At 42.8% G+C, this 72,089-nt stretch overlaps 3 protein-coding genes across 3 annotated transcripts; 2 read left to right on the top strand and 1 right to left on the bottom strand.

Annotated features, from left to right (window-relative positions):
- Positions 1-2,541: 2,541 nt before the first annotated feature.
- On the bottom strand, positions 2,542-44,748 carry NFU1 (NFU domain protein 1). The gene is made up of 3 exons (XM_086496058.1): positions 43,621-44,748; positions 43,344-43,477; positions 2,542-2,891 (listed from the first exon to the last, which is right to left on the bottom strand). The coding sequence occupies exons 1-3, from the start codon at positions 44,690-44,692 to the stop codon at positions 2,700-2,702; spliced, it is 1,398 nt and encodes a 465-aa protein (XP_086352184.1). The 5' UTR covers positions 44,693-44,748; the 3' UTR covers positions 2,542-2,699.
- LOC147428852 (uncharacterized) lies at positions 12,007-20,855 on the top strand. The gene has a single exon (XM_086495449.1). The coding sequence runs from the start codon at positions 20,157-20,159 to the stop codon at positions 20,841-20,843; it is 687 nt and encodes a 228-aa protein (XP_086351575.1). The 5' UTR covers positions 12,007-20,156; the 3' UTR covers positions 20,844-20,855.
- Positions 21,986-23,089, top strand: LOC147428853 (uncharacterized). Its single transcript, XM_086495448.1, has one exon. The coding sequence runs from the start codon at positions 21,986-21,988 to the stop codon at positions 23,087-23,089; it is 1,104 nt and encodes a 367-aa protein (XP_086351574.1).
- Positions 44,749-72,089: the final 27,341 nt, after the last annotated feature.

The following is a 72,089-nucleotide window of genomic DNA, read 5'->3' on the forward strand; positions in this document are numbered from 1 at the left end:
GCAAGTTACCAATCAACTTGAACTTTAAAACACTCAAAGAATACATGTGGAAAAGGCCATAGAAAGAGCTAACATGGTTAGACAACGTATAGCACCTACAACTACCGGACACCCGATTATGCATAGAAACAAGTGGCTAGAATACTTGACAAAGATGTAAGAGTAGTAGGTTTTTCCAAAACCAAGGAACACCTCATAAAGTTCTCTCAAATACTGGAGAAGCTCGGGGTCATGGAGGAGATCGATTTTAATTTTAAAAACATTGAGCGAAATATGTCATAACATCATAGACAAAGTAAGAGTACTACAATTTGGATGTTGAACAAACAGAATAAGTGTGCATGAATAAGTGTCTATGAATTGAATTGAACTATCTCCTCTAGAGTTTGATTTTCAAAACACTCATGAAGAAGACCTTTTTGGGGAGATTTTAAAAACTATGATAACAATGTCTACATCTACTTACTAACGATATCAGGTACAAACACACACACACGCCACGGAAGGCAAATATCATTCACCATATTTTGGCTGCATACTTAGTAGTAGAGCGTCAAAATACCCTAGCAAGAGAGAATGACAACAGCCTTAGAAAGATAAGACACTTCCACCAAAAGCTCACTTAGCAACTACACATCAAAAACTTGAACCACCAAAAGCGACTCACGGTGAGCTCAAGTCGGCGGATTCATTTGATAGCAAAAGGTGATGGATAAACAGAAGGGGGAGAGCAATTGCTGGAGAAGATGAGAGTTCTCACCTTTAGCTTTTTAAGCTTTCAGTTTCATTTTCTCTTAGTTTCTTCTGGACACTTTATCAAATTCTCCCGAGATGTAACTTTTTGGGTCTCATAGGTCATCCCTTTTGGACACTTTTGGACTACAAACACATAGAAATCATACAAAAAACACTTGCAAACGTCAAAAAAAATTAAAGGCAATTATGCCTTGCCATCTTTTATCTACATCAAGTTTTCACATTTCAACTCATCTTGTATGTCCATCCATTGCCATCCGGTATGTCATTCTTTCAAACCTCACTTTTGGACGAATTTCAATTATTTCAAAAATTACTAAGCCAATCTCATGTATTGTTTGATTTTACCTAATGTGATGGTAGCAAAGGTGAGAAAATGGGAGAAAGCTAGGAGAGTGATCAACAAGGCAAGGATGGCCATAATGTACATATATTGTAACCAATGCTTGTGTAGATGGTAGAAATGAAGTTAATCAATCAAGGGTAGGAGGCTCATGGTGAGCCGACGTAGCCCTCAGATATTGTCTAAACATTTGGATATCCAATATGCTTCCCTAAATGGTAGGCATTCATTTACTATGACTTGTGTACCATAGGCTAAAAGCACACTTTGGTGGTACAAAAAAGATTGTTCTTAACAACACCTTTGACAAATCTTTAAGCTACAATTTTTACATGTCACATGAAAAACTACCTATCATACTATATATCAAAGGATAGATCTTCAAAAGGAGAATCTAAAAACACAAGGTCCGAAAAGTTTTGACCTAAACTACAAAAATTTTACCCACTTTTTCATTGGTAGAAGTAAAATAAGTCCTTTTTTTGTACTACCAAACCACACTTTCGCAGAATCATTACTATTAGCTTTCTAAATACATCAAGTAGAAATAGCCATCACATGGAGGGTTCTAAATTCCCCCGCGTGCTATGCGACACAATTACACAATTACCATAGGGTAGAGGGTTCTTCATTGCGTAGATGTGCGCTTGTACGCGATAATCTCTCAAGAATGACTTTTGGTTTATTATGGTTCTTCTCATTGAATTTGGTGGTGGAAAAGAAAAACCGTTACCTTTTTCATTTCATTATCTAGATCATTTTTACCCATCTTATTTAGAGGTCAAGTATGATTAAGTCAATGTTGTGGTATTTTCTGGACCTCACCAAAGTTATCCAAAACATCCCAACAGGGAAGAAATAAATAAGCGGTCTCTTGAATTCCTCAGAGATTAGGTCTTCCCTAACCCAATGCCAAACAAAATCTATAGCTATACCAACAGGGTTATGACCAAGCACTCAAAGCTAAGGTAGTCAAGTCTACAAATGAGTCTGTATTCACTAAGTGAACCAATGATTCATGGCCTTTAAAATTACCAATTACAATCAACCATGGGAAAACTCTATGAACACAAAGGATAAGGGTATAGAGCTCTGAAGACTACAAAGGATAAGAGAACTAGTGAAAGCAGGCTGCAGAGCTACGACCATCCACAATGAACATTGTTCCTTGCATAAAACCAGGGCACTTTCCACAACACAGAACACTGGGCCGTCAGAGAAGCAAGAAGCTAACTCCTGTGATGACTGTCAAGCATCTAATTCTATTGAATATCACGTGACGCAACGACCACCACATAGAAGGCAGCCAATAGCATATAACAGGGAAAGTCACTGTCCTTTCCCTATCCCTTAAAACAAGCACCATACATGTGCCCTAAGCATCAGAACTGATAACGAGCAATTGATTGGGTGTTAGTGTTGCTAGTTAATGCAAACCCCAGTACAAAGAAGACTATTAAGTTGCAAATCACGAGACAACTGCATCCTTTACGGCACTCTGCACCTATGTTAGGTGTGCATTGATAACAGGAAAAACCCATGCAACAGGCAACCCTTAATACACATGGCAAGTGCACAAACACTAGCCTATTGTATCAAATTAAGCATCAACCAATATTACAGATGTTATTTCTGGAAATTTGTCCTTGACAGCAGCCTGAATCCCCATGCCGATCGGAGGGGGACCTTTGAATTTTACTTTGCACTCCCCATTCTCAACAGAAACAACATCTACTGAACCACCATAGTTATGAATTGCTGGCCGCAAGATGTCAAGATGGGCATTCACAGACTGCATAAAAAGTACCATCAGTGATCAAAAAAAGAAAGTACAAATGTACTTTCCCAAAAACCATTTTAACAGATTACAAAAGAGCAAACTGTGCTGAAAACAGAATAGACATTTATTCACGATTGCGAGGTAACCATATTATAGAAGCCCAAAAGATTACAAAAGAGCAAACTGTGATGAAAACAGAATAGACATATATTCACAGTTGTGAGGTACCCATATTATAAATACCTCAACAGTTTAGAAAAGACAGAACTTGCAAACTGTAGGAAGTGACAAAGAAAGAATAAAACACTTGCACAAACACACAATCAAAAGACATGCATTACCAATAAGAGGAATTTATGGTCAAAGGCTTTAAACTTCTTTTTTCAAAAAAGATAGATAAACAACTCCTTCAAAATGAAGCAAACAAACCTTCAGTGATGAAGGCCTTTTCCTATAGACAATACCTCTCGGTTCAAAAGGAAGTCCACAACAGTATTTCTCCACCTGCTCATCCAAGGTGACTAGTTTGAAAGACGCAACTGACAGATAGGATTTTGATTGTAAGTCTGCAAAAAGGTGTCTCCTACCTCACTTGATTTCATTAACTTTGAAATGGTTGAGGCCAATACAATAGGAACTGACTCACCCTTGAGTTTCACATCCAATACAAGATCTCTGCCTTCGCTATTCTCAAAATAGAGCTCCCTAGCCCAAGAGTCCACTAACACATAGCTCTTGTGTTGCCAAGGCATCCCCAAGAAAACATTACACCCCTCAAGTGGCAAAATATGAAAGTCCTGTCCAATGTAGTCGTAGCAATGCAAGCGAGATTGCCTATGAGAGGTGTCACACTACCGCATGCCCTGGTACCGCTAACACTACATCCATATGTGGCCTCATCTTCTCAGGCTATCGTGTTCATGTTCATTGTGTTAGTGCCAAAAATAGTTAGCAAAATCGAACCTGTTAATGGAGAATTGTACATTCGTAAACTTGGTATCAGCCAATAATCCGATTGTTTGAAAGTATTGTTTTTCCTTACAACTGTATTTTTCTTAGAATAAACCCAGAAAAAGTTGTAACTATAGGCAGATCGTCTGATGGCAAATCGTCTGGCATTAGATTATCTTCATTGTCACTGCCAACTTGTCACGTGACACATCCAATCCTATGTGTCCGTGGACAAGCTACAGCATGACAAGGGTTCCGTCAATCCAATCAATCTAGATTTAGAAGTGTTCTGGCACTTTTGTGAGTCTGTACGCAGACCGTGCATGCCCAGGCACTTAGTGTAGATGCGTATCCTCTGGTTGCACACAGCATGATCATAAGCATTCCCATCAGAATCCTTCAGGGGAATTTTCCAGTGCATTTAGCCTATTTTCCCTATTTTTGACATTTTTCACTTATTAATTTAAGTGACTTTTGTTGGGAACGGAGTAGGGCAAATTGGATAAGATAATATATAAGCAAACCAAGGCTAGCACTAATTGGTAGAAGAGGCAACAGGAGCACAAGCTCAACAGGCAACTTCTCAACAAGAACCCGCTTGGTGGCGTTTCTCCTCCAAGCAAGACACCCTAGCCCTAACGTTTTCATCAGCCATAGCTTCATCGCCAAGAGAAGCGTTTTTCATCCAAATTGCATCGCCATACCACCTCAGCCTGGCGTTTTCCAGAACCCCCAAATTGCCCCATTTGCATGGCGTTTTCAGCAGGTAAAGCACCAACAGTTTTCAGCCTTTGACCACTTAAAGACCAGCAGATTTCAGCCGCAAGGATCAGCCCACAGTAGCGTTTTTGTTTCCAGAGATTTTCAGCCATTAGCGTTTTTCGGACAGCAGCAGATCAGCCTCAGATTTCAGCCAATCCTTTGGAGGAGGGTTTTACAACGTCTCTGGTGTCGGATTTCTCTTCTCTCTCTCTCTCTCACTCTCACACACTTTCACGCACAATGTCCATCCACTTGTTTGTGATCATTGCACTCTCTCATTAAGAACGGAAGGCTCTCCCTTCCATAAGAACATAAAGGAACCTTGAGCACATTACGGAGCACTCATCTTGAGAAAGAACAACATTTATTCCGCTGCACCTAACACAACTGGTATGCATTTTATTACTTGTAATAATGACACTGGCGCTATTATGTGCCGCATCAACAGCCGAGCAAGAACAATCTTCGTTCCTACATATTATTGACATTTCATATTTCGAATTAACGAATGGACGTAAATAAATATTAAAAGAGACATTACTCTTCTTTGCTGCCCGCTCTTCCACTACCTTCGTCTTCTAGCTTTTTCTCTTTCTTTAGACACTTCGCCAAAATGTGCGGCGGGGTGTATTAAGAGTTATGGCATCTCTGTGGATTCGTCCAGTCGGTCCCAGTTTCTCCCACGAACAGGTGTTAGGAATTGAGGGTTGTTTTGTGACTGTGCCTGACTTGTGTCAGGCAGTTTCTCATGTCGGGAATTTCCAACCATGTTAAGCTTGGGGTTTTAGCTTGGTTCCATGGCCATATAGGCTCTTGTAGGCAAGGAATATTATATATCAACCTCTCTTATTGTTTTCCCTGGAGCCCTATGGGCATATGGTGCCCTTTCCCTTGTTTTCCTCTCATTTTTCCTATTTACCAAGTCGTGGGATATTGAGGACTGCGTCGGGCAGCCAAGGTAGAGACCTATATAGGGAGCGAGGGGGTACCACTCCTAGAGCCCAAAAAGGGGGCAGCCCCTCGAGTGCAGATCTGGCCAAAGCTGGCGAGTATAGCAGGTTCATTCCCTAGCGTTTTTGCCCAGCTTTCTAGCATTTCAGGGCAGCAGTGGGAGTGCTTGGAGATCCTCTCTACGATGTAGTACCTCCTCAGGGCAGCCTTACACATGCCTTGTGATCATGCAGTGGTAGAGTTTCTAATCCGAGATCCAAATCCAGATCTAGATCTAGCCAACAGGAGGTGCACCAGATATATGCCCTTAGAGCATGTCAGAGGTAGTACCCATGTGGAGACCCTGTCAGAGGTCTCGTGTGTAGGAGCAGATGGCAATAGCAGTCGCAATTGTGTATACCTCAGATCTATCCATCTATGCCGGACCACCCTTGATCACTTGTCTGAGAAGTTTGTTATCAGCACAAAGAGCCTTTCCCAGATCTCTCTCTCTCTCTCTCTCTCTCTCTGGACCAAAGATACCTGGGATTGTTTTTGCTCAAGCTGCGCAAACACCGAGAGCCTAATGAGAGGAGAAGCTAGCCAGTCTCATAGACGGATCACAGACTTCTTTACAGCACCGAGCGACCGAGCTAGGGAGATCCAAACGCCCATCATTGCGGAGGACAACACAGCATTGACAGAGGTTGCATCAGAGGATTCGGATCACTCTGGCTCTACATGCATGATGCCCAGTCAGACTATTGACCATGGAGGAGATTGATGAGATCCACCAACGACCGATGATGGATCTCTTGTGATTTAGCTCTTTTTTGAGGATACACCCACATTATGTTGTATTAGCCCCCATTCACTACTTTACTACCCTTTTTTTCAGCACCTTTTTATTTATTTTTTGGTACTCAGACTTTGTATCAGATCCACCACATTGTAACTTTTTGGTCTCATAGGTCGCTTTGGCCTTTTGAAGACGTTAATATAAAATTTCATTTCGTTCTCTCTCTCTCTCTCTCTCTCTCTCTCTCTCTCTCTCTCTCTCTCTCTCTCTCTCTCTCTCTCTCTCTCTCTCTCTCTCTCTCTCTCTCTCTCTCCCTCATGTCCCATCTCTTTCTACCGCAACGATCTCTCTTCTCCACAGTTGCCTTGTTCATTCATGTGGCGTTGAAGGTGTTCTCGTGTAAGGATCTTATTGGAGTCGAGCCAATTCACAGTCAAGATGTCCACCGGATGACAGGCTAGTTCTTTCTTCATTGCATCTTCCGTTGCATATTCTAAAATGGTATCAAAGCCCTAGGTGTCACAACCACCCTAGATGCTTGGTTTTGGCTGATGCGGTGCATCTTGGACTTGATTGAGAGAGAAGAAGCTTACTGTTTTTTTCCTGGTTTTTCTCAAGTTTGGGGTAGATGGACCCTCGTCTACGACTTCCTTGTCCTTTACCCTTGATTACCACGACCTCTCTTCACCAAGGGGAGCCCGATGGAGGTTTCAGTGTGTGTAGCTTTGCTGGATTCACTCTATATACCTAAATGAAAACGCCTACATGCATTAAACATCAATCAAGTGGCATACCATGATACGAATATGGGACACTAGACCTAATTTCAATTCAATACCATAAGCTTAGAAGCAGCATAGCCATAGGAAACAATGGACGTCATACATGAGTGAAGATCCTAAGATTGACTAATGATTATCAAAATACTCAAATACAAAATTCAACGCTACTCACCATAAGAAGTTCATACCAATCATCACCAATATCTGATATCAACTACAAAAGCTCATAAACCAGCAAAACTACCACATAGCATGAATAATATTGAAAAAAAACCAACAGAGTCAAGAGACTCGGTCTCTCCCAAAACAACTCGTCTAGAACTCATCATCAAATGAAGATGAGCTTTGTCCAGAAGAGAGAATGTCTCCGTCTATCAAGACATGGCTATCGTCGTCGTACTCTAGCCCACCATCGTAGACACCTATGGCTAGTCTACATCTTCCTCAAGATCCTCCTCTATAGGGTGAATGAGACAAAGAACCTCATTTGCACGACCCCGTGCTCTATGGACAGGAAGCTTTCCTCTGCAAATGCTCTCACGTCGTGCACTATCTAGATCTCGAACTCGCTCCCGGAGTGGAATGTTGTATGCCCGTGCTCGTGATCTGGTCACACGCCAATCCACACTCTCCAACTCTGTCACAAAGTCATGACGTGGCTGCCAGCTCTGCAGGAAACCCTAACCCTGAAATCAAAAACCCTAATTCTAATGAAACCCCTAACTCTAAAACCAAAAACCCTAATTTTGCATAAACCCTAATCCTAAAATCAAAAACCCTAATTCTGCCCTAACCCTAACCCTGATTTGCTGACGTGGCAGGATGACACGTGGCCTGCTGTACAGACATCAGCGTGATTTACGGAAAGCCGGGCAGCTTTTTGGCGTTGCTTTTTCTACGCAAATTGCTAAGAAAGAGAGAGAACCCTCTTTGCTTTATTTTAGCAAGAGAGAGAGAAAGAGAAAGCCTCTTTGCTTTATTTATTAAAAGAAAGAGAGAGGAAGAACTTTTGCTTTATTTTCAAAGCTTTTACTTGAAGCTTTTGATTTCAGCTTTTGGGGCTCTACTTTTAGCAACCCTTGTAACTTTAAATATGTGAGCAAGCCTCTCACAACTCAGAGCATCTGGACGCAGAGTCTGAGTGTGAGCGCCTGCCCGCACTCTTGTACTTTGAACTCAGATTAATATAAAAAGAAATACCGATAGAGGCATCAATCTTTGGGGCCAATATCTCTAGGCACGAAACTCCGTCGGGCCAGTGTCGAATAAAATTGTGAACGGTGAACTGTTTTGAAGTAGTTATTTCGTGCTGTCGTGATAGATTCTTGACTTAGAGTGTCCAAGTCTGTTAGAGTGGTATCAGAGCACGGCCGATTTCTCTTCTACGGGAAATCCAATTTCAAATTTTTTTTCCGCAACACCTATGGCTTCAGGCAAAGATTAGTCGACTCCCTCTGCATCCGGAGATGCGGAAAGGAATCACAACAAAGATTCCGGCAAGGGGTATGGCCCGCTCGGCCTACTCAAGCGGAGCGTCGTCATACCATCCCCAAAACCCGCTCTCAAGAAACCTTCTGCTCACAAGAAGTATACAGAGAAGGAATTAGAAGAGGTGGTTGATGCACGAATTGCTCAGCTTTTTGACGCGCAGAACAAAGCTAAAAAGCACGACAAAAAGCAGAAGAAAGGTGCTGACTTCCCGGGTTATTTGGGTCGTCAGTCTATTTTGGAAAAGGCAAGAAACAGAAGAAGCGTGTTCGATTTGAAGGAGTACCCAGTTCTTCTTCTTCTTCTTCTTCTGACAGTTCTTCTAGATCATCTGATTCGAGCAAAGAAGAACAAAAAGGAAAAAAGCGAAGCAAGAAGCAACGCTTCGGAAAGGGCAAAGAAAGGCAAAGAAGTCTGAATCTCGCCCCGTGAGTGACAGTTCTACTGAGGACTCGTCTACAGACAGTTCGGACTCTAATGAGAGCAACTTTTATGCAAAGAAGAAGAATTTTTATAAAGCCAACCAGTATGACTTTCTGGAAGACAAAGCAAGAAAGTCCGAGAGTTTAAGGAAGGTGGACAGTCAATTAAATTTGACACTTTTTCTAGTTATAGAGATGCTTCAAAGGCTTTGTCTTTTGTACAACAGTTTGACATCGCTTTCGCGGGAGGGCGTTACTCAGAGCACTCTAAGATTCGGAGAGATGCCTCTTACTTTAAGGGGAATGCTCCAACTTGGTGGTCCACGCTTCTATTAAGCAAGACTACGCCAGTTAAATGGCTGAAATTCAACAGGCTTTTATTCCTTCTTGGCTGACTAGAGAGTATGAACGCGATATACGAACTGCTTGGAACCATCTTCGGATGACCAAGAAGGATACAGTGGACGCTTATTGCGAGAGATTCTGGAGCTCTTTTCTACCCGCCTCTTCATTTAAGAAGATCTCGTTCAAGGAGCAGTTTGAGCGGTTTACCTTGGGTCTACCTACAGAGATCCGAGATCACTTCTTAGATCAGAAGTCAGCTTCCATTCAGGAGTTGATGAGTCATGCAAAACGGGGTTTTGCCATTCACTCTGGCAGTCTGACCTACCCCACCGATGAGATCATGACACAAAGAGCTGAACAGACTTCGACAAATAAAAGTAGAAAGAGAAAGAGCAACTCAGAAAAGAAAGGTGCACGACCCAAGCTTACTCCTCAGGAGTGAGCTCGCTTCATCAAGGAGGGGAAGTGCTTTGAATGCAGGGAAACTGTGTCACGTGACACATCCAACCCTATGTGTCCGTGGACAAGCTACAACATGATCAGGGTTCAATTAGTCCAATCAGTCTAGATTAGAAGTGATCTGGCACTTTTGTGAGTCTATTCGTAGACCGTGCATGCCCAGTCACTTAGTGTAGATGCATATCCTCTGGTTGCACACAGCATGATCATAAGCATTCCCATCAGAATCCATTAGAATCCTTCAGGGGAATTTTCCAGTGCATTTAGCCTATTTTACCTATTTTTGACATTTTTCACTTAATTATTTTTAAGTGACTTTTGTTGGAAAGTAGGTAGGGCAAATTGAGTAAGTTTGTATATAAGCAAACCTAGACTAGCACTAAATGGCATAAGAGGCAACAGGAGCTAAGCTCAGCAGGCAACTTCTCCAACAAGACCTTGGTGGACTTCCCTCCAAGCAAGACCCATCACTAGCGTTTCCTCCAACAAGAACCATCACCATAGACTTTCCCTCAATTAGCGTTTTTGGCATCAAATCCTCCCGCAAGCATATCACAGCCCCTAGCGTTTTCCCCAACAGCTAGCGTTTTTGGACAAGCTTTCCTTAACGTTTTTGGATTGTCACAGGGTTTGCAAATTGCAGCGTTTTCAGCCACAGCATGCAGCGATTTCAGCAGTAGGAAAACCATCAAGATCAGCCCCTAAAGAAGTAGCACATTCAGCCGGAAAGACCCTCAGTTTTCAGCCCTTAAGAACTTCTGTTTTCAGCCCTAAACCTGCAGATTTTCAACGACAAAGACCCACAAAAACAAGCCCCAAAATCAGCGTTTTTGGACCTACAGCAGATTTCAGCCCATAGCGTTTTTGGACAGCAGATACTCACTTGCAGATTCAAGCCTTTAAACCGGTGTCGTCATCCCCGTCGTCATCGTCGACATAGCCTAGACTTGCATCAGTCACATGCATTCAGTTTGTACCAGTTTGAGCAATCATAAGTAGATCACTCTCGCCGACGAGAGTGGGGCCTTCGGAGGTGTTAGGTGCAGCGGAATGAATGTTTGCGCTTTGCTCAAGATGAGTGCTCCAAACTGTGCTCAAGGTTCCTTTTGTTCTTATGGAGGGTAGAGCCTTCCGTTCTTAATGAGAGAATGCTATGATCATAAACAAAGTGAATGGACACTGTGCGTGCAAGTGAATGAGACTGAGAGATAGAGAGAGAAGAGAGATACGACACCAGAGACGTAAAACCCTCCTCCGAAGGCCCCACTCTCGTCGGTGAGAGTGGTCTACTATTGATTGCACAATCTGGTACAATGGTGATGCATGAGACTGATGCAAGTCTAGGCTATGTCGACGATGACGACGGTGATAACGAGGTCAACCTAAGGGCTGAAATCAGCAATCTTTCTACTGCTGTCCAAAAAACGCTATGGGCTGAAATCTGCTAATCTTCTATCTGCTGAATTCGAACTCTATGTCGATATTGACGACGCGTTGAAAACGCAGATGCTCTTATCTGCGTTTTCAAGGCTGAAACAGTAAACCTTGCGGAAACTGACCGTGCGGCGAGGAACTGCTGCGGGAAGGTGAGATCTGCGAGGTTCGGGACTTTATATGCGGGTGCTAACTGCTGAAAACTGCAAACGCTAATGTTGCTTGCTGTTCCATCGCGGTGAAGCTGCAAAACGCCGGGGCTGATCTGCAACCCAAAAACGCTAGGGCTGAATTTCTGCTGCTGTCGCTAGTTGCTCTGCAAAATGCAAAACGCTAGGCTGCTCTGAGGTTCTGCTGTCGCCGCAATCTGCAAAAGCAAATCGCTGGCTGATCTGTGATGAAAACGCTAGGTGATGGCTCTGCTCCAAAAACACTAGGTCTCCTGGGGGGGGGGGGGCAGAGAAGGTGCCTGTTGAGCGTGGAGCTCCTGCTGCCTCTTCTGTGATTTAGTGTTAACTTTGGTTTGCTTATATATTTTCTTACCCAAATTGCCCTGTCACTTAAATTAATAAGTGAAAAATGTCAAAAATAGGGAAAATAGGCTAAATGCACTGGAAAAATCCCCTAGCTGATTCTAATGGGAATACTGATGATCATGCTATGTGCAACCAGAGGATATGCATCTACACTAAGTGATTGGGCATGCACGGTCTACGAATAGACTCACAAAAGTGCCGGATCACTTCTAATCTAGACTGACTTGACTGACTGAACCCTGATCATGCTGTAGCTTGTCCACGGACACATAGGGTTGGATGTGTCACGTGACAGGAGGAGGGTTTTACAGCGTCTCTGGTGTCGTATTCTCTTCTATCTCTATCTCTCAGTCTCAGACACTTGCTCGCACAGTGTCCATTCACTTTGTTTGTGATCATAGCATTCTCTCATTGAGAACGGAAGGCTCTCCCTTCCATAAGAATAAAAAGGAACCTTGAGCACAGTTCGAAGCACTCATCTTGAGCAAAGCGCAAACATTCATTCCGCTGCACCTAACATTGGTATCAGAGCTTTGGCAGTGTTCTGTATCACTCAAGGAAAGAACCACAGGAATCACAAGAATTTTTTTTTGCTTGTTGCGGTCGCACGAACCCAAGTTCGCTTGGGCATGTCTATTCATAATCGTGTTTTCGAAGAGTGACAGGAATCCCAAGAAAGAAGGGCTTGTCTAGCCTCCCCTTGTGTCTCTTTTCACTCATTGAGAGTGGACAGTGCACTTAGCGGCTAGCCAATCGACGTGAGGTGGGAAAAAGCAACATTGGTGTGAGCGCAAGGCCGCCAAGGGGTGCACCCACGGAAAAGAGTAGAACTCGGGTGAAGAGAAGATCTTTCTCAAACACAGATTGCAAGCGAAAGAAAACCTCAAGAACCCAAGAACCCAATTTCTCGTGAACTTAAGAACCCAAGAACCCAAGTTCGTCGTGAACTTAAGAACCCGAGACCACAAGAACCCACAAGAACCCACGACTTCAGTGGATGGTCATCACTCGAAGCGGAATGGATACTTCGCTTAGAGGTGATGAGCATGAGAGAGGCGAAAAAGAATTTTCCCCACCAGGAGGTTTTTCCGACCCTCCCTCTTCCCCATCTACTCCAAGGATTGCATTAACTCCTATGGAGGCGTTGAAGCAATTGTTTATGGAAAGAAAGCTAGAACGCGAAGAAATAGAAGCAGAAAGAAAGGCCTACGAAGAAGATATGACAGTCATAGATCGCGATTATGACAAAGAAATGGCAACCATAGAGCGTAAGTACGCCTTGGAAGCCAAAGAAAGTCAAGCCAAATTGGATCGCGAGAACAAAGAAAGAGAAGCACAATTTGATCGCGAGAACAACGAAAGACAAGCAGAATATGACCACGAGAACAAAGCAAGACAAGAGAAGAGCGACCAACACATAAAAGAGTTCTTGCGACTCTTTTCTATTGTGCAGGCGCAGTTTGCACAGAACCAAGAAAAGGAGACTCTCTCAGTCTCTTCTTCTCCCAAGCATGACACACATGATTTGCATGATGATGATTTAAATGACAAGATAAGCATGAGGATTTGGATGATAATGATGAGCATGATGATTTGGTTGATAATGATGAGCATGATGATTTGCATGATCAAGATGTGATTTCTCACAAGCATGATGATTTACATGATCAAGATGTGATTTCTCACAAGCATGATGAGTTGCATGAAGATGATGTGATTGTTCAGAAGGATGATGTGTTAGTGGATGCTTTTTCTAGCGAAGCGAACCTCATTGCACATTCAATCAGTCACGAAGAACAGATCCCCCTCAGGAAGGATCGATCTTGGCTCTCGAGCCTAGATCCAAAGAACCGTCCCTTACAGGAAGTATTATGTGTTCGCATGATTGATACGCACACATTGTTCGAGTGTTTCATTCATGATCGTTTCCTGTATTTTAGTCGCCGTCTTTATGTGATCCCTTTTCCTAGGCATGAAATATTGTACATTGAGCACGTTTCACTCTCGGATGAGCACGAATGTATGCGGATTTTTCATGAAAAGCTGAAAAGTATGCATTCAAGGAAGTCACATTCCATGTCTCTTCCTTGGCACGACACAGTGGTAGAAAGAGCACATGAAAGTATGAGCACCAAGCATGGGCATATCCATTGTGAATTGCCAAAGTTGATTGCTCTAGATCATAAGAGAAAGATTTGATCTCATAGTTTGCGTGTGTGTGGTGAACGGTTTGGCACTCCGTCTCTTTGTTTATCTACATTGCATGCACAGTCTTTTAGGAAGACAAGATTTTTTCCACTCACTTTACATGGAATAGGTATGTCCATGGTTTTGTGTTGGAAATGGTTTCAGGAGTTTTCAATCATGGAGATTCTTGAAGAAGAAAGAAACATGACTTTAGATGAAGTTGAAGCATCGAAGGAGCCACAGAAGACTTTGTGTCGCTTTCGACGCAGCCCAAAGAAACAAGTGTTGCAGACCTTTATGAAGTTCAAGTACCACACGACCCACACATCAGAGTGGGCTGGCAAAGAGTCCCTTCCAGGATTCCGGATGCTATTGGCGATCTCCCTTGACGCCATACAGTTCGGTACCCGTACCTCACTTTGAAAAGGAGGGGATGTCACGTGACACATCCAACCCTATGTGTCCGTGGACAAGCTACACCATGATCGGGATTCAGTCAATCCAGTCAGTCTAGATTAGAAGTGATCTAGCACTTTTGTGAGTCTATTCGTAGACCGTGCATGCCCAGTCACTTAGTGTAGATGCATATCATCTGGTTGCACACAGCATGATCATAAGCATTCCCATCAGAATCCTTCAGGGGAATTTTCCAGTGCATTTAGCCTAGTATGTCCCTACAATCTTGAAAAAAGCGTGGGACACGAGTATCTTACAAGATCCCTAAAATGGGAAAATAGACGTGATGATCGCGAAGGGAATGACAGATATAAAATCAGGGCACACAATGGGTGAGGGAGGTGTAAGGGGAGCGACGACGGCAGATGGCAAGATTTCTGTGGTTGAGAAGGAAGAGAGGAGGCGAGAGCTGCAACTCCAGACGACGGCAGATAGCAAGGAAGAGAGGAGGCGAGAGTTGCAGCTGCGCATATTTTTTTTTAAAATAATGCTGTGATTTGTAGCAGTCACGGGGCATAGCCCATGTGCTTCGACACTTCTCTCTTGAGCACCCTGCGAGAGTTCAAATTCCGTTTACTGGCCCTTTTTCATAACAGAACCAACATCTTTGAAGGAAGTTTGCGCAAGGGATCTTGTGAGATTCGTCTCTAATAAAATATAGAGCCTATTTTACCTATTTTTGACATTTTTCACTTAATTATTTTTAAGTGACTTTTGTTGGAAAGTAGGTAGGGCAAATTGAGTAAGTTTGTATATAAGCAAACCTAGACTAGCACTAAATGGCAGAATAGGCAACAGGAGCTAAGCTCAGCAGGCAACTTCTCCAACAAGACCTTGGTGGACTTCCCTCCAAGCAAGACCCATCACTAGCGTTTCCTCCAACAAGAACCATCGCCATAGACTTTCCCTCAATTAGCGTTTTTGGCATCAAATCCTCCCGCAAGCATATCACAGCCCCTAGCGTTTTGGAAGTTCAACAACCCTAGCGTTTTCCCCAACAGCTAGCGTTTTTGGACAAGCTTTCCTTAGCGTTTTTGGCATCAAATCCTCCCGCAAGCATATCACAGCCCCTAGCGTTTTGGAAGTTCAACAACCCTAGCGTTTTCCCCAGCAGCTAGCGTTTTTGGACAAGCTTTCCTTAGCGTTTTTGGATTGTCACAAGGTTTGCAGATTGCAGCGTTTTCAGCCACAGCATGCAGCGATTTCAGCAATAGGAAAACCATCAAGATCAGCCCCTAAAGAAGTAGCACATTCAGCCGGAAAGACCCTCAGTTTTCAGCCCTTAAGAACTTCTACTTTCAGCCCTAAACCTGCAGATTTTCAGCGACAAAGACCCACAGAAACAAGCCCCAAAAATCAGCGTTTTTGGACCTACAACAGATTTCAGCCCATAGCGTTTTTGGACAGCAGATACTCACTTGCAGATTCCAGCCTTTAGACTGGTGTCGTCATCCCCGTCGTCATCGTCGACATAGCCTAGACTTGCATCAGTCACATGCATTCAATTTGTACCAGTTTGTGCAATCATAAGTAGACCACTCTCGCCGACGAGAGTGGGGCCTTCGGAGGAGGGTTTTACAACGTCTCTGGTGTCATATTCTCTTCTCTCTCTATCTCTCAGTCTCATACACTTGCACGCACAATGTCCATTCACTTTGTTTGTGATCATAGCATTCTCTCATTAAGAACGGAAGGCTCTCCCTTCCATAAGAACAAAAAGGAACCTTGAGCATAGTTCGAAGCACTCATCTTGAGCAAAGCGCAAACATTCATTCCGTTGCACCTAACAAACTCGGCATATCTCCACAAAGTGACCTAACAAGGCACCGAATGAACAGGATGAAGAAGGGCCAGAAAGTTCTAAAGCAGCTGAGAGACGTGGCAGAAAAGGCAGATAAAAAGCAGAACTAGTACCACGTTGCGTGGGTCCTGAACCGAATCAAATGAATGAAAGTACAAACTTTGCCACTTTTGGGGCAAAGTGAAAGATAAGGAAGCTCTTTTGAAGGAGCCAAGGCCAACTTCTTTTCACTTGGAATTGGCAGCTCAATTTAAAATTACGCCCGATAGGCTGAGGCCACAAGCGGAGGTAGTTCGAGTGGCACCCGGACGGGATATTGCCATTACATCGAGCATTGGAAAACTTCGTTTGCAATGACAGGGGTGTTTAGGGCACGAGGAGTTTTACGTATTTGCCTCGGAAGGTTGTGACGTTCTACTCGAAATCCCTTGGTACCACAACAACAACGCCGTGGTTGACTACCAGGCCGAGAAAGCGACTTTGACAAATGAAGGGCTCAGAGATTGTATGTTACGTGACACATCTAACCCTATGTGTCCGTGGACAAGCTACAGCATGATCAGGGTTCAGTCAGTCCAGTCACTCTAGATTAGAGGTGATCTGGCACTTTTTGTGAGTCTATTCGTAGACCGTGCATGCCCAGTCACTTAGCATAGATGCATATCCTCTGGTTGCACACAGCATGATCATTAGTATTCCCTTTAGAATCCATCAGATTCAGTCAGGGGAATTTTCCAGTGCATTTAGCCTATTTTCCCTATTTTTGGTATTTTTCACTTATTATTTTTAAGTGACTTTCCAACAAAAGTAGATAGGGCAATTTTGCTAAGTTAATATATAAGCAAACCCAAGTTAGCACTTTCTGGCAGAAGAGGCAGCAGGAGCTCCCTGCTCAACAGGCACCTTCTCAGCAAGAACCCATCAACCCTAGCCTTTGCAGATTCTCTCTCCAAGCCTCTGGCGTTTTTGGACATCATTAGCAGTACCTCCCCATACCTAGCGTTTTTCATCTCCATCAGCACCTCTCTTAGGCTTTGGCATTTTTCACCTTTGCAGACATCGCCACATGCACAGACCCCTAGCGTTTTACTAACACTACAGATCAGTTCCAGATTTGCCAGCGTTTTGCTAACGCTACCACAGCCATCAGCGTTTTTGGTTTTCAGCCTCAATCGCATCAGAAGGTCAGCATTTTCAGCCCTATTGGACAGTAGCGGATTCAGCCCTAGAAGCATTGCAGAAGACCCCCATTTTCAGCCTATAAAAACGCAGCCAAAACAGTCATTTTCAGCCACCGAAACAGTCCCGAAATTCAGCAAATAGAAGACCACAGATTTCAGCCCTAAAGTTGTCGTCATCATCAGCATAGTCCAAGTTGCATCAGTCCATTGCATACGCATTGTACCACTTTGTGCAATCATAAAACTAGACCACTCGCCGACGAGAGTGGGGCCTTTGGAGGGGGGTTTTACAACGTCTCTGGTGTCGTATCTCTCTTCTCTCTCTATCTCTCAGTCTCATACACTTGCACGCACAGTGTCCATTCACTTTGTTTGTGATCATAGCATTCTCTCATTAAGAACGAAAGACTCTACCTTCCATAAGAACTAAAAGGAACCTTGAGCAAAATATGGATCACTCATCTTGAGCAAAGCGCAAACATTCATTCCGCTGTACCAACATTGGTATCAGAGCTTTGGCAGTGTTTTGTATCACTCAAGGAAAGAACCACAAGAATTTTTTTTGCTTGTTGAGGTCGCACGAACACAAGTTCACCTAGGCGTGTCGATTCCTAATCATGTTTTGTTGAAGAGTGACAGGAATCCCAAGAAAGAAGGGCTTGTCCAGCCTCCCCTTGTGTCTCTTTTCACTCATTGAGAGCGAACCGTGCACTTAGCGGCCGGCCAATCGACGTAGGTGAGAAAAAGCAACCTTGGTGTGAGCGCAAGGCCGCCAAGGGGTGCGCCCGCGGAAAGGAGTAGAACTTGGGTGAAGAGAAGATCCTTCTCAAACGCGGCTTGCAAGCGAAAGAAAGCCTCAAGAACCTCAAGAACCAAGACCCCCAAGAACCCAAGTTCCTCGTGAACTTAAGAACCCACAAGAACCCACGACTTCAGAATGATCATCACTCGTAGCGGAATGGATACTTCGCTTGGAGGTGATGAGCATGAGAGAGGCGAAGAGGAATTTTCCCCACCAAGAGGTTTTTCCGACTCTCCCCCTTTCCCATCTACGACAAAGATTGCGCTAACTCCTATGGAGGAGTTGGACCAGGAAAGAAAAGCAGAAATAGAGCGTGAACACAAAGAAAGAATGGCAGCCATAGAGCGTAACTATACAGAAAGAATGGCAGCCATAGATCGCGAGAACAAAGCAATAAGGCAAGAGATGTTGCGACTCTTTTCTCGAATGCAGGCACAGATGCAACAGGATCGGGACAAGGAGACTCTCTCAGTCTCTTTTTCTCCAAAGCATGACACACAGGATTTGCATGATTGTGAGTAGCATGATGATTTGAATGATTATGATAAGCATGATGATTTGATTGACAAAGATAAGCATGATGATTTGCATGAAGAAGATGTGATTGTTCACAAGGATGATGTGTTAGTGGATGCTTTTTCTAGCGAAGCTAACCTCGTTGTAGATTCGATCAATCACGAAGAACCGATCTTGGCTTTCGAGTCGAGGTCCAAAGAACCCCCACAAGACAATTCGATCATTCAGGAAGCACCGATATTGGCTCTCGAGCCTAGGTCCAAAGAACCCTCACAGGAAGTGTCACGATTGTGACTTGTTACACTCTTCTTGATTCATTACAGATACAGATGCGAAGTGTGACTAACCCAAGAGGACTCCTGTTCTCGAATGGTCACACCCCTTCGCCCAAAAGACATAACTCTTCGCCAAAAGCCACACTCCTTCGACGAGTGGCCACACTCCTTCGACGAGTGGTCACACCCCTTCACCATACGGATGCGACTCTTCACCCAATGGTTGCAGCTCTTCGCCGAAAGGATGTGTCTTTTCGCCGAAAGGATGTGTCTTTTCGCCTAAAGTCATGTCTTTTCACAAAGAGACATGCCTCTTCACTAATGACTATTCAATTCCTATAAAAGGAACCCTTGTATCACACTTTCAATCAATCAAACACAGAGTCTTCTAAGTCTTGTTCTAAGTTCAGTTTCAGTTTCTTAAGTCTTAATCATGAGTTTAAGTACTTAATTAAGGATTAGCGACTAGAATCCTTTACAGTGGTATCAGAGCAAATTTTTCCCGGGACCCGAAGGTTGTGAGCCTCTCACCCTCACCGCTACTCTCCCCCTTCCCGGAGTTGTATGGAAGCAGAAGAAAGATGGTCAGGACCCATGTCAGCATGAGGTAATTTTTTTTTCTCAAACACATACACAAAGATAAGCAGAAGATGGCAGAAAGAGTGGGTGTTGCGGCATACCAGTTGCACTCCTGGAGTAAGTTTCTCCAGCAGTAGGTGCCTCTTCGCGTGGACCTCCCTTGCGCATCAGCCGCGAGCCCATGCATCCAGGCCACCCCTTCACCCGGCACTTCACTCACGGCAACCTAGGCAGCGCTGGCTATTTTTCGAAGAGGCAACAGAATGCGAATTAAAAAGCCAGCAGCGCAACGTTTCACTTAAAAAAAAACCAGCGCTAGAGTTTTTTTTAACCAAGGCCACTCTTTTACATTAAAAGATTTTGGCCGGCCGCCCAACTTACTTTTAAGTGGGCACCCTTGGGCACCCCTTTGTGGAAAAATTAAACAAAAAAAATACCAAGAGGCCAGTGGCAGCCAGCGCAATGGCAAAACAGCGCCATCATGAGCAAAATTCAGCGCACCCTCTTCTGCTAACTTCCAACGCCACCAATTCTGGCCATCAACAGACGCGCACGCCGGCTTGTTCAGAGTCATGGACGACGATGCCTTCGACGTTCCCATCAATTTTCTCTCGTACATAGACGAGGTACACGAAGAAATATTGCCAGAAAATCCTCCTCCGGCTCCCGAAGTGATAATTATACCAGATACCCCCGAAGCAGAACCCGTACCCGAACCGGAACCCGCATTCGAACCGGAAGTCATTCTCATTTCGGATTCCCCGTCTCCAGTTCCAGTTCCAGAGGAAAGACAGGTTCCCGACTTCATTCCGGCACCCGAGCCTGCTCCTATACCTGCATTACAGCCAGCAGTGTTGCCCCAAAATTACCTCGTTTATGTCACTCATCGGCATGCCTCGCGCTCACAGGGCTGGGTGGTGTGGCATATCATCGTTACATGCGAGCCTCTTCATTTGCCACACTACAAGCACATACTGAGCCGGTACCCCCACTTGGCCTATTCTCTGACAGAGTGTCGCGTGGATTCAGTAAACGACATCATTTCCCAACAGCCTTTAGTTCGGGTTCACAGCGAGTTACAGCTTCCGGACTACACGCCTTTGACGCCAAACGACACACCTCCTATCGACGAGGTGGAAGATATCAAGGATTCAGATCTTGGACCAGATTTCTTAGAGGAGTGGGACGCGGCATCAGCAGTAGCTTCACCCTTTTACGGCAACCACACCTCTCCAGCTTCTCCGAGATATTCCCTCTGAGCCGCCAAAATGTCAGAGACAGGCAGTGCTGCACCAGACGATCCGGTAGCCATCCTCAGAGAACAGATGTCCGTCCTCCAAGAGGCCCTCTCCACCGGTCTTGCATCGATGACCGCACGTTTGGATGTTCTGCAGGCCTTTTCTTCTTCGAGGACGCAGCCAGCTACCCATTCAGTTTCTTCGATAGCAGAGTCAGTTCCTGAGCAAGTCGACGCTCCGGAACCAGAGGTAGACAATCCTGAATTGAAATATCTTTTTAAGATAATAAACACAGCACAAAAAAAGAAGATAGATGCAAAGTTGCCCGAGCCATACAACGGTCGCCGCGATAAGCGCATGCTGGACCATTGGCTTTTCAAAATGGAGGTTTACTTTTCAAATACTGATCTCATTGAAAGCAAGAAAGTTGCTTTGGCTAGCTCTCTACTAAAGGATACTGCATTCCTTTGGTGGCATCGCCGCATCAAAGATGGAAAAATCACAGCTACTTGTGACAAATTCCGCCGCGTTCTTTGCAAGGCTTTTGAGCCTGCAAATGCAAATTTCCACGCCCGGTCTTCTCTCCGCCGCCTGAGCCAAACTGGCTCCTTGACCGCGTACATCTCAGAGTTTCAGAAATTAACTCTTGAGATAGAGACACTCTGTCCTTCCGACAAACTCCACAGTTTTGTTGACGGACTTGAGCCTTCCCTGCGAGATGATGTCCATAAATTTAACCCTGCCACACTGGATGCTGCAATCGCTTATGTTGAGCGTCTTGGTGACAATCGGCGCCCACTCAGAAGTTTCCTTCCTGGTGATCGAGTTTCCAATTCTGCAAGCTCTTCACAACGTAATTACCAAGGACAAGGTGGTCAGAATCAGCGTTCTTTCTCAGGAGCTCACTCTTCGAGACAATACTCTGCTGGACAAACTTCTTTTCGACCCCAATCTTCTGGACAAGCAGCCATTTCCAGAGCCTCCTCTTCGGCAAATAATCAGAATCGACGAAACAATCGTCCCAATCATAGAAGGAATGGTCGTCGTGATTTTCGGTCAAATATGTCTGCTAGACAGCAATCCTCTTCATCAGCTCCTTCAACCTCAAACTCCAACCGTACAAGATTATGTACAATTTGTCATGGAGATCACAGATGGCATGAATGCCCCAAGAAGCCAAATCCTTCAAATCCTCGCCTGAATTCTCACATGGAGACCACAATTGCAGAACCTATCCACAGCCACCTCCTGTCCCAGACAAAGGCAAACAGGCAGCAAGGTGTGTTCGAGTTTCCAAGGTTGTAAGTGCCTTAATGATGAATGCTCGGAATCACGTTACTGCTCTAGTGGATCTTTCGAATCAGGTTCTCAGCCTCCTTGGCTTTGTTGGCAAGCAGCCAATCAACGTTCTTGTGGACAGTGGGTGTTCTACTAATTTCGTCAGCACATCTTTGATTACTAAATTGCGCCTTCAAACTCAACCTAGTGAGGCAGCTTACCAAGTAGAACTTGCTGATGGTTCCTTCCTCAAGTGCAATAAAAGGATTGAAAAGCTGGATTTTCAGATACAGGATTACCAAGATCAGCTTGGTTTTTCAGTTATGCCCTTGTCACATTACGACTTGATCCTTGGCCAATCTTGGTTATTTCAGTATAATCCAATAATCAGTTTCAGAGATCACTCAATTCGGCTCTTTCACAAGCAACAGGAAATAGAGCTTCGTGGTCTTTTCAATGCCAAACCCATTATATTGGTTTCTGCTTTACAAATCAAACGGCTGGTTCGAAAACGTGATTGTGCTACTGTCTTAATCATGTTAAGAGATGCTAAACCCGGTGCAGAAGAAGCAGAAGTTAAATCCTCCTCAAATATTGCCTATTTGCAGCAACCCTTCTTTCAACCACATTTGGACTTGTTTCCCGACGAGCTACCAACAACTTTGCCTCCTCGGCGTCCCGTGGATCATCCCATTGATTTGATCCCCGGTCAACCTCCACCAATTCGAGCCCCTTATCGAGTTTCATACTCAGAGTCTCAAGAGATACATCGGCAGCTAGAAGATTTGTTGGATAAAGGTCATATTCGCCCAAGCAAAAGTCCCTTTGGAGCTCCTGTTCTGTTGGTCAAAAAGAAAGATGGATCTATGCGTCTTTGCATCGACTATCGTGCTTTGAATAAGTTGACGATCAAAAACAAGTTTCCCTTGCCTCGCATTGACGAGTTATTTGATCAGTTACTGGGAGCAAAGATCTACTCCAAAAATTGATCTAAAATCAGGGTATCACCAAATTCGAATTCGCATGGGTGATGAGTACAAGACAGCTTTTCGCACAAAGTATGGTCACTATGAATTTCTGGTATTACCATTCGGGTCAACCAATGCCCCGGCCTCTTTCATGACGCTGATGAACGAAATATTCGGACCATACTTGGACAAGTTCGTGATCGTGTATTTGGATGACATTTTAGTTTTCAGTCGAACGATGGCTGATCACAAGGAACATTTGAAGCTTGTCTTCCAAGTTTTGCGAACCAATGTGCTATACATCAATAAGAAGAAAAGTGATTTCTTCAAGAATCAGGTGGAATACCTTGGTCACATTATTTCTGCCAGTGGCGTTGCAGTCGATCCCAAGAAAATACAGGTCATAGTGGATTGGCCTTTACCGCTCACCATCTCAGATGTGCGCTCCTTTTTGGGACTTGCAAACTTTTATCATACCAAGGTCCACAAATTCTCCGACATTGCAGCTCCTTTGACAGAGCTTACCAAGCAAGATAAACTTCAATGGACTGAAGAAGCAGAACAATCGTTCAAAGCCCTTAAACATGCCTTGACGACAACTCCAGTTTTGGCTATTGCAGATCCTACTCAACCTTTTCAGGTCATGACCGATGCGTCAGATCGTGCTTCAGGAGGTGTTCTTATGCAGAATGAGCGTGTCATTGCTTTTGATAGCCGCAAATTTTCAGCCATACAAATGAGATACCCAGTTTATGACAAGGAATTTTTAGCCATTGTTCATGCTTACCGCACTAAAACATTATCTTCTTGGCGCAGATTCCGTGGTGCAGACAGATCATCAATCATTGACATACATTTTTACTCAACCGGTGATGAATCCTCGTCAAGGACGATGGGTTGAGTTCTTGGCAAATTTTCATATGATTATTCAATACGTGCCAAGCCTTGCAAATGCAGCTGCAGATGCCTTAAGCCGTCTTCCTCGAGCCATCAACTTTGCCATTTCCGGTGTGCAGATGGAAATACCTGCTTGTTTCAAGCATGAGTATTTGACAGATCGAGATTTTGGGAATGCATTTCAAGCCCTTAAATCATCTACTCCGACTCCTGCAGAAATGAATATGTTCGCAACTTACACCATTGTCAATGACTTGCTGTATTACAAATTCGATTGGGATCATGGGAAGAGTATTTGCCACTTGTAGAGTTCGCATACAATAACTCTATCCATTCAGTAACTGGCATGACTCCATTCCAAGCATCTTATGGGCATACTCCTCTTATACCGACAAACTTTGTTCTTCAACACAAAGTAGCTCTAGCAGATCAGTTGGTTCAAGAAATGCAAGATGTACTTATTCAAGTACGTGACAAGTTGGTTCATGTCCAACAAAAGTACCAGAAACAAGCCAATAAACATAGACGACATGCAGATTTCCAAGAGGGAGATTTGGTTTTATTATATGTAGCACCTCATCGCTACAAAACTGTGAAATCGGTCTTTCCAAAGTTGCGCCCTCGCTTCTATGGACCTTTCAAAATAATCAAGAAGTACTCAGTTGTCAGTTACAAGTTGGAACTTCCACTCTCATGGGGAAAACTTCATCCAACTTTCCACATTTCTTGGCTCAAACAATACATACAAGGAGATTCGCCAATTCCAGACTTATCTTCTTATGTGCCAAAAATTGAAGATGAACACATAATTCTTGTTCCAGAAAAGATTCTTGATGTAAGACAAAAAGAAACAAGACGAAAGATCACAACAGAATTTCTTGTCAAGTGGATGGATCTTGATGAGTCAGACTCAACTTGGCAGACGGATGAAGATATGCAGCAGTACCCAAACCTCCTTCAAGAATTCTTTGAAAAGCGGAAGACTTTCATCTAAACACGGGGTTTTAATGTAAATGGGAGGGAATGTCACGATTGTGACTTGTTACACTCTTCTTGATTCATTACAGATACAGATGCGAAGTGTGACTAACCCAGGAGGACTCCTGTTCTCGAATGGTCACACCCCTTCGCCCAAAAGACATACCTCTTCACCAAAAGCCACACTCCTTCGACGATTGGTCACACCCCTTCACCATACGGATGCGACTCTTCACCCAATGGTTGTAGCTCTTCGCCGAAAGGATGTGTCTTTTCGCCTAAAGTCATGTCTCTTCACAAAGAGACATGCCTCTCCACTGATGACTATTCAATTCCTATAAAAGGAACCCTTGTATCACACTTTCAATCAATCAAACACAGAGTCTTCTAAGTCTTGTTCTAAGTTCAGTTTCAGTTTCTTAAGTCTTAATCATGAGTTTAAGTACTTAATTAAGGATTAGCGACTAGAATCCTTTACAGGAAGTATTATGTGTTCGCATGATTGATACGCACGCATTGTTCAAATGTTTCATTCGTGATCGTTTCCTGTATTTTACTCACCGTCGTTATGTGATCCCTTTTCCTAGGCATGACATATTGTACGTTGAGCACGTTTCTCTCATGAATGAGCACAAATGTATGCGGATTTTTCATGAAAAACTGAAAAGTATGTATGTAAGGAAGTCAAATTCCATGTCTCTTCCTTGGCATGACATAGTTTCCGAACGAGCACATGAAAGTATGAGCACCAAGCGTGGGCATTTCCGTTGTGATTTGTCACAATTGATTGCTCTAGATCATAAGAAAAAGATTCGATCTCATTGTTTGCATGTGTTTGATGAACGGGTTGTCACTCCGTCTCTATGTTCATCTACATTGCATGCACATTCTTTTAGGAAGCCAAGATTTTTTCCCTTCACTTTACATGGAATGGGTATGTTCATGGTTTTGTCTTGGAAATGGTTTCAAGAATTTTCAGCCATGGAGATTCTTGAAGATAGAAGAAGCATGACTCTCGACGCAGTTGAAGCATCGAAGGAGCCACAGAAGACTGTCGCTTTCGACGCGGCCCAAAGAAGCAAGCGTTGCAGACCTTTATGAAGTTCAAGTACCGCACGACCCACACATCAGAGTGGGCCGGCGAAGAGTCCCTTCCAGGATTCCGGATGCTATTGGCGATCTCGCTCGACGCCATACAGTTCGGTATCAGTACCTCACTTTGAAAAGGAGGGGATGTCATGTGACACATCCAACCCTATGTGTCCGTGGACAAGCTACAGCATGATCAGGGTTCAGTCAGACCAGTCAGTCTAGATTAGAAGTAATCTGGGACTTTTTGTGAGTCTATTCGTAGACCGTGCATGCCCAGTCACTTAGCATAGATGCATATCCTCTGATTGCACACAGCATGATCATCAGTATTCTCTTCAGAATCCATCAGATTCAGTGAGGGGAATTTTCCAGTGCATTTAGCCTATTTTCCCTATTTTTGGTATTTTTCACTTATTATTTTTAAGTGACTTTCCAACAAAAGTAGGTGGGGCAATTTTGCTAAGTTAATATATAAGCAAACCCAAGTTAGCACTTTCTGGTAGAAGAGGCAGCAACAGCTCCCCGCTCAACAAGCACCTTCTCAGCAAGAACCCATCAACCCTAGCCTTTGCAGATTCTCTCTCCAAGCCCCTAGCGTTTTTGGACATCATCAGCAGTACCTCCCCATACCTAGCGTTTTTCATCTCCATCAGCACCTCTCTCAGGCTTTGGCGTTTTTCACCTTTGCAGACATCGCCACACGCACAGACCCCTAGCGTTTTACTAACGCTACAGATCAGTTCCAGATTTGCCAGCGATTTGCTAACGCTACCACAGCCATCAACGTTTTTTGTTTTCAGCCTGAATCGCATCAGAAGGTCAGCGTTTTCAGCCCTATTGGACAGTAGCAGATTCAGCCCTAGAAGCATTGCAGAAGACCCCCATTTTCAGCCTATAAAAACACAACCAAAACGGTCATTTTCAGCCACCGAAACAGTCCCCAAATTCAGCAGATAGAAGACCACAGATTTCAGCCGTAAAGTCATCGTCGTCATCACCGTCGTCGTCGTCGGCATAGTCCAAGTTGCATCAGTCCATTGCATACGCATTGTACCACTTTGTGCAATTATAAGTAGACCACTCTCGCCGACAAGAGTGGGGCCTTTGGAGGAGGGTTTACGTCTCTCGTGTCGTATCTCTCTTCTCTCTCTATCTCTTAGTCTCATACACTTGCACACACAGTGTCCATTCACTTTGTTTGTGATCATAGCATTCTCTCATTAAGAACGGAAGATTATACCTTCCATAAGAACTAAAAGGAACCTTGAGCAAAATATGGATCACTCATCTGAGCAAAGCGCAAACATTCATTCCGCTGCACCTTACATTGTACTTGATGAACTTCAATTTCTTTACTCGCTTTTTTTTTGGGAGAACTGAATGATGGATGAAGGTCGAATATGTTTTGACCTCAACAAAAGAACGCCAACATTTTCTCCACACTCATGCCGATTGCTTTTCAGAGGGCCTGCCAGGCGAGTCACCATCCGCTCGTCCTACTATTGATCTGATACCTGGAAGCACACCACCGAACCGGCCACCTTATGAAACCGGCCTGTTCAATCCAAAAAGGGCGGTAGACTTTACTTTAAACCTTGATTTAGCTTTCACCCATTATTAGTCGTCTATTTTAACTGTACTTTCAAGACACAACAAAGGGGAGAGGGATACAGGCTGCTAGATTGCACCTGTATGAGTAGACGGACACCAGATTGGCCCCTAACTTAGGCGCCCCTTTCGGTATTTCTTTATTATTCAACAGAGGGAATAAACGTTGTGGTTCCTACAAGCTGCCCCGCACAAACTCGGCTGAATTTCCACTGTTCCAGCCCGATTTCGGCAGCATAACTGTACTAGAACCCTTCACGGTCAGTATTCCTACGCATTGACTGACTTTCCCGACGCATACGGGCACTTTGCAAAACCTGGCGAGAATCTGCAGCACGCTGAATTCTCTGTTTTCAGCCCTGAAAATGCGCCAGATCGCCTGTACAGCGGTCCCCTTGCGTCCCCGAACCTCCTGGGGGTATTAGGGTCCGTTTAGGGCCAAAACCCTAAACCTGCAAAAATACACAGCAGGCTGTAATTTGCTGTTTCGGGCTCCGTTTCGCGTGCCGGTCGCATCCCTAGCAAGTCCTCGAGCTCCCGCACCTGTAGGGCTACTTGCCCTTTGAATCGGACGAGATTTCTGGCGTGAAACCTCTCCGAATTCACCTGTACCTGCGGGGGGATTAGCTGCTAGCTAATCCAGTACCTATGCAAGAGGCTCTTGCCTCGGCAATCGCGCATGAACCCACACAACTGTACATTGGTCAAATGAAGAGCCCACTAGAGGGGCATAACATACTGCCAAAGGGGAGAGAGAGGGCAGTGCGTAGCGTGCAGGGCATCACTCCTGGCACCGCATTGTGCATAAGAGGGAAAGCAAGCACTCCATAGCTCTTAACCTGTGACAAAATCAGCAAATGAGCCCTTCTTCCCTTCAAATTCAGCGCCAACTCCTTCTTGCATTGGAAACTGCACCAGAATGTGCCACTTGGCACATTTACAAGCATTTTCCCGTTTCGGGGTTGCCGCCTAAAAATATCCCAACCGGTTGCCCAGTTGACTTCACGGCAGAGTAAGAAAATGTTCCCTTTGTCATTCCGGAGGTAATGACGCCAACACATTTTCAGGTCCCAAAATAGCAGTTCCCTAAATTTTAGGAGATGCTGCCATTATATCTTTCTAGGTCATCCGACCCTCTTTGTACACTACGGCCACATCCAAAACTGAAATGTAGCCTCTGTAGCAAAGGATTCCACTTTGGCTAGTCAATGACCCCACTTGGCTAACCATAGTCCTTGTCCAACCTTAGTGCTCTCTTGCCCTCAGGCCTGGACTCCCTCTGGACAGTTCCACACTAGCTATGCAATGCAGGGCAGTTAGATTTCCCGAGGGGTGTTTCCAAAATGTGAAAGTAAATAGATAATAAGAAAGAAATCAACAAAAAGGATAGATAGTAGTCACACGCTGGTGACATACCCCCCTCTTGAAATCTCAAACGTCCTCGTTTGCATCTATGTCGTACATGCTTACTGTCAACACTGATGTATTCAACACCTGTCAACACATATACGACACATACATGCTCATTGTCAACCCTGGTGTATTCAACACCTCGTCGACTCATGTATTGCTTACGTGTGAACCCTGTCCCAATGACATAGTGGTAGCTTCGCACTCTGCCATTGCTTTGAGTCACTAACGTTCCAATGACAAAATGGTAGCTGCACATTTTGCCACTGTCTTATAGTACACGTTGGATCCCGTAACACTTTCGAGCATATCCAAACCGACAGTTTAAGAATGCAGTTACACATGTACTCTTTAATAGAAGCAATCACTGTATCCTTGACAAACTGACAAGAAATACTCACTTCTATAGCACCAACCAAACTTTTGGACATTCCATAAGAGCAATTGCCAAACTGACAATCTGTACAGCTCTAACATTCATGTAACAGGTATTTGATTTGAGCTCACTTTAAATACCATGTACATCATTTGTCTCAGAAGCCATTGTCAGACTGACAATCCATTTAGCTTTGAAACTCAAGGGGTCAAGGTAGGTTGCAAATCGAAGGCTTCCAGGTAAAGTGATAACACAGTTGGTGACTCTGCAAGTTCACCTTCTTCCATCCACTTAGCATCCATTGGTGGATAGTTTCTGAACTTTACCAAGTAACGCCTAGCAACCTTGCCTTTCACTTTTCTTTCTTTGTGTGCCAAAATCTGTTCAGGGACCAAGATCTCGTCAAGTTCCTCGACTTCCGGCTGATCTTCAGCTGGCATATCTTCTGGCACATCACCCACATAGGGTCTGAGAAGACTCACATGAAACGCATTGTGAATCTTCCAACTGTCAGGCAATTTCAGCCTATATGCAACATCACTGATTATGTCGCACACTTGAAAAGGCCCATAGTAACGCATGCTAAGCTTTGGAAAGAGTCTTTCCTTGCCCTTCATCTTCTTTAACCTTGCCTTTTCAAAGCGTAAAAGCACCCAATCACCAAGTGAATATACCACTTCACGACGGTGACGATCAGCTGCTTTCTTTTGCTTTGCCTGAGTCCTTTCTAAGGCCACTTTGACCTTCTTGTACATTTCATCCATGTCTTGAACATACTTATCTGCTTCAAATATCTTGTCCTTTGTATGCAGTATGGGAGGAACTTTCTTGCCACCTTCAACTATCTCAAAAGGTGCCTTGCCAGTTGATGAATGCACTGTATTATTGTATGCATACTCCACCAATGACAAATACTGCTCCCACTTTCCTTTATGCTCTGACACATAGCACTTCAGCAGATCTAGGACAGTAGAATTTGCCTCTTCTGACTGCCCATCTGTTTGAGGATGAAATGACGAAGAGAATTTGAGCGTGGTACCCATATTCTCAAACAAGCCTTTCCAGAACAAACTAGTCATGCGTGGATCACGGTCGCTAATAATCGACTGTGGCATGCCATGATACTTGAAAATATTGCTCATAAACAAGCGTGCCATCTGATCTGGCTTTATCTTCTTCCTGACAGGAATAAAATGAGCCTGTTTGCTGAATCTGCAAATAATGGTCCAAATACCATCGTTTCCTGTCTGCGTTTTCGGAAGATCAAAGATAAAATCCATAGCAATACTTTCCCATGGTTTATCTGGAATAGGTAGTGGTTGCAATAACCCTGGTGCCTTTTGCCTGTCAAACTTGACCTTTTGGCATATTAGGCATTCTCGCACAAAGGCATCCACATCCCTTCTCAATGTAGGCCAATAGAAGAATGTCTCTACCGCTTTAACTGTAGCATCGATACCACGATGCCCTGCATACGGTGGGACATGACTCTCTTCCATAATTTTGCGTCGCAATGGCTTTGTGACACACAATCTGCCATGCATCATCATGAACCCGTCTTTAAGAAGATAGTGTTCATGCCGTTGTCCATCCATTAGTTGCTCGAAGACCCTTGCAAAATCTTCATCATTTGCATACTGTTCTCTCATATCATCAAGTTCATGATAATAAGAAATCGACACAGCTGAAATTTGTGGCTTCCTTGACAAGGCATCAGCCACAACGTTCTTCTTGCCTTCCACATGCACAATCTGAAAATGGAACATGGACAAGATATTTGCCCATCGCATATGCTTTTCAGATAACTTTGTCTGTGTCAAGAAGTATCGCAAGGTCTGATGGTCCGTTTGGACAACGAAATCTGCACCTAGCAGGTAGTGTTTCCAACTTAAGAGCGCATGAATCACAGCCAGTAACTCTTTCTCATAGACCTGCATGGTCATCTCTGGCCCTTGCAAAATTCTGCTCTCATAGGCTACTACCCTGCCATCTTGCATTAGCACAGCACCAATGCTACTACCGCAGGCATCACACTGGACCACAAATGACTTCCTAAGATCTGGCAACACAATGACTGGATCCGAAGTCATCTTTTCCTTTAAGAGATTAAAAGCTGAAATCTCTTTTTGTGTCCATCTAAAGGTGACTGCCTTCTTTTGAAGAGCATGTAAAGGTGAAGCAATCTCAGCAAAATTTCGGATAAACCTTCTGTAATAGGAGCATAGTCCCAAGAAGCTTCGGACATCATGCACCGTCTTCAAATTTGGCCATGACTTGATCGCTTCAACTTTTGCAGGATCCATTCTGACACCATCCTTTGAGACAATGTGTCCCAGAAAGTGAATCTCTTCCAGAAAAAACTCACTTTTCTTTGCATTGATGAGCAACCTATGACTGCGTAGCTCTTTGAACACAATGGCCAAGTGATGCCTATGCTCCTCTTCATTCTTTGAGTAGACTATCATGTCATCAAAGAATGTACCAACAAACTGCTGGTGTGGACGGAAAATTCTGTCCATCATCCTATTGAACGTAGCAGGAGCATTTGTGAGACCAAAGGGCATCACTAAAAATTCGTAAAGGCCAAACGTTGTTCTAAAAGCAGTCTTGTGCACATCCTCTGATCTAATGCGGATCTGATGGTACCCACTCTTTAGATCTATCCTGCTAAACATAGCTGCTCCTTCTAATTTGTCCATAATATCATCAATTCTAGGTATAGGGAACCTATTCTTGATGGTATTCTTGTTCAGTGCACGGTAGTCGATGCACATACGCCATGAGCCATCCTTTTTTTGCACCAACAATACTGGAGAACAAAATGGAGATGAACTGGGCTGAATCAGCCCCTTTTCTAACAGCTCCTGTACTTGGCCCATTATCTCTTTCTGCTGAGCCGCACTAACCCTGTACGGAGGCTTGTTTGGTGGGCTACAGCCTGGCACCAAATCTATCGCATGGTCCTCGGGTCTCTCTGGCGGTAATTGAGACGGTAATGAATCGGAAAAACAGTCACTATACTGTTGTAAAAACATTGACCTTTCTTTATCTAGCACAGATAAATTTGATTCATCACAATCTGACACTTCACGTGCAAAAACCAAGTACGCAGAAAGATGCTTTTTCATTACAGAAGTAATAGCAGAAGCTGATACAGTAGGAATAGACTCCCCTTTAAGCTTTACATCCAGAATGTGAGTCTTTCCCCTGCTCTGTACAGTGATCTTTTTGTTGTAGGCATCCATGATTCCCTGTACACGAAACAACCAAGGAATACCTAACAACACATCACATCCGTCCAGTGGCATGATGTAAAATTCTTCAGCATCTACATAGGACTGGATATGTAGACGCAACTTTCCAATGATGGGTGTCACAGCCTCTGTATGGCCAGGACATGCCAAACCTGCCTCTGCTGTATACCCCATCTCTTCAGGTCTGATTCCCAACTTTGAAGCCAATTCTGGGGAAATAAAGTTGGCTTTGGCACCTGGATCAAAGAAGATAAGCACTGTTTGATCCCTAACCTTTCCCCATGCTCTGCAAAGCTCACTTGCATCTGAATTTGGCTTGTCGCCCACCATATCTGGCACTAGACCAGCCATGGGCTTCTTTCCCTTCCTGTCCTCCTTGTCTTCAGAATCAGCTGGCCTTTTCTTTGTAGGACAGTTGTAAGCAATGTGGCCAGGCTACTCACATATAAAGCATTTGTTCTCTGTCCTCAGGACCTTCTTTTGCTCTTCTGACTTGCGAGGAAAACGTCTTTTCCATTTCTTTGCTGGTCCTTTTTCTGGTTCAGCCGTAGCTTTGTCTTTCCCTGTGTTGGCTGACTCCTGAGTCCCTTTAGGAGCCTCATTGGGAACGTGCTTTTTGGCTGAATTTTTCTTGCCTGATCCTGTCTTGACGCCAGTGTTAAATTCACAATCTTCTCCCTTGAGCAAACCATTGCCAGTGTTTGCTACCTCGATGAGCTGCGTCAAAGTAGTGACTTTTGTCTTCGTGCAGTATTTTCTCAATCCTTTGGGTAGGCCACAACAGTATTTTTCAATCTGTTCTGTCAATGGCACAAACCTATAGGAAGTTACTGGAAGTAGAGCTTTCCAAAACTTCCGATTGTAATCATCCAGATTTCTACAAGTGGCAGCATTAAGCTGGTGCCATTCTGTCATGACATCTGCTTCGAAATCATCAGATAACCATGCTGCTGCAAAAATCTGCTTGAAGTAAATCCATGTGGACGGAGCTTGCCCTTGAAGCAATAAAGTTGTCCACCATTGTCCCGCATTCCCTGTCAAGAAAGTGGCTGCCTTGCGGACCTTTGAAGCCTCTGTAAAATTTCCCCCTGCATAGGCCTTGTCAAACTGCTGGAGGAATGAAAGAGCCTTCTTCCTGTCATCAAACCCTGTAAAGGTCGTGAATGACACTCCTTTGCCACCTTCTTTGTACGGAGTTGGCCTCTCCAGCGGCGTTAAATTGTCATATGGAAGTGACTGAAACATGGGAACACTATTAGGGTTCATCTGTGTTCCTTGGCCGCTATTAACTTGACCTGGAAATGCCATATTTGGCTGCTGATTTGTAATTCCAGCCATACCAAAATTTGCTTGTGGCATCCCAAATTGTCCCTGAGTGCTTTGAAACCCTGGTTGCATACCCATGACACTGTACATGGGGTTAGGCATCATCGTTTGAGCACCCCCAAACACTGTTCCTGGCGTATAAAACTGTTTTCCAGGTGCATGACCAGCCATGCTTTGGAATACCGATCCACCTCCAAAATAGCCAGGGTGTACTGAAGGTGGTGGGAAGACCTGTTGCATAGCCTGTAGGTTGCTTCCCTGCCCATTAGAACCAGCTATAGGCTGTTGAAAGGTGGCGGGCTGAATTGGTACAGCTTGAAAGACTGGCATCTCAGCCACCTGTTCTTGCACCTTAGGCATAGGTTGTGGAGACTGCATGTTCTCCGTCAAGTGTACAGGTGTTTCCATTGACTGTGCGGTATGAATCACCTGTGCTCGAGCCTTAACAGGCTTTTGAATATGATCCAGTGACCCAACTTGCTGAGACGGAACAGGAGGTTGCAGAAAGGCTAGAAACCTCGGATTCTGCATTACTTGTGTGAACATAGCCACAGCAGTAGCCAACTGGGTCCTGAATATATCATCATCAGTCTGTGGTGGTCTTGAGGACTCACCCACTTCATGTGTCTGTTGACCCTGTGAAGAGGAAACCTCTTCAGTCACATCATCTGGTCTGTCAGCCATAATTGCAATTCCCTGTGTCTGGTCTATGATCCCTTGTGTCTTCAAGCCCAAAACTGACCAAGGCTCACTTCTATAGGAAAAAGTGATTTAATCCCGTCGATGGAACCATGAAACCGGCCTGTTCAATCCAAAAAGGGCGGTAGACTTTACTTTAAACCTTGATTTAGCTTTCACCCATTATTAGTCGTCTATTTTAACTGTACTTTCAAGACACAACAAAGGGGAGAGGGATACAGGCTGCTAGATTGCACCTGTATGAGTAGACGGACACCAGATTGGCCCCTAACTTAGGCGCCCCTTTCGGTATTTCTTTATTATTCAACAGAGGGAATAAACGTTGTGGTTCCTACAAGCTGCCCCGCACAAACTCGGCTGAATTTCCACTGTTCCAGCCCGATTTCGGCAACATAACTGTACTAGAACCCTTCACGGTCAGTATTCCTACGCATTGACTGACTTTCCCGACGCATACGGGCACTTTGCAAAACCAGGCGAGAATCTGCAGCACGCTGAATTCTCTGTTTTCAGCCCTGAAAATGCGCCAGATCGCCTGTACAGCGGTCCCCTTGCGTCCCCGAACCTCCTGGGGGTATTAGGGTCCGTTTAGGGCCAAAACCCTAAACCTACAAAAATACACAGCAGGCTGTAATTTGCTGTTTCGGGCTCCGTTTCGCGTGCCGGTCGCATCCCTAGCAAGTCCTCGAGCTCCCGCACCTGTAGGGCTACTTGCCCTTTGAATCGGACGAGATTTCTGGCGTGAAACCTCTCCGAATTCACCTGTACCTGCGGGGGGATTAGCTGCTAGCTAATCCAGTACCTGTGCAAGAGGCTCTTGCCTCGGCAATCGCGCATGAACCCACACAACTGTACATTGGTCAAATGAAGAGCCCACTAGAGGGGCATAACATACTGCCAAAGGGGAGAGAGAGGGCAGTGCGTAGCGTGCAGGGCATCACTCCTGGCACCGCACTGTGCATAAGAGGGAAAGCAAGCACTCCATAGCTCTTAACCTGTGACAAAATCAGCAAATGAGCCCTTCTTCCCTTCAAATTCAGCGCCAACTCCTTCTTGCATTGGAAACTGCACCAGAATGTGCCACTTGGCACATTTACAAGCATTTTCCCGTTTCGGGGTTGCCGCCTAAAAATATCCCAACCGGTTGCCCAGTTGACTTCACGGCAGAGTAAGAAAATGTTCCCTTTATCATTCCGGAGGTAATGACGCCAACACATTTTCAGGTCCCAAAATAGCAGTTCCCTAAATTTTAGGAGATGCTGCCATTATATCTTTCTAGGTCATCCGACCCTCTTTGTACACTACGGCCACATCCAAAACTGAAATGTAGCCTCTGTAGCAAAGGATTCCACTTTGGCTAGTCAATGACCCCACTTGGCTAACCATAGTCCTTGTCCAACCTTAGTGCTCTCTTGCCCTCAGGCCTGGACTCCCTCTGGACAGTTCCACACTAGCTATGCAATGCAGGGCAGTTAGATTTCCCGAGGGGTGTTTCCAAAAAGTGAAAGTAAATAGATAATAAGAAAGAAATCAACAAAAAGGATAGATAGTAGTCACACGCTGGTGACACCTTACCATGTAAGCCGAGCCCAGAACAAAGAGATTATGAACCAAGTGAAAGACCTCTTGGAAAATGGTCTTGTCCAGCCTAGTACTTCACCGTATTGCTTTCCAGTGTTGTCGGTTTTGAAGAAAGACGGATCTCGAAGAATGTGCATCGATTATAGAGCTCTCGACAAAATCACCATCAAGAACAGATTTCCGATTCCTAGAAACGATGATATACTCAACAGATTACAGAGATCCTCGTGTTTTAGCAGGATTGATTTGAAGAGTGGATATCATCATATCCGAATCGCGCCGGGAGACGTCTAGAAGACAGCCTTTCGGACGACTTTTGGTAGTTTGAGTTTTTGGTGATGCCTTTTGGCCTAACCAATGCTCCTACAACATTTAACCGGATGATGGACAAGATTTTTCGAGAGTACATGCTATTTGTTGGCACTTTCTTTGACGATATTATTGTTTTCTCCAAGAATGAGGCAGAATATAGAGATTATCTGCTTCGAGTCTTTCAGGCATTACGATATCACAAGTTAGTGATTAATGCGAACAAAAGTGAATTTTTTTCTACCAGAGATACACTTTTTGGGACACATTGTGTCAGCAGCAGGAGTGCAAATGGATCCGGCCAATTAGAGACTATCGTGATTGGCCCGATTTGAAGAATGTCCATGAAGTTAGAAGCTTCTTGGGATTGTGTTCGTACTACAGGCGGTTCATTAGAAGTTTGCAGAGGTTGCTTCCCCTTTGCATATCTTGACACAGAGAGGAGTCTCTTTCTCGTGGGGACCCACAGAGGTGACTGCCTTTCAGACTTTGAAAGAGAAATTGACTACGGGACCAGTTTTGACTTTGTCGGACTTGCAGAAGTCGTTTGAAGTATATTGTGATACTTGTGGTCGTAGTCTAGATGCGGTCTCAATGCAAGAAGGCCAATGTCATTGCCTATGAGAGCCGATTGTTTTCAAGGCCGGAAATTGACATCACAGATTTGTGAAAAAGAGCTTTTGGCGGCTATCCATGCTCTTATTCAGTGGCAACATTACCTACTCGGAGTCGATTTTACGGTTTTCACAGATGATGGGAGTTTACGCTACTTCTTGTCACGGAAGCAGCTGTCGAAAAAGCAGTTGCGATGGGCAAACGTCTTGTCACACTTTACTTCCGGATTGTCCATGTGCAGGGACAGAAGAAATTGGTGGCAAATACTTTGTCCCGAAAGCCATTGGTTCTGGCTATTTCCGCGATACATCATAGGAACTTCGAGAATATGGTTGGTCAGTACGCCACAGAACAGATTTTGCAGATGTATTCAATTGAATACAGAAAGGGGAGATAGTAGCGGACTATTCCATTCGGGATGGCTACGTGCGTTACACAACCGTTGAGGGAAAAGGTTCTAACCGAATGCCACTGTCCGCCTTTTACGGGTCACCGCGGCATTGCTACCACCTTGAAAGGGGTAGAGAGATACGTCTTTTGGCCGAGACTCAAGAAGAATGTGGACGAGTTTGTGCGCAGCTGCTTGGTATGCCAGAAGGTCAAGTTTGACAAGCATAAAGCACAAGGAATGTTACAGCCTTTTTACCCATCCCCACCCGCCTTGGGAAAATATTGCAATGGATTTCATCTCCCGAGAACACAGCGTGGGCACGAATGTTTATTGCCCAGGTCTTCAGATTACATGGCATGCCTGAGACGATTGTCTTCGACAGGACCCAAGGTTCACGAGTTTGTTTTGGACGGCTATTTGGGAGAACACAAGCACGTGGTTGCAGTTCTCGTCATCATTCCACCCGCAGACTGACAAGCAATCAGAGATTGCCAATTCAGTGGTTTTGGATTTATTGAAGTCTTATATCTCGAATTAGAAGACTCAATGGGAAAAGTATCTACCTTTGGTGGAATTTGCACGATACGCTCTTCGACGAGGAAGGTGCCATTTGAGATTCTTGAATTTGCTACGAAGGTTCCATCCTTCCTTTGCACGAAAGATAAAATTTTTCTTTGAAGTCGACCTGTTCACAAGGGACTTGGTCCGGAAGGCTTCGCAGAAATTTCGGGAAAGACAAAAAAGGGCAGTAGATCGTCATTGTCGCGATTTGAAATTGAAGGAGAATGATTGGGTGTTCTTACATTATGGGAAGGCACTCTCGAGAAAGAAAAAAAAGGGAAAGGAGCGGCTTCTTTGAAAGCTTAGCATGAGATAGTTTGGACCTATCCAAATTTTCCGAAAAGATAAATGATATCTCCTTTGGCCTGAAAATGCCAGAATACTTGGAGGATTCACGATGTTTTTCATGTGAGTCTCTTGAAGCCTTTTGAAGGCGATGTGCCTGTTGATGAACAACCCGAATTGGACAAAAACGAGCAGATACTCCTTCCAAAACAGAAATTGGCACGAAAAGAAAGAAAGAAGGTAAAGCGAACTAACGGTTCTTGGTTAAATTCAAGACCTACTTCGCATTGGATGTGAAGCGAATGGAGGAGGAAGACCTAGCAGATATTCCTCAGAATGAGAATCTTTACCTTGAAGCTTTTGGTTTAGCATAGTCTATTCCAAATGGAACCCAAAATTCAGCTTGGCCGGAGATCTGGAGCAGTGGGTTTGCACAAGAGGGGAGTTACTCCGCTCCTTTGTCAACAGATGCCTCGATTTTTGAATACTAGAGTCGCTGATGTCTCTTTGAGCTTTAGGGATACACAGAGCTGACAGTATTTTGCTGGATGACTTTGTGAAATGGAATTCCGGAATATGAAATTGATTTGTTCTTGACTTGTTTGTAAGTGCAGGAAATGATAGACGAAATGACTGCAGCATTTTGGTCTAATTGATCTCGAATAGACATGGTTGCAATAGGGGTTAGTCAATTGGGCATCGATAAGGTCCCGACTAGATCTAGATGCGATTGCTAGCTACATTGCTGATAAATCATGGTCTAAGATCCGAATGAATGTTGAATGTCATGTGATGTCCTGTGATGTCGAGTCATGTCCTGTGATGTTGTGCGATGTGACTGTCGATTGGTACATGTGCTAGATGTATGTTCCTAGTATGTAGGTACTAACAGTCAGTGTCTGCAAAGACGGTTTATGGCCTCTGTCTGTTTTGCAGGCGTAATCGAGGGCAATTACAATGCTTTCAAGAGGGAGGTATGTCACAAAGTGATGACGTGGCTACTCGCTCTGCAGGAAACCCTAACCCTAAAATCAAAAACCCTAATTCTGTTGAAAACCCTAACCTAAAACCAGTAACCATAATTTTGCTGAAACCCTAACCCTAAAATCAAAAACCCTAATTCTGCTCAAACCCTAACCCTAAATTCAAAAACCCTAATTATATCCTAACCCTAACCCTAACCCTGATTTGCTGATGTGGCGGGCTGACACGTGGCTTGCTGTACGGACATCAACGTGATTTACGAAAAATTGGGCAGCTTTTTTTGGCGTTGCTTTTTCAACGCAAATTGCTGAGAAAGAGAGAGAGAACCCTCTTTGCTTTATTTTAGCAAGAGAGAGAGTATGTGCCCACGATTAAGGAAAAAGGAAGTCGTGGCGAATCTTGGCAAATGCGGGCGGAAAAAGGGCAGACTAGGGGTGCCGACTGCAGCGCGCAGAGAGAGAGAGAGAGAGAGAGAGAGAGAGAGAGAGAGAGAGAGAGAGAGATGCGAGGGCGACCGCTGGGGGCTATGGGCGCATAGCAGGTAAAATCTTTTTTTTTTCACTTTGTGAATCGCTTGAGACAGCAGCAACCACTGGAGGTTGGGTTGGCTAGGGGAGTTAATTTAGACGTTCATGCTCACGTTGTGAGTTCGGATCTTTCATCCACTTTTTACTAGAGATGAGTCCTAGCATAGCAGTGGAACTTGAGGATGGGGTCAGAGGAGGTATCCCACGCAGTATTGAATATAATAAAGGCTGCACCAGTATGTCTTAGATGAACCTATTATTTTAGCAAGAGAGAGAAATAGAAAGCCTCTCTGTTTTATTTATTAAAAGAAAGAGAGAGGAAGAACTTTTGCTTTATTTTCAAAGCTTTTACTTAAAGCTTTTGATTTCAGCTTTTGGCGCTCTACTTTTAGCAACCCTTGTAACTTTAAATATGTGAGCAGGCCTCTCACAACTCAGAGCATCTAGACGCAGAGTCTGAGTGTGACGCCTGCCCGCACTCTTGTACTTTGAACTCAGCTTAATATAAAAAGAAATACTAAAAGGGGCACCAGTCTTTGGGGCCAATATCTCTAGGCACGGAACTCCCCTAACCAGTGTCAAATAAAATAGTAAACTGTGAACTGTTTTGAAGTGGTTATTTGGTGCTGTCGTGATAGATTCTTGACTTGGAGTGTCCAAGTCTGTTACAAACTCTCTATGAAGGAGACGAAGAATCTCCTCTTGCTCATCTCTCATCTGCTACTCGATGTCCTCAGTAGTTGGATCAAGCACCATCTTCACCTCTATGGGATCTACCTAACCAAACTTGTGTTACAAAGAGTTCGATCCTATAGTGAAATCAAAGAGTTAACAATGAACAAAATCACAAATTACTTGCTTTGGTGTTCACCTCTATGGGATCTACCTAACCAAACTTGTGTTACAAAGAGTTTGATCCTATAGTGAAATCAAAGAGTTAACAATGAACAGAATCACAAATCATTTTCTTTGGTGTTCCCAAAGCGTGGTAGACTCGCACAAGCTTCATGTTGGCTCTAAACTAAACCAATCTCTCTAACTATGCAGTGCTCAGTCAATTGCGTATTTTGGTGTGGATCAATGAGTAAGCACTCCAATTGCCCTCACAAGCACCCGCAGAGCAATCTTTCAATTGGGAAATCACAATGCTTGTGAAATTGCATACTAAACAAATAGCAAACCACAAAGTTGAAAGCTCTCAAAGTGATAAACGGTTTAGGGTTTAGTATTTACCTGCGGATCCCGTAGTTCTGCCACCAAGTCAAATGAAACTTGGAAGCCTCCTATCTTAGTGTCACTAGGCGCACAAAAAATGGGCATAAGCTGTTGATGAAGCTCATCATCTCAGCATCGATCTCCAGCTACGTGTCCTCGTCATGCATCAATGAGATGTATCAATCGCGCAGTGCAAGCAAATCTCTGTCATGAATTAGTTCTATATTATTGTTTTGTATGCCGAAATCCTTGAAAGAAGGAGAACACAAAGCAGACCAACGGTGGAGCAATCAAAGACAAGTATGGACAAGTTCCAATGGCGGCAACAACATCAAAAGCCGGAGAGCAACTACAATGAGGAGCACATATAGCAAAAGAAGTGGAAGAAAAATCCCTACAAGAAGGAACCACCAATTGTGTTTACTATGAGGAAGATATACTTTGAAGAAATTTTTTACCTTCTCCTGTTTAAGGGGAGGCTTGTCATCTTAGAGGGAATTTTTTATTGTCATCTTAGAGGGGATTTAGTATTGTCCTCACCTCTGTGGATATGTCATCCTGATCAGATCCCAAGGGGAGGATCGTTGAGTGGGTATGTCCATTCCCTGGGTGGGTATGTCCATTGCCTGACCTACTACTACCTATAATGTATGCACTATCTCTTAGCTATAGATACTAGTGTGGCATATCACCTTGTGTGGCACGTTATCTAGCTTAGTAGCCTATGTGGCATGTTATCTAGAATAATATCTCGATTATTTAGGCTACTTTACATCATCGATAGCTCTTTTATATAAGAGCACCTGTTGTACATTCTTATCAAGCCAATTTCTAGTTTTATTTTGTATCATTGCTTGCATCACTTCTTTTATCATGTCTTAACCATGAATGCTCTTCACTAATTCTCCCTAATCCCTACAGCCCACATAGTTTGGGCCTATAAATCAACTCATGTCTCCCAAATGGCTCACTCATCCTTTCCCGATCTACTTGCTAGTGTTGTTCGATGCCCACTGAAGTGCAACAACACCTACCAAACACCATGTACGAACCATTTATGCAAAGAGGGTTACGACTAGCAAAAAGTGATCTAGCATGCAAGTCCTACAAACAGGCTCATAGTATTGCCGATCAAAATTCCCTAGGCTCTATAAACAAACCTTGGCTCCTCGTTTCTCTTTTTCGCATTGCTTAATTCAAGTTAAGAAGTACACATAGTGATGTTAAAAAGATTTGGATCACGAGCTATCCAAGGGCCTTTCATTCTCTATTATTGAAAGCCTTTTTTAGACTCTTCCTGTAACAGCCTAGCCTTGGCCTTTTAACCTCCAAGTTTCTCGAGTAGAATCACATCTCATCAGGCCCTTATAACACTCATTCAGAGACCGACATTGAATGCTTAGGCTGGGTTCAGACGAACCCGGCGGTTGCTTAGACTCGAAGACTGCCTGCAGCCTCACCGTTCACAAGAGGTGGAGGCAGCCAACACTACTGATTGCGTAGCAAAGCTGAGAGCTGCCAATTGAGGTTCAAACTCAGAGATCCACGTTTTGCGCTGCAAAAGCAGATGGAGCTTCACATTACCCGGGGAAAGGGGGGGGGGGGGGGGGGCATCTTGAGGTGGGTCCAGAAGTTCGCAGCCTGCTTTTCAGTGAGTGAGAGAGCGCCACCAAGGTAGTACGCCCCTTTCCTTACCTCTGCTTCTGCCTCTGCCTCAGCTGAACCCAGCCTTAAAGAACACTTGCACCTAGGATATTTGACACGTCAGAGTATCTGCCTGGTGTCTACATTAATTGCCAAATAACACCGCAGCCTCTCTTTTGAAAAGTATGGACTTTGCAGGCCACCTTCAGCATTTTTCCAATCAGCACCATATACAAATGGCACATGTAGCTATGGAAGTGCAAGACACCAGCGACGCTAATGTGGCTAACACACCTAAAAGTTACCAATGTATCCAGTAATAATCAAAGGTCCACACTCGTCAATAATATTATAATACCTGGCAGATTAAAAGTGTCTTTTACTCATTCCTCTTTTTTAAATGAAAAAAACTTTATCTAATAATATTTATCATTCAACTTTAAAGAGCAGCATCTCGGCTTAGGAACCTCTATGCCATCACGGTGAAACGAGCTTCTTAATCTCAAATCAGTGAAGAGCACACCTGGATGCTTGCTCCAATTTGCTGTTGGTCCACTTGCACGACATCCTTCAGAGAATCTGCAAACTTCTCCTTCAACACCCTTTCAATCCCCATCTTCATGGTGACAGTAGAGCTTGGACAAGTACCACAAGCACCTGGAACAAAGCAAACAAGTTATTATTCTTCTGCAACCACTACAACAACCTGCAAAAATAGAGACTAAGGTATGTATACTTACATATGAACACACAGTCAAAATAAACATTGTAATGCACTGAAGCAAAGAAGATTTATATACCTTGAAGCCGGAGAGAAACAATCCCATTATCCACAGACACAACTTCCACATTGCCACCATCAGAAATAAGATAGGGTCGGACATCATTTAAGACCATGTCTACATTCTCGACTGAAAGTTCAAAGGTATCCGCTGAATAAAGCCCATTGGCTACAGAGGACCCTTCCTTATTATTTCTCTCAAAGGGGCTGACTGGAGGTGCTTTGTCTTCCACTGCTTGCAGGACTTTTCCATTAACAGTCTCTCTGGTTTGGCCATCTATGACACCACTCCAATCATCTCCTTCAACCGCTTGCAAAAGCTTCAGCCGCCTTGTCTTTGCATCATCGTCTTCTCCTTGAACATCATCACGCAAATTCTCCCCCATAGCTTTTCTCATCTTTAGCTTCTTTTCTTCATACTCAATTTTCTCAGTTTCTGACATCACAGCAGCCCCAATGCCACCCTCCCATAGATCTTTCTCAACAGAATTTCCGGGAGGTGGTGATTCGCACATGGAAATCCATTTCTGCCTCTCTTCTTCAAGCCGAATTCGTGTGATCATAGCGGAATCTGAGTAAGCCTTGACCCTAACAAAAGCACATGTCTCTCTACCAAACTTATGCACATGGGATCTGAGAGAAACAATGACATTCCTGGAGAAACCCACATATTGCAAAGCATGTTGATTGTTGTAGAGGGAAAAGACACCTGCAAACTTTAAGCCATCACGAGCAATAAGGTACTCATCAAGGGCTTCCACAGAGGTCCCATCATCAGTGACGGAGAGACAGGAAGCGTCTGAGGAGTGGACATCTGCATCCCCATCACCATACAGAAAACCGTGCAAGCCCTTGTGACCCTCAGGTACATTCTTGTCAGAGACCACAGAAGATTGCGATTGCAATGCTTCTCTTTCTGAAACGGATGATCTTACTACCACGCTGCAGTTCCCATGACTGCCGTAGCTGCTGCATTGCTGCCTTAAAGCATGATAGCTGAAGTCTCCATAGCCCCCCGCCTCAGAGAGAAAATGTGTGGGGAGCGATGGCGTCTGCTGTTGTAGCGGAAAGATGAAAATGTTAGACATCATCTTTTCAAGAGCTTGCCATTTGAAAGTTGCATTTCCGTAGATATCATATACAATCTATCCTCGTTTTGAGACGATATGCGATATGCGATACTTCGTGCGACCAATCAACATGCTTCCCTTATTAGGAGGGCTAAATCCACACAACATTAAATGTGGGGTGGATCCACAGCTCACAAGTTCACACACAAAAATCAGTGCAATTGTAGCAGCACATCAAAACTCTCTAAATCCGGGCATATCATGTTGGGTCACAATCAAGAATCATAAGAACAAGGAGAGATACATCATGTGCGTGCGGGTGAGGTGGTTAGCCCATGTGTCACAAAGCCTCTCTCTGAAAACCCAAGTCTAGTGAGCTCTTTAACAAATCGATATGAGGTGTGTGTCAAACACCAAAAGCTAGTCTCTCTATCGCAAGTTCAATACGATGATTTCATATAGCTATAGCACATCAAATGCAATGAAACTTACCACTTATGATATGCAGAATATCCTCATCATTTCCATGTGCTCGAAAATCATTTTTGACACTTGGACAAAATCGCGCATAAGATAAACAACATGTTTACCGCAAGCTCAAATGTTGATTTCATGGAGCTACAGTGCTCCAAATGCAACGAAACTTGCTACATAGGATGTGCAAAGTATCCTCATCACCTCCATGTGCTCAAAAGTCATTTCTGACACTTGCAAAAAAACACACATAAGATAAACATCCTATTTTAGATCCATCGATTTCGGCATCCGAAGCACTCTATGGCTTCCTTTAGACGGACATGAATAAAACCACAACTTCATCGTAAGAAACTTAGGTAGAAAGAGAGAGCTTTCACGTGAGAGTGTGTTCATTTGCTCGGATCTGCAATGCAACACCACACGGAGGAGGCACGAAATATTGAAACAATAGAGAGATCACAGGACTTAACTGCACCATACGCTCACTTTCATTATCCAAAACTTATCAAACCCTTACAAAAGGTTGCTTTTATACCTTAGCCATAAGGTTTACAATGTGCAATGTCCGGGCGCCCAAGACCTTTGAGGCTCCACAAACTATATTTGGAAGATAAGCATGCTAATTGACATATTCTCTACAACTTGAAACTATCATTGAACCCATAACATGTTACAATTATCACAATGGCTAAATAAATCGAGAGATTATAATACATGGCCATTTGGGAAAAATGTAAAAATCATGTAGCTCCAATTTTCACTACTTCTTCTATTTATCTTCGATGTGCATTCATAAGGCTTCAATCATTAGCAGCTCCTGTTAACTAATGTCGGCCTAGTTAACTTTTCCCCCTTTCGATTTTAATGCACGTCGTTGGGCACTGTTGAGAAGTGTCAAGGGAGGCTGTGGAAGGTTTTTGATTGGTTGTTGATGGGTTGCTTGTCTTCATTGGTCAATGAATTTATTAATAGGATTCATTTTGTTGTAGCATTTTCATTGGTTTGAATTTGTCTCTAATATAAGAGATAATGTCACATTTGTCCGTTGTAGCAGCATAATGACGAGGCTGCTGTTTATTTATGAAGAGTATGTACAAGAGAAGTAGAATGATGAGGATATAAATTATGGTATAATACATGGATGACCAAAGATAAAAAACCCAATGGAAAAAACGTGCCTTTGGGATACGCGCATTATTGGAGTACTTATTAGCATGGAAAATCTTATTAAAGTACTGAAATGATTATTTGCTGATAGATATGGAAATAAGAGGGCAACAAATATAGGTAGCATGATGGAACATTGGTTTGCCTATTGTAGTCCACTCAAGGTGCATAGGTGGAAGCAAAAAAGAGTGTCTAATGTATATATCCAATGATGGGACATCCTATATGCATACACAAAAATGCATGGAAAACAATATGATGTGCAAGAAAGATTTTTTAAAGGGGTTCTTCAGAAAGAGGGTGTAGCTATAAAAGCATATGATGTAGCTTTAAAGCTGGCACTCCTTTAGGAAGGGTTTTCGTTGTTGAGGGTATGTGCTCTCATCTTTCTATGCACTATGCATGAGTGTTGGACTCTACATCGCTCCACCATGATTAAGTTAATAGACTTTGAATCTTATGCTCCTCTCATCCAGCATGAGAGACATGACTTACATATGCTCAACTCTTCCAGCTTGACCGCAAGCCTAATAACTATGAATCTTAGCACAGAGTTTAATCTGACTTGAAGCTTTGGGACTAACGCTTTGCTCATTTTTTGGTTCAGTAGCCCGATTCTGACTATGCCAAAGAGTGTTTTTTGCACCTTGGCGACTTGACTTTTTACATTCTTGAGCTTACTACAAACATCTCCTCATGTAAAAGTAAGCTTGAATCCTCAAAAAGAGGATTATTGAAGGATCAAGTTGGCATTGAAGGTTTCTTTTGCCATACCTGTTTTTTCTTTTGCCATACCTGTTTTTTCTTAGAATTTGTAGCTGTGTTGGTTGAGTTGTCCTTCTTTGAGGGTGAAGACTCCATTGTTTGCTTGGTTGTCCAGTTAGGCATGTTGTTGTAAGGAGTCTTTGATGTTGATGTAGCCCTTGGTTGATTGTCTTCATCTGACTTTTGCCTCAAAGCATTGGAAGATTTAGGAATCTATATCTCTCCATTACCTTTGTTACTCCTTTGTTGACTTTGCCTCAAAGCATTGGAAGATTTAGGAATCCATATCTCTCCATTACCTTTGTTACTCCTTTGTTGACTTTGCTTAGCTCTAGTTCTTGTTGATCTCTTATATCTTCATGTACTTTTGGTGTAATTGCAGTTGGTCTTTGGTTGACTGGCTGCCAAATATTCATGTACCCTTTGTAGAACCTTTGTGCAAGAGGACGATTCTTTGAAATCCATCTCTGTTTTGTATCCTCTTGAGAGTTGTGGTATACTTGAGTAGCATTTGATGCCATTTTGTTGTAGACTTGCTTCTTAGGTATCCTAAGATGATGTTGAGGTTGGTACCTAGTGGGCCTTCTTTCTTAGGAGGATCTTGAATGTACTTCATATGCCCTGAGTTCGGTTTTGGTACCCATATCTGTATGTTACCTCTATAATACTCCTGTTATTTTAAGCTCCATCGTGATGATATCCATCCCATGTGTTTGTCTTTCTGTGTTGATCTTTCGTCTTCAATCCACACTAGATCATTGACTTTTACTAACTTAGTCGGAAAAAACACTTTCTTGACTTTCGTTTTCTTTCTTGAGTACTTGGGCTAAAATATCTTTACTTTTCTAGGTGATTCCCTAGAGGTTTTGTTTGGGACAACAAGTGACTCAAACTTTTGAAATAGCCTGACTTGCTTGAAGAAGCTGATCCATGAGGGTTCTTTGATGTAGAGGCATATGTTTTCACACCTTTTGTGCTAGTCAGTGGAAGGTCCACTTGAGCTTCACCTTTGTCTGCAAGATTTGTCATTGATTTTTGCGACTTCTGCAACTCTAAATCTAGCATTAATGGTATATGTAATTGTTGCTTGCTACCATTTGGAAAGTAGAGCAATAACAATGTTTCTTCTTTGTATGCTTTGTGTTGGTCTAACCACTGATGTCCAAGGATGACATCTGCAAGCATGTCTTTTGAAGACTTTACTTGAAACTTTACCTGCTTTTTTTCGGGGCGTCCACTAGGAAATATGTAAGATAGCACGTGTGAACAAAAAAAGGGATTTATTATTTGGTACATTTACGAAAAAATGTACTTACATAAAGGGTTTTTTAATTGAGAAAGTGAAAATTTTCATACATAAGGGCTAGTTTTTTTTTCAAAAATGCATACATAAGGGGTATAATACTTAAAAATACACAGGTAAAAGATTATTTAAATACCTCTTGTTTGCAAGTGCTATATGCAATTTTTCCAGAGTGGACTCCCCGGGTGCTTTTCATGCTTTTGGATGCTAAGAATAACAACCATTTCTTCTTGACTTGCAGCCTTCCCTTGCATTGTTTTACTGTCCTCTTTCCCTAGAGTGATCTCGAGTATTCTTTGTGTATTCTCTGAAATCCTATTGCACTTTACTTCTTTATCCAATAGAGCATTGCATCTAACACTTGCTCCATTTGCACTGTTGAGGACTAGAGCTATTCTCCTTGGTGGTTCTATTGAAGATCTATGTCCTACTTTTTCCACTCATCTTGATCTACCTAGGTCTCTATGGAAGGTGGTTTGAGACTTTGTTTTCCACTAAGACTTCTATTTGTTGATCAACCGACAATGTATGGATATTTGTCCTACTTTTTCCATAGTCTCATCTTGATCTACCTAGGTCTCTATGGAAGGTGGTTTGAAACTTTGTTTTCCACTAAGACTTCTATTTGTTGATTCAACTGACAATGTCTAGATCTTTGGACATCCTATTGCTTCTTGGTTGTTTGCATCATGTTTCTTCTTTACTTATTGTCTTGATGCCATTCTCTGCTCAATAGCTTTCATGGCTTTTGTTTGTTATGTTTGATATGCACCTGCTTTTGCCTGATGTACTCTAAGCTCTTCTAAAGTTCTGTTGTGTGGAGAGGATTCATCTTCAATAAATGTTTCTTTGGCATCGGTCTCCATTTGAATTGTACTTGTGCTATCTTCCGCAGGTGACCAATCTTGGTCTTCATTCTTTGTTGTCTTTGAAGACTGCATCTTGTTTGCATTTTGCATCTCTAAAACCTTCTGGGCCATTGGCATTCCCAATATGATGTTATCTGTTATATTCTTTTGATGTGATCATATGGAACTGGGCTATGATGGTTTCTGCACTTATCTATGCTTTGTTTGCAGATGATACAACCTGTAACCTTTGCTTTCATCACTATAACCAACAAAAATGCATTTGACAGCCTTATCATCCATTTTTTTGTGCTACGTTTGTGGCACCAAAGTATAAGCCAAACAACCAACAACGCGCATGTTCTCAATAGAAGGCTTTCTACCATTCCATGCTTCATAAGGAGTCATAGACTGTAAATCTTTTGGAGGACACTTGTTAAGTACATAAGTGGCACACATTATAGCCTCAAGCCAAAACGAATGTGGTAAATCTTGACTTTTGACCATACATCATGCCATTTCCATAAGAAACCTATTTTTCCTCTCAGCAACACCATTTTGTTGAGGTGTATGCGGCATCGTACATTGGTGTTTTATCCTACAACTAGCCAGAAATGCATTAAATAAATGAGACATATACTCCCCTCCTTGATCGGAATGGAGGGTGCCCATAGTACATTTCGAGACATTTTCAACCATAGCCAAAAATTGCTTGAACACTTCGGACTTCGCCTTAAGCGGATACACCCATGCATGCATGGAGTAATCATCAATGAAAGTCATGAAGTAAAGGTATTTGGCCAAGGACAAAGTTTGCATGGGGGGGCCATAAACATCACTATGCAAAAGTTGCAACCTACAAGTAGCTCTAACTGAGCCATCCTTTGGAAACTTCGAACGCTGCATCTTACACAAAATATAGCCTTCACAAACATATTGCTTCAAAAAGTGGCAAAGAAGAAACCATATGAGATTTGTGCAAACGCAGTAAACTGGCAACATTCAGATGCCCAAAACATGCATGCCAAAGTTTTGCATATGAAACGGTCTTCGAATCCACACTAGCATTTGCAAAATTATGCCCACACTTGTCATACAAAGTGATCTTATACAACCCATGGCATAAAATGCCTGATGCAACAAGTTCATCACCAAAATTGAGATCATGTAATGTACATATGTCATCCACAAATTTGACTGCAAGACCAAGTCTAGCAAGTGCAGATATAGACAAAAGATTCTTCTTGATCCCATGTACATAAATGCATCAACAAGTGTGAAAGAACTGCCACTAGCAGCAGTTAACACAATCTTTCCAACTCCCTTGATCGGATAAGAGGCATTCCTGGCACAAGTGACTAAATTCCCATGAGGGACATCCTCAAGAGAGGTAAACAAGTTACGATGAGAGGTAATGTGCTTTGTAGCACCACTGTCAAAGTACCACACATGAGCATCTACAACAACAAACATACATGCATCATGGGCAAAAGGATCATAAGTGCACTCTACACTAAAAGCCCATTCTACATCAACATCAGCATCACAATCTCCTTTCATAGAAGACTCAACAATAGCTACATTTGTAATTAAACCAACCTCTTTCTTCTTAGCCTCTTTTGCCTTCAAGTTAGGACACTGCTTGATCAAGTGATCATTAGCTTTACAATAATGGCAATTCATCTTCTTTTTGCCCTTTTCACTAGAATTCCTAGACAAATTGGTGCCAGCAGAAGAACCATGAGAAGTGGCTACATTGCAGTTACCACCTTTTCTTTGAGCAGCATTAAAGGCATGTTTAACTACATGCTGTTTAGCCTTGTTTTTTCTTGGAAAGTGACTCTTGCAACAACAATGTGCATAATTCATAAAAAAACTTATAGATTTCCTTGGGTCATAAGTCTCCAAGTACTAACAAAAATCTGGTAAGAATCTGGCAAAGCATCAAGATCAGTCTGCACAGGGGAACTTTCAGAAATGATTGCTTGCAAAAATAAGCTGCTTATTGATATCCTTGACACCAGCAAGGAAACTGTCCATCTCATCTTCCTCGTGCAGAATTTTTGACTCCAGCTCTTTACACAACAATGCAATTTTAGCCTCATTGTGGCTTGCATAAAGACCAGCCAAAATATCCCAAGCTTGTTTTGCAGATTGTGTTGAACTAATATGAGGAGTATTAGTGTGCTTCACAGACAACGCAATCAATGCACGAGCTTGTGCATCTTTTACATCACAACGAGCTTTCTCAGCCATAGGCACAAAAACTCTGGGCAGCAGCAATCCTGCCACCAAAACCTACAACATTCTCAACATTGCCTACATCCTCAAAACTAGGATGTACACCAATGTCGTACACAATATTCCAATTGCCCTTTGACACAAGAACATTTTTGCATCATATAAAACCACATAGGGTAATTCTACCCATCCAATCTATCCTCAATAGCAAACATCTTGAACACATCTGTGTTGTTGTCAGCCATGGAAAATGTTGCACCCGATGTAAAAACTGCCTGAAAAGAGGAGAAACAAACCGAGAACAACACATGCTATATAACACAAACCGTAGAAGATTGTAAGGGACATATTATTCAAAAAATGGCACTGTCAAAAAATGGCACTGACAAAAAATTTGCAAAAAATGACAAAATAGCATGTGCAGTACTGGTCGTAGAGAAAACGGAGGCCGAAATGAGTCCGAATCAAAAATCTGAGGAGACCGTGCTCTTTGAGCTCACCCAAATTATTTTTTGACCTGCTGACACTCGCCAAAGCTCACAGAAAATAGAGAAAGTGAACATGCGTGTGCTGGAGCTGCTAGCGACTAAGCCCGAGAGGATGCAAGGTGCTTTGATACCAATTGTTGGAATTAGGGTTGTAGGAAGACACACATAGCTTGGAGAAGACAAAGGAAGCTCAAGACACACAACAGAGAGTGTATTACTTAGTGTGCAATGGAAAGATAGATAGCCCTAGAGTGATGGACCTATATATAATACACGGGGGGGAAAACCTCCTAGTGAGGGAAAAATTCCCCCGGTGGTCCTAAGTGTGTTCACACACATCACTACCACATGTATATGGCAACAACAACAACAACACACACACACACCAATAGTTGCGAGCACGATGAACCTACAAAGTACATAAAACTACATGCTACAAGGAATAAATCAACAGATCTACATACTTGATGAATCACATGTGCACCATATATATATATATATATAGAGAGAGAGAGAGAGAGAGAGAGAGAGAGAGAGAGAGAGAGAGAGAGAGAGAGAGAGATCAAAGAAGAGAACGTGCAAGTGCACCTCCTAGAACAAAGTGCTACACAAGCACAAAGAGAAGAGGGGTGAAATGAGAAAACAAGAACACAGACACTGGTTGCAATCTCTCCCCGTGCAAGAGTGAGCATTTTCCTCTTGTAGGTATTTACTTAAAGATTTCTTGAATGCTCAAAATGATTACAAACTGTCCGTCCAAACATAAGCTGACCATAGCTCATAAAGAGCTCTTTAAGAATACAATATCAATAAACTTGGTATCCTTTTGCATATTCCATAAACGAGTCTTGATTTGTCATTTGTCACCTGTAATAAATATAAATTCATCATTTTCATTTACCGTTAGAAACTTTCCTTAGTTTCTATGTTATTAATCTGCAAATCATGCTTGTAAAAAACAATGGTTAAAATTATGTGTCAAAAATATCATGTATATTTTTTTAAAGAAAACTTGTAAACTTAAACAAACAAATTTTCTTATGTGTGCTATCATCCACGTACTCCATATTCTTGTGTCACATACCATGAGTTTAGGCAATCGTTCAACAATCAATTACCATTAATTTCAAGTTCAATTTCATAAACACCGTTGACATCAAATTATAGACGGCTGAGACATTTTCACTAAGTGGGAACGTTCTCTTATGAGACGGGTAGTGAATTAGTCAGTAATTACTACGATAATTACCATGGTAAACCCAAGGTATCTAAATAGGGCCCATTACATTGTAATCGGGTTGGCATTTGGGTTAGCATTTTGGCGGCATTTGTACTTGGGTTATCAATCATTGGCAGTTGTTGTCGGTTGTACTCTATCTGTAAATCATATCATACTCACTGTAATCTTTCATTTGTAATTCCAATCATGACAGATATTCTAGTTACACTTACTCTGTATGCAGTACTCTGAATCTGAATCTGAATATGATTCTTAGAACATAGTATGGTTCTTATTCCAATATATAAATTCCAGTTCAGTTTCTGATTCTCTGTCCAGTCTACTGTTTGAACTAATACATCACCAGTAGCTCAAATCTTCTAACACTGGAATTAGCTATCTCAAGAGATCGGCTCCAATTCTATTTTGGCAATCACGGTGGCTCGAGCTGAAGCTCGTTGACTGAAATACTCCTCCCAGTTGGAAGCTTTCAGCAATGGCACCCAAACCGAGTCGTGGCCGGAAGTCCACCATCCGTGTTGATCCTGTTCCTGAGGAGTCGGGAAGAGAGTCTAACCCCAAGCAAGAGAAGGTGACTGACACTGAGGCTCAGGAGGAGCATAGTCAGGCTGATGAGACACAGGACTCACAACATTCCAGTCATTCTCGATGCAGACGAGCAGAAAGGGAAGAACGGAAAGCCAAGAATTCTCGGTCCAGACAGGGGAATGAGGGTACTAAGGGAAGTAAAGGCAGTCATCGCACTTCTAGCAGACAGGCCAAAGAGAACACTGACACAGAGACAGAAACAGACATTGATTGGGATGCAGACACTGACAACTGCAAGAAGACTTCCAAGCGCCGTTCTGAATCTAGAAGAGAAGCGGCAGAATCAGTGGTAATCGGAATGATTACTCATCTTCCTTGAAAATTTCTTTTCCAATATTCAAGGGAGGTAAGAAGGATGATCCAAACGTTCACATACAGGCTTTTGAGCAGTATGCTAAACTGAAAAATATTGATGAAGATGATTGGGGGGAATATTTTCCGCAAACCTTGAAGGAGGCAGCGAGAAAGTGGTATTACCATTACCCCGCCTGTCAGTTCAGATCATACAACAAATTGCTTAAAGCCTTCAGACTGGAGTATTCCAATAACAGAGGTGATGAAGACATCCTCTGTGAACTGGATAAGATCAAGCAGCGGAATCTATCAGTCCAAAGTTATGTGGAAAAAGTCAAGGAGCTAACCAGGCAGTTACAGAAACCGCCATCCGAGAAGAGGTTGCGTGCATGGTTTCTGAATGGTTTCAGAAGCAAAAAGCCTAGGGAGCAGGAGGTACCAGCTCCAACCAAGAAATTCAATGATCTGGTACAACGAGCAATGAAGCTGGAACAATAGGCCAAGAAGAAAAAGAGCCACAAAAAGATAAGATCCCGTAGCAGTAGCTCTGCTACGGAGAGTTCTGATTCCAGTGAGGTGTCCAACAGCTCTAAAAGCATCTCTAATGAATGGTCCAAGGATAAGTCAAAGAAGAGATCTTGGACCAATAAGATTGAAGAAATGGCTAGACAGATTGCCGAGATTAGCCACACTAGACAGCCAGTTTGAAAGATGGAGACTTGGTGTTCGAAATGCAAATCCAAGGACCATATCTTGAACAAGTGCCCACAATGTACTTACTGTAAGGCTTTTGGTCATTTATGGAACAATTGTGGTATCAGGATTCATCACTTTAACAAGGGCAAAGACCTGCCAGTGGTAGCCTATACTGAACCAGTGAAAGTAGAACCCGCCAAAGTATCTCAAGAGGAGAGACCGGGTACCAGTGGTAGCCTATACTGAACCAGTGAAAGCAGAACCCGCCAAAGTATCTCAAGAGGAGAGACCGGGTACCAGTGGTACTGGTCAAGGACGTGGCCGATTCCATATGGGTATGGGCCGAGGCAGAGGGCGTGGCAACTTCCAGACTCAGAGTATGAATTGCTACACTTGTGAGAAGTACGACCATTTCGCATCCCAATGCCCAGATGCACCTGCAACTACTGCTACTGAGGCTAAGGCACCAGAGCTAGTACGAGTAGTCACAAGAAGCAAGGGCGTAGTAATTGAAGAAATTCCAGATACTTCAGAGACACCAATCACTACTAACATCACAGCAAGTGGACTCAACAAAGAGAAATTTGGAAGGCCAAGGGTAAAGAGAAGGTGGTAGATGAATGGCAAGAGCAGAGATAACTAGCGGCTAAAATCATGGAGGATTTAGCCAAGAAGCTGCCAGAGCAGCTAGAAAGTTCTGAAGCCTGAGTCATTCAGAAGATACCAGCCCAATCAACTGAGAAAGATCAGTCAATACCGGGCATACCTGAGACCATGATGGCTACGGTACAAGGAATGGCTGATGAACCGAGAGTTGATGGAAGGATTGGAAGCACTGCAAGAGAGGAATGGTAGTGTGAAGATACAACCAGTTCTTCGAGCTCTGACAACCAGTCTGACCAAGATAAAGAAGAAATCCATGTTAAAATTTGTGATACAATTCAGAAGTTGACTGTGGAGCTGGAAGATATTAGAAAAAACTTGCCTGAAGTGGCAAACTTCATCAGACAGCGTAGGAAAGCTGAAGCGGAGGCCAGAACAGTGGACCTGACGACCGTCCGAGATGATGAAGTTCCGCTCATTTAGGTGGACTACAAGGTTAGGAAGCAATGGGAACCTCTTTCAAGTGTTATCTTGGATGGAGGAGCAGGAGTCAATATAATGGGAGTTCATCTCCAGCAGAGAATGGGCATCACGAATCTAAAGCCAGCATCATTTAAAGTGCGAATGGCAGATCACAGAGTGGTACAAGCTACGGGTATGATTGAAAATATGCAGATAAGAGTAGGTAGGGAAAAATTGAAAACCAGCTTCTTAGTTCTGGATGTACAAGGGGCATATGGGATGTTGCTAGGGCGCCCATGGTTGAGAACGGCACATGCTGTTCATGACTATGCAAATCAAACCTTAACCATAGAAGGGGCCAATGGCAGAATTCAGATCCAGATGAACAATACTAGGAGCTAGAGAAAAGAGCTGAGGCCGAAGGAGTTATGCCAGAAGTACAGGGCAAAGAAGATCGAACGAATGTTAGCAGCTCTGAACATATTTCCATTAGCAGAGATCGACTTGCATGCAGTTTTACTTAATAAAGAGCAGGCTGACAAGCAGAAAAAGCAATTCCCAAATCAGTCTATTGAAATCAACACAGAGGAAAGATCAGTTCAGTTAACTGGGAGGATGGAGGAATCAGCTGACACTGGCATGATAGAGGAGCCAATACATTCTGAAGAACACACAGTGGATCAGAATGCTGATTAAGAACTGAATGGGCCATCCTGGGATTATGCTGAGGAATCAACCAAACAAAAAGGAGGCGGGCCTAATTGGTTGCTTCCAGACGACCAAGAAGTGGAAGAATGGAACCTAGGCTCGGAGGATAGTCCTAGGATGATCAAGGTCAACAAGCATCTCAACCCGGTAATGAAGGAAAAGGCACGCTGGATGTTCCAGAACTACAAAGATGTATTTGCTTGGGAACACATAGACCTCAAGGGGGTGGATCCTGAAGTATGTCATCACCGGATACCGTTGAAGCCAGATGCTAGGCCAGTACGACTGCAAAGATATCGAATGAACCCCAACTATGCTAAGAAGGTCAAAGAAGAGATTGATAATCTTCTCAAGGCTGGGTTCATCACAGAGGTGGCCAATAGCGATTGCCTATTTCCCATAGTCATAGTTCCCAAGAAAAACGGGAAATTGAGAGTTTGTGTTGACTATAGGAAACTCAACACCCAAACTATTAAAGATCCATTTCCATTGCCTTTTATTGACATGTTGTTTGATGAGATCGTAGGATATGAAATGTATAGCTTTATGGATGGTTACAATGGCTATAACCAGTTACAGATCGCTCCTGAAGATAGAGCGAAGACCACTTTCATCACTGAGTGGGGAGCTTTCATGTATCTGGTGATTCCTTTCGGTCTGTGCAATGCACCATCTACCTTTCAACGGTGTATGATGGAAATGTTTAATGAATTCCTTCATTGATTTCTCGCTATCTTTATGGATTACTTTACTGTATATTCGGATGAGAAACAACACCTACTATTCCTAGAAATGGTTTTCAAACGCTATCAGGAGAAGCGGATTTGTTTGAATCCATTTAAATCCGTTTGCCTAGTCTGGAAGGGATAGCTACTGGGACATGTGGTATTGCGTAATGGAATAGAAATGGCCAATGATAAAATCCAGTGTGTTCAGCAAGCTAAAGCACCCAGAAATGCATTTGAGCTAAGCTCTTTCTTGGGTTATGTTAACTTCTGTAGAAGGTTTGTACATAAGTTTGCTTCTCAAGCAGTACCATTATATGAGCTCACAAAGAAGACCAGTAAGTTCAATTGGACTGCTGAATGTGAGGAGAGCTTCCAGAATCTGAAAAAGGCCATTATTAGTAAACCAGTCCTTAGGCAACCAAACTGGGATGTTATTTTCTATGTACATGTAGACGCTTCGGGATTGGCAATGGGGGCGATATTGGCTCAGCCAGACGGAAGGACTGATTATCCTGTTTATTTTGCCAGTCAAACTGAACAAGATATACAACTAATGAGCGAGAAGCCCTTGGAATGGTTTTCAGTGCTACAAAGTTCAGGCATTACTTGTTAGGGAAGTTGTTCCATTTTTATGTGGACCATCAGGCTCTTCTGTTTTTTATTAATAAAATCATTATTCAAGGCAGGCTGATACGTTGGATGATGTTCCTAATGGAGTTTGAATTCAAAATTTTTCATAAGCCTGGCAAGAATCACTGTGGAGATGATTTTCTGTCAAGAAGTACGGAAGGTTAGTCAAAATCACCCTTGAGGGATGAACCAGTGGACGCTGACTTATTTCAGTTGGAAGCAGGAGAATCAGTTGATCCTGAATGGTATGATGTTTATCAGTTTCTTTCTCAAGGTGCTTTTCCAGAGGCCTAGAAGCAGAACCAGAAGAAAGCTTTGGTCATCAAAAGCTTGAAGTTTACTATCATCGGAGGGTCACTCTATCGATTGGGTGTTGATGGTATACTTCGGCGTTGTGTGCCTATGGAAGGAAGAATGCAAGTTATTTCAGAAGCACATAATGGCGACTCTGGTGGACATTTTTCCAATGAAGTAACCTACAAGAAGATTCTACAAGCTGGTTTGTGGTGGCAAACACTAATTGCTGATGCTAGAAGTTTTTGTAAAACTTGTGACATATGCCAAAGAATGGGTAGACCTACCGCTGCAGATATGACTCCTTTAACGCGAGTACAACCACTGGGTGTGTTCATGAAATGGGGATTAGATTTTATGGGACCTTTTAAGAAGGTTACCCCCAAGAAGAACAAGTACATAGTAATGGCTACTTGTTATGTCACTAAGTGGGTTGAAGTTAAGGCTCTTCTTGACAACACAGCCAAGTCAACTGCAAGGTTTCTATTTGAGAATATTGTCTGCCGATATGGATGTCCGGTAGAGATTGTGTCAGACCAAGGAACACATTTTATCAATCACACCATGGAAATTCTATTGGATATGCTTTCAGTCAAGCATCGAAAATCTACTCCTTATTATCCCAGATTCAATGGACAGGTTGAAAGTAATAACAAGACAATCAAGACTATTCTCACTAAGGTTGTGCAGAAGAAACCAGACCAGTGGGATTTGAAACTCCAGACTGCTGGGCGTATAGGACAGCTTACAAGGTCACTACTGGGTTCACACCATTCAGAATGGTGTATGGCACTGAATCTGTGGTTCCTCTGGAGTTTGTTATCCCAAGTCTGAGAATGGCTGTGAAGTATGGCTTAGACTTCAACCACAATCTGAAAAAGCGCCTAGATGAACTTATGCAGTTAGATGAACTCAGGCAACGGGCTATGCTGGAACAAGAAATTGTTCAACAACGAAGGAAGCACTGGCATGATCGCCGAATTAAGATTTGGGAATTTCAAAAAGGAGATTTGGTGCTTCTCTATCAGTCTAGACTGGGTCCAAAGAAGCCAAACCTGAAGATTGCTTGGGCATGACCATTTGAGGTAGACTGGGTCTTCTCTAATGGTACAGTAAGACTGAAAGAGCTATCTAGATTATTGTTGCCAGGAGTATATAATGGTGTGAAGATCAAGCTTTACTATTTAGAAGCTAGAGAGTCTGGGCAAGAACAAGGTACTAGGGAATTGGGAATTGCAGATCAAGAGATACCAGAATCGGATATTTTTGGGCTTTTTCATGTGCAACCAGTTCCAATTTCAGAACCAGTACCAGTAGAACCAAACCAGATTGATCTTAGAATCAGTACCAGTGTGATCAAACCAGACTGGAAACCAGTCCAGTATCAGTGGGAACACACTTTTCAATTTTTAAGCGTCCAACGGTCAGATGGCACACCAGTAGTAATCATTTCAAGGATGGGTAGAAGTCTTGTCCAATGCATGTCTTCCACGACAACAACGACACACACAAGTCTAGGAGCGGCGAGTGGTGGAGCTTTTATGGCGTGAACACATATAACAGTTAGGAGAGTCGGCATTATTCCTCACAAATCTCCTCCACGACGATTTCCTCCCATTATTCATTTGCCATCGCCAAGCTCTGAAGTATCTTCGCTACAGCCGAAGACTTCATCTTTAGAGGAGACAGTCGATTGTTGATTAGCTTTGCCAGCGACACCTGGGTACGGCTTTGACGCATCAAGTAAGTCTTCTTCTCCTTCCCCTGTTTCGTCGTCTTCACAATGTATGGGTAGGAAGAAGCGCTCAAACAAGATGCAAGAATCTCTTGAGGAAACCCAAGCCATCGTCACTGCTGCGAAGGCAAGCCTTCCTATCATTCCTTACAACAAGATTAAACGCTATGTATTCATTGACCAAGCTATGGATTTGCTGCAATTATGGGATCTACGAATCGTTTTGCAAGCCACAAGAATAGCTTTCGACACGGACATCATAAAGCAGGTTCTTGATTCTTTCAATGCTGAAGATGGCAGTGCCATAGTGTATGGTAAAAAGGTGTCGGCTACACCATAAGAGATAGCTTTTGCATTCCGGATGCCCAATGAGCCCAAGTCATCTGTGGCGACCCCACAACAGATAAGTATAGTCCTAAAGGAGGATGAAGCGGCTAAGCGCAAGCACAAGGCCAATGATCAAGGGATTCCAGTGGCAGGTCTGAATAAGTTGATAAATGGCCTCCTGCTCAAGCTGATCCCGCCTTTCGGTGGTCATCTCTACTTCATAAGGCGTAAGAGAATGATAGGTTTTGGTGTCAGGATCATAAAGTGTGCGTCTGCCTTTGGTGATCCTTGTTCTAGCCAGCTTGTGACAATGCGAAGTAGTATGGATCCATCCTTCTAGAAGAGGCTGATTAGTTTTGACCCGAGCTTCGAAAAGAATCTCAGCCATCTCTCTATACTGTGGTGCTAGGCCCGCCTTAGCTGCAATATCCTTTTCAGGCAATTTAGAAGATTCGACAGTAAGTTGCAGCAACTGATTAGTGATCTTGGTCAGGCCCCTGATCTGAATCTTCCACTGCCCCATACATATCCAGATCCTTTGCATCTCTTCTTTCAGCTCGTGAATATCATTGAGTTGAAGAGCATCATTGAACAGTGTTTCCCAAGTTTTCCATTCCACAATCGATCGCTCATACCAATCCTAGAGCTCATCAATAATCTTGAAGTATGTAAGGCGATCAACTGGTTCTGGATGTCGAGGATAAAGTGCTAGAAAAAATCTTGGCAGTTCCGTCTCTCTTGTTGGAAAGGCATACAAGAGAACTGGAGAATCAGACACGAATTCTAAAAAATTGAGAACAGCCTGGTTCTCTTGCTGCATCATCTTTCTGGTGATTCTCACTAGCCGAAACAATTTGCGGAGAGCAGTAGCCTGTTCTCCAACTGACATTCTAGTGTGAGGTCCTTTACTAGTGGCTGTCTGATCCTCAAGAATGGCCCTTACTCTTTGATCCAAGACTCTTCTGGCAATTTGCATTTGCACCAAAACCTCCTTTAACTGTTCCCTAACATCCTTCATACATTTGTAGGTTGGTTTCTTTCCCATCAGAAGTTCTAATTCAAGAGAGAGAGAGAGAGAGAGCAACAATCTACATTAGACTGTCTTTGCAAATGTGGGTTGGTCACTATCTCTTCAACAGTGATTATCCATTCAGGAACCCTTTCCATCAACTGGACTGTGTTGGGATGGGCAGGTAAACGGTAAGTTTCTTGATCATGAAAAGCCACTGATTTCCAATGCTCTAGCATTTCCCTGGCCCCGACATACAGTCTCTGAAAACGTTCCAAATCAGACAGGAGATCGTCATCCTCCAGATATTGTCTGGTTATGGAAGCCTACTGATGTCTCAATTGCCTGTTTAGGGTGATAAGCTGTAAGGAATGCTGCTGATCAGCTATTGGTCCCTCATCTCTAACTTTTCTTTTCCCTTTAACCTCCCTACTGAGCTAGGACTGATTTGTTGGCTGATTCCCAGTGTGACTGGGATGTTGTTCTTCTGACTGCTAATTACCCGACTTATGCCCTTCATTCTAGCCTGGCTGGTCTGGCTGTGGATTGACCTCCTTCAGTTGGCCCTATGCCACTAGTACCAGGTCATGGAGGTGGAGCTGGAGGTGGGACATCATCATCATTATTAGTATGCCCTTCTTCTTGGTCATCCTCCTCCTTATCAGCTCCTTCTTCCTTATCCTCTTCTTCTTCCTTATCTTCTTCCTCTTCATTCAGGGAATTCTACTGCTCAATATAATCCAAGATTGCTTGATTCATCAGAGCATTATTATACTCAGCCATTTTGTCTTGCAAATCACTCTGCATAGTCTCCATCAGAGACTTCAAATTTTCCAGATCAAAGACAGCGTTGCCTGCTAAATTTAAAATTTTAGCCAAGCTGTTGTAAATATATCTGTCATTGAGGGAAGCCTTCAGAGCTATATGGCGAATTAGCAAGGAGTTGAAGTCAACTTTCTTCATTTTCAACATTGTTTCAGCCCGATCTGTAGCTCTTTGCGGTTCATTCCTTTCTTCCTTGATGATCAGCATATCAGATTCCGCCTTAGCTAGCTTTTTGTTTAATAGCTCAATAACCCTATCTGAATGAGCTTCAAGTAGCCTATGGCGCATATTCTGCTCATCTCGTGTTGTCTTGAGCTTCTGAATCTGGTCTTCAGCTTCCTTCAAGTCAGCTTTAGCCTTTTTTAATTCATCTTCTGACCCTGCAGCATCCAACATTTGTCCCATATAGTGGACAATAGTATTCCAGGAAGACTGGATGAGGACTGAACATCCATCCTTAACCGTAGCTGGGTCAGAATCAGTAGGGTCATACATTGTAACTGGATCCATATAGGGTAAGGCTGCATAATCAGCTTTCTGTAGAAAGAGACGCCCTTTCAGTGGATGGGTCTGCATCTGCTGCAACCTATCCTTCTTTAGCAGGTGCAAAGATTCTTCATTATGTGAGATACAAACACCACCCAGTAAAGTTAGAGATGATGGACCTTTGCCTTTGTCCAGTTGTCCTTTGCCTTTGTCCAATTGTTCTTTGTCCACAGCCAACTGCTCTGCTACCTTCTCAAAAATTGCTGCTTTTGCCTGATCTTTGCCAGTACCAGTAGCGACTGTACTATGTCCTACTGACTGGTTAACCACAGTATTTTGAGCAGGTTGTTTATCAGCTTGGCTAACTATAGCCTTTTCAATATTCATCGTTTTGACCTGACTCTCTATCTGCTTCAGAAAAGCACTGCTCTTCGTCAGTGTCATCTTTGGTTTCTTTGAACTGCCAGCCTGATCTTGGGTGGTGGACTTCCTTTTCCAGTTGGAGTGGTCTGACTGTTCGTGGCTTCTTCATCTAAGGACAGATCAATGTTCTTGGATTCTGTAACTGGCTTATCACTCCAAGCCATTTTTACATGGCCATGAGCATCTGGAGCAGTGGCCCAGTACAAAAATTGCCAAACATACCAAGCTTTAAAAACACTCTGGGATTTCAACTTGGTAGTTTGCTGAAGCACGTTGTGTGACAGGATCTGACAAAGGTTGATAGAGACCTTTGAATCCAATGTCTTGGCCAAAAATAGCAAAGACTTTCTCAGATACATATGTTGGATTATTTTTAAGACTTACTGCTTCGGCCACAAACCTGTAAGCAGTAGAAGAATGCTGGTACTGGGACTTCTCAGACGCCATCCAGGTCAAAGGGCAAACGAAAGCTGGTTCAATGGAAGGATACTGGGTAGTTCCATCTCAGAATTCAGTGGCGACTTTTCTTCCTCAGTTGGAAGGCTGATATCAGTTTGTGTAGATGATGAGAGCTCTACCTTGGCCTTTTCAGCTGCCTCTCGCAATCTTTGTATGGCCACTCTATCATTGGTCAAGTCCAATCGCCAACATCAGAAGCAGACGGTGGATTTTTCAGCTTCAAATCAGAATCAGATAGGGGAATTTTTCAGAAATTTCAGAATCTTGCCAAAATTCAAGAAAGGAGGGAAGGATGTAGACGGCCGAGACAATTTCACTAAGTGGGAACGTTCTCTTATGAGACGGTAGTGAATTAGTCAGTAACTACTACGGTAATTACCATGGTAAACCCAAGGTATATAAATAGGGCCCATTACATTGTAATCGGGTTGGCATTTGGGTTAGCATTTTGGCGGCATTTGTACTTGGGTTGTCAATCATTGGCAGTTGTTGTCGGTTGTACTCTATCTGTAAATCATATCATACTCACTGTAATCTTTCATTTGTAATTCCAATCACGGCACATATTCCAGTTACACTTACTCTGTATTCAATACTCTGAATCTGAATCTCAATATTATTCTCAGAACATAGTCTGGTTCTTATTCCAGTATATAAATTCCAATTCAGTTTCTGATTCTCTGTCCAGTCTACTGTTTGAACTAATACATCACCAGTAGCTAAAATCTTCTAACACTGGAATTAGCTATCTCAAGAGATCAGCTCCAATTCCACAAATCATCATAAACCAAATCCAAATGCAAATCCAATTGCAAGTCCAAATCCAAATCACTTCCATTGTATACCCAGGGGCAATCGTGGCCAACCACTACAACATGATTTTGTAATCGATGTTACCTAAATTGGCAAATCAACACCAATCGGACATGCTACCTAAATTGGTAAATCTGCACTTATGGAGCCTAAACTGACGAATCTGCACTGATACTTTTGAAACTAGTGAATATGTTGTTTGTTGGTATGCTGCCTAATTGGCGTATCTACACTCATACTTCCTAAATCGATGGATCTACATGGATAACTAGTGTTGACTAAATTGTCAAATCTACACCAGGATGAGTATTTACACACTACCTAAATTGACAAATTTGTGTGTATTTGACCAACGGATTAGGCAAGGTATAAAAGACAAAACGTTTACTACCTGTTTGGCACCAACTTGGAGTATACTTGAGTAGCAAAGTACTTACAAATTGTTACTCACTATTCCAAAGCACCTAAGCTCATGATTAGGTGTATAGCTTAATGAAAATCCATCTCAATAGAAATTCCATTTAGTGCAAGCACGAGCCACGATGCTAGGGATTTTTGATTTCATAGCTCATAAGACACTGCACGTAAAGAAAAAGAGGCATGCCTTCTTAAAATGTCTATCGATAATCTCCCTTTGTTGGAAAATTGCTTTAGTGTAGCCCCTTAGGTATATATGAAAAGAAAGTAATTCAATAGAAAGTGAGAATTTATTAAACGAGTAGATTAAACTGGGGGATTGTTGTATAAGAAGATGTTGTAAGAGGTGGGGTATAATGTGATGTTAAGATAAAGAAGGAAATAGAAGAAACACTAGTATGGTGCATTATATATGGCATGTGGGCCTATAGAGAGATCTGACTCATAAAAGAAAAAGTGCTTTTGTTACATGTATATCAATAGAATACATTGAGAAATTATGTGCCCAAAGTTTCTTGAAAGCTAATAATCAAACTGATCAGCAAGCCATCTAAGTTGAGTATGTATACCTGTGACTTTCTCTTTGAATGCAATCAATAGACACATCTAGTAGCGTGGCACAATCTTGTACACGAGAGTTAGTATGCTAGATAGATTCAAAACTATAAATTATAGGCTAGTATAGATATTAGATTGGGCAACAATCAATGGAGTTCATTCTAAAATCCCATACTAAATTGGTAGTATATTATCACCACAATTTTTTGAATTGACATTGCAAAAATAAAAGAAAACTAAAAGGAGGAAAGGACTTATTGGGCTGCTTCTCTCCAAAGGCTTTTGTTCTTTATGTGGTGACCGCATAGTAAGAGGAAAAGGTGAATAGCTCTCTTGAGGTAATAGAGATTAATGCAAACATCAAAAGAGTAAATTCAAAGTATGGGTTCCACTTTGTGAAGTGTCCATCACGTGAATTCATCTACAATTGCCACAAAAAGAGGAAAAAAAGAAGAGGCCTTTGGAGGCCCATGGTTAGTACAAAGGTAATATGCTAACCACGTTTAATGTGATTAACAACTAGAAAAATATAGCAAAGGTCATTTACATACGATAAAAGGAACAAAAACTCCACAAATTTGTGAGTTCCATAAAATTTAAGCCCTACAAATGCATTTTATAACATCACTTATGAAGAATTCGTGCAAAAACCATGTAGTGTAGGTCACGAAAAGGTCACAAAATCAAGATTATAGTGGGAATATTTGAAGATATGACCAATTAGAAGTCTCTACTTGTCCAAGTTAAAACCATTAACGAATTGTATATATAATGCTGCATACTTGTTTTTAAAAAAATCACAATCATTTCTACATAGTCTGTGTGAGATAAATTTTAATTTATTTTTCATTCTTGGTATACATTAATATTGCCTAATTTTGAAAGTAAATTTAAGATCAAGGTGTGATATCTATACTCACTCATCACAAAGCTATATCTAATACAATAAAATTGTCACTGAGATTGTAAGCATGCCAGATCCCAATAAAGCTCAAATCCCAAGGGTCAAGTTGTAGATTTGCAACTTGCTGCGTCACGATTAAGAGTGGTTATTGAATGAAATAAAATTGGCCACACAGGTAACCCGTTTTGATTATAATGATATGAGAATAGGGGTGAGTACCATTCACTAGATGAAGTAACCTTTGAGGAAAGCTAGGCTTCATGGAATGTACAATACATATAGTAGCTTGCATGGTCTCCATCTCAAATAACAACATAAGTAGGTGCATCATCCGTGAAAAGAATAGTTGATATGGGATATGTTCACTTGGGGGTATGTACATGCCTACAAAGTAAGATATCAAGTTGTAGTCTACAAACCATGGTTTAAACATAGTCTCATGGCTCCTCCTTGAAGATAAATGTGATAGTTGCTAGTGTAGAGTGACAGATGCATCAGGACGATCAGTTAGAAAGTTTATGGTCGATTAAATTCAATAACTTTGATTTGAGTGAAAGTTTTTGAGGATGAAGCATTACAAAAGAGGAGTATGAAGACAAAAAGATAATGTAAGTTGGTCCCTTTTGAAATGTATTTGGGAAGGGAGACTTTCTTTGTGCGGCTATATAATGAGTCTGCAAGTGATGCAAGTAAACCTTAAACGTGTTGGGAGTGGGCTCTTTGTCCAAGACTGCCTGCATAATTGAAGGTTAGGGGAGGCCATGGCATGCAAAAGTGTGGCAAAGAGGGGGTCCACTCTTGTTCCGTCCGTTCTAAATAACTTAGGGATCTTTATGCCTACCATCATCTTTTGCCTCATGATATGTTCCTGAACATAGAAAAGCTAGTAGAATTAACTCCTCGTTCTTCTCTAGTCTCTAATCTTCTAGGGAGATTCATGGTTAACAGTGTTAAGGGCTAGCACGTCAAACATGGAAACATTTCAAAAACCACATGGACGGCATGAGAAACGTGACATCCTACATCAATACCAATGTCCATAGCCTTCGGTTCAAGGGTCTCTAGGGGAAGTAGCTTAAGGCATGAGGAGCAGTCAAAGGAATGCGTCAAAAGTGTTGGCCACTGTGGGTTGCTTACAAGTGAGAGTCAAGATGAGGGGATGACCATGGGTGTTGGAAGGGAGAGAGAGAAGAAGGAAGACATCATCAGGATCATGGAGACTAGGTAGTATGTACCCACGATTAGTAAAAATAAATTATTAATGGGAATCTAGCATTGATGCTTTTCTTATTAATGAAAACAAAACAGAATGAAAAGAACGGTTGGGGGGGTGGGGTAAGCCTTAGCTTACACTCACAATGAGAACAAACCCTTGAGCCAATCATGCACCATTTAAGTGCATAGTCACATTTTTTCTATGGAACCTATAAGCCTCACCCATGCTACTCATTCCCTAAACACATGCTTCTCACTTGATAGTCACATGCTACTTGTGGTAGCTCACATAACCCTTGCCATTTCCACTTGTGGTGCATATCTCTCTAGTCATTGATTGCATTTCTCTACATTGAGCCTATAAATGTTCACTATCAAAAGCTTGTACATCTCTCTCATTGTCCAATCAGCCATGTAGCAATTGTGCCATCACTAATCTGTACGGAACTGCTTTTTTGCCTTGCTTTACTCTCGACCCCCTGCTCGTGTCATCTAGCCTTGCCCATGGATGCAGATCCTTGCCCTTGCCCATTCAATAGCCTCAAGCTGCTCATGTCATCACTACTTGCTCTTGCCAATTTCCTACCCTGTCAATTGGCTGATCTTCACTAGTTGCTTGTCATCAATTGCTCTGCTCCGCCTACACTACCCACATCATGATGCTCATTAGGATTTGACTCTCTCTGAAAAGCATTGTAGCTGCTCGCACCTTGGCATGCCTTAAAAGCATCTCCTATCCACGCTTCAAAGAATCACAGAACCCAAGACGCTATCCCGAGGCTCACACACATGTGCTCATCCTCGTCAGAGCCATCATCTGTCAAAATTCAACTCCATAGAAATTTGAAAATATTTTGTATTTTATTTGTTTTTTTTTTTGTAAGCGGTCATTTTCATTGCACATTCTTGGGTGCTCTTATTCTCACTCCATTGTAGCATCCAAAGCTCGAGCTCCCATAGATCTCTTTCATTGGAGCTATCCCATCTCACTAAGGCAATGTAGAGGGAAGATTTTAAAGCACAAGGCATTCAAGATTTAAGCAAGAGCATCCTTTCACATAGCAAGCAAAGGAAGGGCATCTTGAGGGGCATTCAAGCACATCGAGCATCCAAGTTACTCAAAGTGTCATAATAATCAATATCTAATTCTCCTAAATGATTTTCTCATATTAAACTGATCATTTAATGTGGGGAAGGCCAGGGGAGAAAAAGCTAGAATATTGGTTAAGCTAGCAGACCGGCCACAGTAGAGATCCAAAGGAGGGAAAATAGGGATCCAAAGGGGGGGCCATCTGCAAAAGAGCCATGTGCAACAATGGGCTAAAAAGACCCTAAGGTTTAGCCCATTAAGACTTCCAAAATGCTAAGGTTCCAAAATTCAAAGGTTGTGTCCAAAGGTCAACCCTAGGGAAAATTGGATGCTTTGTATGTGCCCTAAAAGTCTTAGCACATCCCTACATGGGAGGGGGCGAGCCCTAAAGGTAGGGGATGAGAGAGAAAGCCACACACACACACAGGCTCCCTTTACACAAAGGGAATGAGGGACACATGTCAGCTCCCTAGGTCAGATGCCCACAAGGTGTGCCCAATTTCTATTGGATGACCCTTGAAGTGGAACAATGAGAATTAAGCTAGAGTAAATCTAGTTTAATTAATTTCAAAACATTTAATAAAAGAAACCAATGAGAATTAAGTCTCCTAGAAGACTATTGGGCAGTCTCCCAAGGGGTCCAATGAGCATTCAGGAGCCCCATGGCTTGCCTGATTCCTATTGGCCAGGAGGCAAAGGGGTCCAATGAGAGTTTAGTTTAATTATTTAATTACCTAAAGCTCTCACAAAAGGGGAAAGGGGGACACATGTCAGAAGGCTATCACTTATGCTGCTTAATTGTAATTGGCTTGACTTGGGGAGGGCCAATGAGGCTTCAGCAAGAGCAATTAGCAAGAGGGCTCGCCCAAGAGAGAGAGGGGGCTGATTTTTGTAGGGCATTATCACACACACACTCACACAAGCTCATGTGTGAAGAAAGAGAAGACTATCTCTTCCAAAGCTTTAATAGAGAACTCATCACCTACTCCAAGCTTGTGAGATAGAAGCCTACATCAACACTCTCTTGGCATGTGGATGCAAATCCAACCAAGAGCCAAGCTTCAATGCATGCTCATCTCCTCTACCAAGCTAAGCTATGCTACATATGAGTGATTATGTGAGGAGATGTACATCTTTCTCGTAAGATACTCCTTCTTCCTCTCAATCTACTCTCATACCCTGCTAGCTCTCACCATCTTTGAAGGTGTGTGAGGTCTTGGGTCTGAGAACGGGGATAATTCAAGTTGTGTTTGTTAAGTGTTTTGCTTAGTGCATGAAGTTTCCATCTTCATTGCACTAGCTAGTCTTGAAGGAACACAAAGAATTGTATTGTACAATGTCTCTCTTGATGGGAGAAACCATAATACAAAGCCTTTTGGAGGGGGGACCGGCTCCATGAAAATCCGGTCCTCAACTGTTGTCAATAGCTTAATTTCTCTCTCTTTTGAAAGTATTGTCGATGCTATCTAACTAGGTGTTATGCTTTTTGTTGCTCTCTCCACCCAAGCACTCTTGTAATTCTCATTAGGAATCTATTCTAATGAAATGCCCACTATGTTCATGCTAATTTCCGCTACACATAAGTTATTAGGCCATTAAATGTTACACAAAGCATTCAAGTGTTCATTTAAGCATTCAAGGTAGCAGAGCGAGTGTATCTTTCAAGCATTCAAGGTAGTAGAGCAAGTGTATCTTTCAAGCATTCAAGCATCAAAGCATTCAAGCTTGTGTAATACTAGTAATATATGCAAAACTTGAGTCATCAAAGCTCCTACAGAAAAGTGTGACCATTTATGCTATGCATGCCATACCTAATGTCGAGATTGTAAGGGATTGTAGACACTACCAATATCCATTGGTAAGATCACCTTATAACCAAAGCACCATTATCATCACACATATACCCAAAATGTGTTTCCATGATGTATATGCACCTAAGAAGGATCAAACCATGTGCACCCACATTTGTAACATATCAGAATCCTCCAGATTCTCAAAGCAAGGCAACTAATGCATTAGAGATGAGGCCCTAACGAGGTTCCCAAAAGCAAATGATGACGTGCAATGTAAGTGTTTAGACACTACCCCAAACCATATAGTTTGGAGGTAAGACCTGCACTATTTCTTTGCATTAATTCTATCTTTATGAGCTGCATGCAGTTACCCCCGATGTAACCCATGTTAGACTCCCTGATCAGAATCCATGCTCTATCATGTAAGCTTCAGCTTATGGGGACATTTGTTGGGGTAAGCCTTAGCTTACACTCATAGTGAGAACAAACCCTTATGCCAAGCATGCACCATTTAAGTGCATAGTCACATTTTTTTATATGGAACCTATAAGCCTCACACATGCTACTCATTCTCTAAACACATGCTAATGGATAGCCACATGCTACTTGTGTAGCTCACATGACCCTTGCCATTTCCATTTGTGGTGCATATCCATCCAATCATTGATTGCACTTCTTCACATTGAGCCTATAAATGTCCACTATCCAAAGCTTGTAAATCTCTCTCATTTTCCAATCAATCAAGCAAGTTCTTTTCATTCTATATTGTGTCGAGTTCACTCTCTAACCTACTAATTAACTATTGGTTATGGTGCAACCATGACTGCCTCATTGGTCTATCCACCATAAGCTTTATAGGGGGGAGGGGTTGCATGGCATCTTACATCAAGAGCAGAGAACCTCAAAGGCAACTCTCATCTCGAGGTAGACAATGTCGAAAGCAGAGCAAGAGAGAGCAGGCAACATAGGAAGCTCGTAGGTAGCTGGTGTAGGATGAGGATCTTTTTTTTTGTAATGTTTTCTTTAAACCCAATCGTAGTGGACATGGATTGCTTGGCTATCTTAGATCAAGTGTCTTGAAGCTATTCGTAACTCCCTCACTTGGGTTCAACTATTAACCTCTTGGTAAGATCGGGCCAATATGACCCTTGAAAGTACATTAGGAGAACGATCTTCACTTTTTCAAAAGCTCAAGGAATATGTATGGTGAATGAGATGGTATTTTTTTAAAAACAAATTGGAGAGTGATTGGTTGAGAGTTGTTGTCCCTCGAATGGTGGGGACTGGATTTGACGCCATGCTGTGGTTGAGGAAACATGGCCACCATGCAAAGGATTGTGGCGTCTGATTAGTTGACTATCACTTTGTGCATGCGGCCTTTGTTGTTGGCGTGCCCAAAAAAGTTCTGTGAATATTTCATCCATCAAACGTGTTGTGCTCATGCTTGGGCTATGGCTATAGGAAAAATTCTGATGACCTTGTAGTTTGACAGCAAGTAGGTTGCCGTCATTTGCTACCACATCAGACCTACTATTGCATGCTATCTTCTATTTTTGTTGCAGGTGATGTTGTCTATGGCTCCCAGGTTTCTCACATTATAAGATCATGCTAATAATGCTTTCACAAAGGTTTCAAACAACTATTGTTGCTTCATACCTTGGGGTTGGTTCCCACGTTGACAAAAACTGTCAAGATAGATACTAAGTTCTTCATTGTTCCCATCAAATAGGGATGTTTGAATGACATTAACATCTCTACCTTCCCCTTCTTCTTCAAAGTAGGCAATCAAAGACTTTTCTCTGATTACTTCTTCTTCTTACTACTTCCTTCCG

The sequence above is a fragment of the Adiantum capillus-veneris genome, chromosome 22, assembly GCF_014529385.1.
Source record: "Adiantum capillus-veneris isolate H3 chromosome 22, ASM1452938v2, whole genome shotgun sequence".
Taxonomy (NCBI): Eukaryota; Viridiplantae; Streptophyta; class Polypodiopsida; order Polypodiales; family Pteridaceae; genus Adiantum; species Adiantum capillus-veneris.

What these genes read in the sequence shown, in the direction of transcription:
- NFU1 (XM_086496058.1), bottom strand. Translation starts at nt 44,692, where the DNA reads ATGATGTCTAACATTTTCATCTTTCCGCTACAACAGCAGACGCCATCG. An exon ending in TGTTTCTCTCCGGCTTCAAG is followed by an intron (nt 43,478 to 43,620) that starts GTATATAAATCT and finishes GCTTTGTTCCAG; the next exon opens with GTGCTTGTGGTACTTGTCCA. An exon ending in AAATTGGAGCAAGCATCCAG is followed by an intron (nt 2,892 to 43,343) that starts GTGTGCTCTTCA and finishes CTTTTTATGCAG; the next exon opens with TCTGTGAATGCCCATCTTGA.
- LOC147428852 (XM_086495449.1), top strand. Translation starts at nt 20,157, where the DNA reads ATGGACGACGATGCCTTCGACGTTCCCATCAATTTTCTCTCGTACATA.
- LOC147428853 (XM_086495448.1), top strand. Translation starts at nt 21,986, where the DNA reads ATGCCCCAAGAAGCCAAATCCTTCAAATCCTCGCCTGAATTCTCACAT.